General features: G+C 46.3%; 1 protein-coding gene and 1 long non-coding RNA gene across 2 annotated transcripts in view; both read left to right on the top strand.

Moving 5' to 3' along the window:
* Gm33215 overlaps nt 1-10,250 on the top strand; it is a 16,749-nt gene extending 6,499 nt beyond the window's left edge. Inside the window, exon 3 of the long non-coding RNA XR_375915.2 lies at nt 9,831-10,250. This is a non-coding gene — a long non-coding RNA (predicted gene, 33215). The remainder of the gene's footprint in view (nt 1-9,830) is intronic.
* A 29,341-nt stretch (nt 10,251-39,591) lies between these two features.
* Atp1a1 (ATPase, Na+/K+ transporting, alpha 1 polypeptide) lies at nt 39,592-68,080 on the top strand. Its single transcript, NM_144900.2, has 23 exons — nt 39,592-39,896; nt 49,191-49,301; nt 50,037-50,096; nt 51,718-51,921; nt 52,405-52,518; nt 52,825-52,959; nt 53,061-53,178; nt 53,584-53,852; nt 54,334-54,532; nt 55,184-55,293; nt 57,349-57,483; nt 57,980-58,172; nt 59,401-59,576; nt 60,418-60,554; nt 61,461-61,611; nt 62,129-62,297; nt 62,420-62,574; nt 63,029-63,152; nt 64,380-64,525; nt 64,648-64,778; nt 65,204-65,305; nt 67,289-67,380; nt 67,715-68,080. Exons 1-23 carry the CDS (start codon nt 39,885-39,887, stop codon nt 67,741-67,743), a joined length of 3,072 nt encoding a protein of 1,023 aa, NP_659149.1. The 5' UTR covers nt 39,592-39,884; the 3' UTR covers nt 67,744-68,080.
* The last annotated feature ends 3,275 nt before the right edge of the window (nt 68,081-71,355 follow it).

The raw sequence follows: 71,355 nt of genomic DNA, 5'->3' as shown, positions 1-71,355 counted from the left end.
GTGAATCAGGGACTTGGCCTCCCTCACTCTCTGGGATGTGGTTCTTGCCCTCGTGTGGAATGTTTCACTTGGTTGGTGCTGTATAGTTCTGGAAACCTCTATCTGTATGGGTCTCTGTCCTGTGCATGAGCTATTAGTAGAAGGTTTTAGGCTCAGGAGGTTGCCTAGGTGCAGAAGCATCGCCAGAACTATGTCTGCCTGCAGGAGATGACTCTACACAGCCAGACATACAAAATGCCCCAGGTGGTCCCATGCAGTTCAGTACAGCCCTTCCCAGGGACATCTAATACCATTCTCAATCAACACAAACCATATGGGAAAAATCTGGTGTGACCTGGAGCAGGAGAAAGTATTACAGTAATCGTCAATGTCCTTGGTTCTCCAGACCATTCCATGAGCAGCACAATTGTACCTGGTGTCTTCATTTCCTGTACTTCCTTCAGCTTGTATGTCAGCTTGTTCATCTCAGAGCTCTCCATGCCTGGGCATCTAATCCTCTGTCTCCCATCATAATTTGGCATCAACCTTAGTCCAGTGGAAGCACAGTGCATCCTCCCAGGCCTCTGCCCCATTGGTGCACCTGTGGTCTTTAATTCCTATGCTTGCTTTTGTTGAACACTCCAGACCCAGCTTCTGGGTCAGCACTGCCACAGGCTCTTCTCCAGGCCCTGTGTCATTTTGGAATCCACATTTCATAACCCCAGAGCATTGGGCTTACCATTGCTGTAGGTGCAAAGCTCTACCTCATACAGGAATGTTTGCTCCCTGAGAGTCACATTCAGCTTGGGCCAGGGGAAGTGTGAAGTACTGAGGAGTGGTGAGTTACGTGGCAGCCCCACAGTCCCATGATGTCATTGCTCAGGGAACTTCAGACCACTATCTAAGAGACCCTGGATGCCTCTTCCTGGTGATTTTGTTGAGTAACACTGCCATTGCATGGATTTTTGCATGCTAGGCAAGTGCTCTACCATGAAGCAACAACCCCAGCCCAGGCGTCTAGAATATTTAAATGGGAAACATGGCCTCAGATCCAAGCCTTGGGAATTCCTGGCCCCTTTCTCCTCATTTTCCAGTATCTCCAGGCCATTCCCCAGCAGTCATTAGGTATGTGAACCAGTCTGGTGTGTAGTTGTTTTTACTAAAGTGTGACAATCTTTCAGAGTGAAACCCACATTTAGCAGTGTTTAAAGCTCCCATTACACAGCCAGTGGGATACATGTCTAGATCACTAAACAGTTCGTCCTAGGCCCTTCCTGCCTTTTCTCCTCTATAAGTTAGCTTTTCCATTCCTTGTGTTTCTCCTTTTAACACAGTATCCACAAATGAGTGTCAAAGCCTTTGTCCACTGAAAGAAAGAAAACCTCTGTCTTCCCAGATTCCAGTTCTCTCCTGGAGCATGGATGGGATTTTTTTCTTGGCACTGGAATGTCTGCTGCAGCAGGAATCTTCAATGGGATATTAGCTGGAACCTCTTCTATGCCGAAACTCTACCCTTTCAACCCTTCATCATGTGATTAGAATCTCAAGTCAACAATAACTGACAACCAGGCTGAGACAGTGAGAAGGGACAATGAGGCCTCCTCCTTCTGAGCAAGGAAGGTGAAGAGGAGGCCTCCAGGCTGATACACATACTGGAAAGTAGCCAGAGATGGATTTATATGGGGGCGTCACCATAGCACACAAACAGATGGTCCTCCAGGGGCCAGCCATGTTGCCTGCAGAGTCTCCATTGTCGCCTTGGACAGGAAGTGTGTTGGCTCCAGGAATCACATGTTCAAGGTCCCATAACCTTCCTGGGCAGCCTGTGACCAACAACTCCTGGAGTTGGTTGATAAAGGCCTGGCCTTCTTCGCCTAGACTCTAGGCAACTCTAGAATAATGTTTCTGCTTCAGACAGAGACTGCACTGTGGCCAAGCTCCCTCCTCTCCAGTATCCACTGGTGCACATCTCACTGCCTCACAAGCTCTTCCCAGCACATGCCTGCTTGATAATCTTCATCTTGGGCATTGGTTTCCCAGGTAACATCAGGCTATCCCGCAAGTAGCTGAGAAATGCAGGTCTGCCCCATTTCAGTGTCTGCAGCTGATTCATAAGGACTGTGAAGTTCCAGGCCCCAACCAAGTGACAAGTGGGTGAGGAAGGCTTCTGTGGGCATGCTCAGTACCCCTAGGGGACCCTGACCCTCACCTTTTCCTGCCTGCTGGGGATAAATTGCACTTGGCTGACTTGCTAAGAGGAGTTTTGAAGAGATTATCTTGCCACAGAATCAGCACAAGCAAAGAGACTGAAACCAAAGAGAGCAAGGGACTGGTGGTGGGAGTCCAGTGGGGATGGGAATGAAGGACGGGGACGGGGGTTGAGGGAGGATGGTGAACTCCTGCAGTGAGCAGTAGGGAAGAGGCTATGAAGTACATCCAGGAAGAGACAAAGAGTCTCCCTGGGTATATGCTCAGTGGGCTTTGAGCTCAAGCAGTGATTTGGATCCTCTCTGGGAGGCAATAGGAGCAATAGGAGCCTAATCTAAGAAACCTTCCCTAAAGCTGGATATTCATATTTGTTGAGCAAGATGACTTCATGCCTGAGAAAACTCCATTAGCCTAAAGGTTCCTGAGAAAGGAGAGCATTTCAACCTAAGAGAGCATGATGAGAGCTTATGGAGGGGTACACGCCTGCATGTGAAGGGTTAACAAATGCTGCCAGGATTCTCCATCACAGGGAGAACAAGTTCACTAGAGCCCTTCGTTGTCCATGAACACTGCGGTGAACAGCCTCTCTACATGTCTTTATGTAGGGATAGCTTGGCAAGTCTTGGCCTCATGTGGCTCTTCCAATAAAGGTCCCACAGTCGGCAAGGCTGGCTAAGTGACTCTCATGAAGAGTATTGCTCCACCGTGATTTATTTATGCAGGTCTGTGGGCTTATCCTGCTCAAGACATCAAGGAGCAAGGTTGGTCTTCCTGCCTCCACCTCCAGAGTGCATGTGGTACTGCAGATGGAGCCCAGGGCTTTGTGCACAGTAGGCAGTACTCTACCACCTAAATTATATCTCCAACCCATAACAGGTTTTCTTCTTCCTTCCTTTCTTTCTTTTCTTCTCCACTCCTTTGTGTGGCAACCCTGAGGCACCCCCTAGCAATGACACCAATAGCAGAGATATTGGAGCCCACCAGGAACATTCCTGCTCAGATAGAGAGATGCTGTGGACCCAAGAGAATGAGAAAATGCCCATAACCCCCTCTTTTCTCCCACTGCTGTGGCCACGCTCACAAGCATGTGGTCACAGAAGGATAAACACACTTGCTTTCCACGGGGTAGGCAAGAAGAGGAGCTGAGCACCACACAGGCTGGGAAGAGCACAGAAAGGCGAGTGTCCTCCTCCTCTTCACCCCGAGCCAGGCCTACGCTGAGATGCCATCGAAACACACTAATGCCTGTAAGGAACAAGCTTAGGAGAAATAGCACCCCACCCAGCTCCCAGACTGCATACCAGCAAGCTGGAAGAGCTGCAGAGATAAGGGAACGAGTCTGATGGTGAAACTCTGGTGCATGGAAGTTGAAGGCTGGAAGACTTTTCCAGGCCAAATCTATGCAGATTGGTGACCTGTGACAGCAAAAATACCAGCACAGAAGCTCCAGCCCGAAGCCAGTGTCTTATCACAATAGTCAAATATTGAGGAAACACTGCATCCAGATTGATTCAGATTGTGGAGTGAATGATCATAAGCTTTGACCTTAAAAGAACAGGTTCTGTTCAGGGGATTTTTGTCTTCAGAACGGGGGCTTGCTATGTCACTGGTCCTCCATGCCTGACTCAAGCAGTCCTCCCACCGCAGCCTCTGGAGTAGTAGGACTGTAGGCCGATGCCACCATTCCTGGCTATAACTAACTTTGTTTTAAGGATTTGTACATCAAACATCTAAAAACAGCTTTGCCAGGCAAAGGCCATGTCCTGGTGGAGCTGGCTCGTGCCAGAGGCTCTTGGGAGAATCTGCCTCCTTGTCTTCTAGGGATACCCCACATTCCTCATCTTATAAACCCTCTTCCTCCATGTTCAAAACCAGCTATATAATATCCCTTTGACCCTCACGGTGTCCGGTGTCACATCCCTTTCTACCCACAGCCAATGGTATTTTAATTAAAAAAAAAATGTTTGAGGTGTGGTAGTATGGTGGCTCTGTGGGTAAAAGTACTTGCCACAGAGCCAGACAACCTGAGTTCAGTGTATGGATCCACAGAGTGGAGGGAGAGAAATGACTTCGACAAATTGTCCTCTGAACTCCCCACATGTGCTGGGGCCCACATGGGTGCCTACGTGTATACATACATACACACACACAAACACACACACACACACACACACACACACACACACATGGGGTGGGGGCAGGCAGATACTGAGTAAATAAACAAAATTTAACTTAAAAACCAGCACATAAACAAACCTAATTCCTTCTACAATGCTAATTCAAGATGGTTCAATAGGTAAAGGGCTAGCTTTGAAGGCCTGGTGACCTGAGTTAAATCCCTAGCACCTCTATAAGGAAGGAAGGAAGGAAGGAAGGAAGGAAGGAAGGAAGGAAGGAAGGAAGGAAGGGAGGGAAGGAGGGAGGGAGGGAGGGAGGGAGGGAGGGAGGGAGGGAGGGAGGGAGGGAGGAAGGAAGGAAGGAAGAGAGAGAGGAAGGCAAGCCTCCTCTGACCTTTACATGTGTGTATGTACCATCACATTGCAATGGAAATAAAGTATTTTTAAAGACGTGGGCATGTGTGAAGGATGCTTTGTTTTAGCTTCATCTCTGGGTATGTGCATGACCATGATGTTTCAGCTTGCTTGAGCTGACATGGGAATGCAAAGACGATGCAGATTCTGTAATGTATGATAAAGACTTTAAAGCCTGTATACACTGGTCCAAGAAGGAAGAGTGGAAAGATGGACAGTCTCGACAGAGAGAGAAATTATAAAAATGATACAAATGTGAATTTTAGAGCCAAAATTAGAACGGAAATCATACAACTCCCCAAATAGACCACTAAAAAAAATGTCCAGTGTAAATAAGAGGAAAAGGTAGAGAAAAGAGACCCTTCCAAGTCAGAGTGACAGTGCCAGCATCTCTAGTGTCTGTCACTGGAGTTCCAGCAAAGGAAGGAAATGAATAAGAAGAAAAAAATGACTGAGAAATAATGACCAAAAGTGTCTCAGATATGACAAGAAATGTGAAGTCACAAATTCTAGAAACATAATGACTCCAAACAGTATAAACCCAAAAAACTCTCTCCAGATGCACCACAGCTAACGCAAAACTATTCTTACAAAAACATTAGAACATCCAAAAAGATGGCGTCTTACTTATGGAATAACAGTCCAAATGAAGAGGACTTCTTATCTATCATGAATATGCAAATGAAGACAAGTTAGATTCTTATTCCCATCAAATGTTGATGATGATGATGCCCAGAATAGCACTGATGTGATGTTGGGTGTGAGAAGGTTGGTGAAAAAAGAAGTAAGTCAATGTTGGTAAAGGGCAATTCCGCATCAACTATCAACCCTTTTAATAGACACGCCTCTTTATCCTCAGTTTCACATCTAGAAATCTATCCCACAGAAGTGTTTATAGGGGTCCCCTAGGGTGTTTATTATGGTATCATGTGCAATGACAAAAACACCCTAACTAGCTAACTAGTTATTGAGATATCTAGCAATACCTCATTATCTAGTTTATCTTGTCAGAACTAGGTAAACATACTAACTAGTAAAAATGCTATAGACTGATGCAGATGAAGTCATCCTTAAATGGATCACAGAGCCCCACACTGGGATACAATGTACCTTTTAGAGCAATTACCCTGGAGCCAGGTCTGTTGGCATGGGAAGGAAGCTATGGTATATTGCGAAATAGCAAAATAAAATTTGCCAAACAGTACATGCATAAATCAGGACTTGTAATTGTGCCTGTGTAGCTATAATTGCTGAGGCTAAGAACTGAAATAAAACCCAATGTGACATCAGCCATCGCTGCTGGGTGGGGAACAGGAGAATAAAAAGGGAACATTTATTCTTTATTATATCCCTGTATAGATTTTATGAAGAACATTATCCTGCAAGGCTTTAGTCTTAGAAATTCATCAGTCTTCCACTGTTTTCTGGAAACAGCTCTTACCCACTTCTCTTATAGAAATCCAATCATTTAGCCATCATCTCCAGGTAAGGAAGCTATTTAGTACTGCATAACAAAGTAAGTCAAAATTTACCAGCTCAAAACATCCACCATTGTCTTATGAATCTTTTAAGGACTGGGAACCCTTGAGTGACCTTGGCTAGGTGCTATGGTCACAGGGTCTCTGTTGAGGTTTTGATAAAGATATCATCTGGAACTATAGCCACCTGAAAGCTTGCCCAGGCTGAGAGGGTCTGTGTCCAGAACCCCAATATAATTTGTCAAAGTTTCTCATTGGTCTTAATTTCTCACCACATGGACCTTTCTACAGACTGCTTCTAGGCCAGCTCCCTGGTCCTGGTATGACTGTTCAGAGTCAACCAAGACAGAACCACAATGATATTTGTATGTTCTTCAAAATGAAACACTAATACTTTCTGGAGTGCATGTGGAGTTGGGGCTTTATCCATGTGTACGTATGTGGGTAGGTGCAAGTGTGTGTGTGTGTGTGTGTGTCAGAGTTAATATTAGTTCCTCAATTGCACTCCACTTTAACCTTTGAGATTGAATCTGGAGCTCACCAATCCAGCTAGACGAGCCAGCCACTGGCTCTAGGTTCTACTGTGTCTGTCTCGACAACAGACACATCACTTGTGCCTGGCTTCTTACATGGATCCTGGGGATCTGAACTCAGGTCCACATGCTTAGTAGTAAACACTTTACCCACTGACCCATCTCCCCACCCCCTAGTGTGACTTCTGCTCCCATCTACTGGTCATGCATACTGGCTGAGGTGTTTGAAGAGAATATGGGGAGACAGGGAACATTGTCCTCCTTTTGAAGACATCAAGGAGAAAATGTTCCTCACTCTCTTCCTATTGAAGTTCACAGACCTGGGAACCTATGAAGTACAGATCTGTTCACATGTCATCACAGATTAAGGGGTTTGGGGGCTTCCAATCTCCCATAAGAGGAAAACCTTGGAAGCTAAACTAGCAACACCAATTCATAGAGACCCAAATCTTTTCTTTCAACAAGGAAACTTCAGTTTCTCCCAGAGTGTAATGAGTCAGAAAAGCTGGGGAAACTTCGACTGTAAACAACTGATGGAGAAGAAGAACCAGGCACCTCAGCAACCGTCCCTTCAAACCAGAGCCTGTCATTGGCTTCTGCCATGCAGGACAGACATCTAGAAGTGGAAGTACTTGCCAATTACAGACCAATGGGAGAGTCAGTTTAGATTTTTAGTTACTCAGAAAATATTAGAGGGTGATGAATAAAATCCGAGGATTTTCCTGACATATGTAAAGACCTGATTACAAAAGATTTGCATTCCGTATCCTGGAGTATGGCTGAATGGCTTTGTACTGGCTTGTTTCTGTTCAGGCAAGCATTTCACTAAGTCTTTCGTAATGCTCTTGGAGAAGTAATGGTGAGGGCCGCTTCATCGCAAGTTAAGCAATTCTTATTTGAAAGATGCTGATTACATTATTGTCGTCAACTTGAAAGAAGTTGCACACCTTAGGGCTTTTTGAAATTGAACCTGCCTCCCGCAACATTTTTAATGAACTAATTGGAGAAAGACAAAGAAAACATGTCCATTATAAATGCAAGGATTGTCTAGTTAGATGGGAGAGTTAAAAAGTGGAGTCAATGTTTCTACAGGTTTCTGACAAGCTGAAACAAAAGAGTGGTAAGTGACATAAAGTCCTGCTGGAGTCTAAAACAAGAGATGCCTGGCAATGCTGATGAGGTCATTAAGAATCTCTTACAGGAGCCACAAATACACCAAGTCAGCCCTTTGCCAAGTCTGCCCACCAGGTAACGAAAAAATAATTCTGTCTCATGAAGAATACACAGAGACTGAGCCTGATGAACAAATATGTGGATTCCTGCTGTGATTGAGAGATTGCTCCAGCTCGTTTGTACATTTAGCTCCAAGATCATGCTGTGTTCTGCTAATAACAATACCCTTCATGACCAGTCTGGTAATTATATCCAGAAAGAAAGGAAAAGAGTGATCTTGTGTTCTTTTTACAAATGTATTCAAGCATTGCTTAATAGAAAGATATATTTACCAGGAATTCTGCTGGATTCTGGAAACACAGATGTTTGGGTCACAGAACCTCAGGGTTAGAATTAGGATCTAGAGAAGACAGGGAGATGATAATTCATATCCTTCCCCAGATTCATATGCTGAAACCAAATCCTTACTGTGACATTATTAGGATGTGGGGCCTTTGAGAGGCAACTGGGTGATCGGCTCTGCCTGACCTGTGAGGCAGAAAGGGAGGCCTACCACACTGAATGCTGCCATCTTTATCTCAGAATCCTCTAGACCTATGAGCAATGCCAATTAGCTGCTTACCCGTTACTCTAGCAAGGTATTTTCTTACTGTGGCTTAAATAGATTAGCAAAGGGATGTGGCACGGGGTCTGTAGGATATCTCCCTGCCAAGATTCTTCAACCCCCTTCTACTTATTGCAGAACGAATGTTGGTTGTTCTCTAGAAGATTTTGCCTGTGTCATTAAGGTTCCTGATAAACGGACTTTAAGAAAGATTGCCTGATAGATTAAGGGTCATCCTAAGCACATGGACTCTTGACAGAGAGTTTCCCCTGCTGGTGTCAGTAGAAGTAGGAGGACCATTTCCCATTGCTTGCTTGAAGACAGAGAGACCATGAGGTGAACGATATGGCTAGCTCTTGGAGCTAGTACCAGGAACTCCAAGCTAGCTGATTAGCCTGTAAGGAAACAGAGACCTCAGCCCCATAGCCACAAGGAAACAGATCCTGCTAGTAACACGTATGGGTTGGAGGGGACCCCAAGTCCCACTCGGAAACTGCAGCTTCAGCATGATAAAATCTTAAGCAAGGCCTGAAGCCATGCTGTTGGCACTAATTAATCACCCTTGGTATACACCTCTCGTAAAACGGTTTCTTAGAGCCAAAGGGGTTTAAGTATCTTGTGCAAAGTCACACTGTTTACCGAAGAATCCAGATGCTTCTAAACTCTCTGTTCACACCCCATAGCACCACAAAGTCTCTGTTCACACCCCACAAAACACCACAAAGTCTCAGTTTCTTCCACTACTTTTGCTACCAAGCTGAAAAGTCCTTAGAGGAAGGAGTTCATGGATGTGAGCTCTTCTAGAACCCTCCCCGTTCTGAAGACACACTATGAGTAGTGCTGCAAATAGCTGTTGACATCTACAGAGTACTGACTGTGCGTGTTGCATTAGATTGCATTTAATCTTCAAAATAGCCCCAACAGGTAAACCATTAATAGCCCCCATTTCCTAGATGAAAATACCACCAAGACTGAAAGTCTAAAGGCTGTGTCTATGGTCCCGCAGCAAAGTGGCAGAGCTGAGATGAGGACACAGGCAATCTGGAGCCCGAGCCCACGCTCCTCCCACTCTGCCTCTGAGCCTCTTCTGTATTCCTGGTACCAGACGGGGTCCGTTGCATACATTTTCTCAGATATTCACACCATTCCTATAAAAGATTTATGTCCTCGATTTTACATCCAAGAAACTGGAGTGTCAGAGGGACTAAATAAACTTGCCCACGATCCTGATTTGAATGTAAAGGTTGAGTTTCCACCGAATCTATGATGTCCTGAAGTTGTTTGTCTTTCTGTGCCCTAACCAGTTTCTCTATTTTCCACCTAGGATTGGGCTGAGAACTGGAGACTAGACCTTCGTTCTGGACAAAAGGAAAAGGGATAAGGACAGAGGAAGGTGATGTCTGCCAGCTGCTGCTCCAAATAAAATGCACCTACATTTACAAAGGCCCTGGAGCTGGTTGCCTAGCAACATCTTTCTACCTCCCCAGTCTGTTCCATCCATCCTGACCCACCACCATACATCCACTGAGCTTGATATGCAAGGCCCTTGGGAACCCCCTCACTTTGAAGCTGCATTTATGCATCTTTGCCCAATTCATTGGGAAGATGCTTACAGCTTACAACTTGTAGGTAGTCCTGGTAGCATAGCATCATGTACCATTCATGACCCTGGGACAAGGCAAAAGAGAGCTGTCCTCCCTGCATGTCCTTCAGCAATACAGGATAGCTAGTGCTTTGAGAAAGAAAGGTCTCATTTTGGGCTTTTTGTCATGTCCCTGCAGGTTTAAAAAAGGAGTTTTGTGTTTCTCATGCACCAGGTACTTTAAATAGTCCTTTGAAATAAAGGCTTGATTTGGATAGATAAAATCTCTTTTTTTTATTTTATCGTCCATGTTTGAAGTCAGAGCCTCTTAAATTTAAACCTATCTTCAGTTCAACCAGCCTGAACAGCCTCGGGGTTCTTCTCGTCTCAGAGTCAAATGAGAGAGGACAAGACAGACAATGCAAAGTTTCCTGAACTCTTTAAGCATGGGCCAAGAGGCCGTTCAGAGTCTCCCGCTTCACCAAGTGTGCAAAGCTCCAGTGAGTCCCAGCTGTGCTAGCACTTTCATGGACCCTAGTCCCTGCTGCTTCCCTTGTCTCTTCTTCCATAAAAACAAAGACAACAATATAAAAAGCTGTAGCTTGTGACTGCACTGCTAACGACCGGAAGATATGCATCCACTGTAGTAAACAAGGTTCATTTTGCCCTTAATTCTAAAAGGGAGTAGAATGTTCTCACAGGCTTCTGAGAGGGTGGCAGGTTTGTGCCACTGAACCACTATGCCTATGATAAGTGACCCTGCTCAGAGTGGGTCAGCACACAGCAAGTGCTCCTGAGACACGGGTGCCCAGCTTTATGCATGGAGCAAGGACAAGAAAGATGCAAGTTGTGGCAGCGGCCTTCGTAGGACCAAAATCCAGCTAGAGGGAAAAATAAGCTTGCTGGCTACAATCACTAAAGTGTGGAAAGTCAAGTGTGGTAGCCTCTAAGGCAGACACCAGAACCCTTTTCTTACTCTGTTGTATTCTTATTTAAATAGCCGATGCGTTTCCCCCTAGGTATGGTCTTTATTTTTCTAATGCTCTCCTTAAAAGTCATCTAAATCTTCCCATTCACAAAATTTCAAAGACAAACCAAAGACATCTTTAACAAAAGCAACCACAGAGTCAGGCCACCAAATGGGTGTCCATCGAAGAACTGGACAGAATCTTTTGAAATCATCGATTATGGGGAAACATCTGGAGAGGTGAGAGGTGATGCTGGTCCGTAGGAAGACAGTTTAGATGCAGAATTATAGCAAAGTCTAGACTGGGCTTTGGCGACCATCAGGAAGGAAGATGCAGAGACAATGTATCCACTATTGTGCTAAAAGGCTGGAGATACTTTTGGAGAGGAAAGGCTTCTCCGAAGTCAGAGCCTGACGTGCTGTTTGTACTAAGTAAAAGCACTTGTGGAATCAAGTGGATGCCGTTGGATAAACCTAGTGACAAACTGTCTTTATAGTTCAGGTGCCCAGAGCCGAGGCCTGAACTAAAGCTAACGCCATATTGTACTAGTCAGTAAGGACTTGCCTTGTGCTGGGACCTGTGGCGGCTGTGCTGAGGTCAGTGACAAAGAGGTCATCAGCTGCATCCCAGGGCTGTGCTGATGGCAATGGAGGCTAAAAGTAAAGTCCAGAGACATCCAGAGACCTGTCAACCGCCACACAGCACAGCAGAGGCAGGAAAAGACTCCCAGAGGCCTGCCCTCCACCAGGGGCAGAGTGGACCACAAAGGGCCTCTCTCCATGCAGGAGGGGAAGATGCCCACTGCCATGCCATTGTAGACACCTAGAAGCCTGCTTACTCCATGCCATGCAGCACGGGCAGAGAGGTCATCTAGAGGCCTCCCAGCCACATGGCCCACCTTCAGGGCGAGCTACTGCAATGTGCAAGCGTGTGGTGGGTAGATGGGAGAGAGGAGTGGAACAGTTTGAGCACTGTGAAGGGAAATAGAACTGGAGACAGGAGGGAGTAGAGAAATAGCCTGTTGTGAATAGCCAGTCCTGCTACCCGAGGTCATGGTAAAATCCTGTTCCATGTCTCCACAGAGGGTCATGTTTGGGTCCTTGGGCATGCAGCAGCAGGGGAATGTGGTGATGTCCATGACTCATATTACCACTAGAGACCACGGGGGCATACATGATCTTGGCAGCCACTTGGAACCACATGGATGTCCAAGGGCTGTGCAGAACTGGCCCTGCCCTTCACAGCTCTGGAAAGCTGGCCTCACTTTCCTCCAGAGAGGAGGGAGAGGCAGGCCAGACACCTCTCCTGAGCAGCAGAGTGGAGCTAGCCCTGGTGGAAGTGGCATGAGTGAGCTAGCCTTGAGGGCAAGAGTGAGGGAGGGCTAGCCCCATGCTGTGAATTGGCATGGGCCCAGGGATGATGCTCTTACACCCCTCACATCTCACTGCCTACAGTAGTTGGCAGAGCTGGCCCCTGGGTCATGAGAGAAGGTGAACTTCCACGCCTGTCAATGTTTGTAGTAGGAGGGAGAGCAGGTCCTGCACCTTGGGTGACACAGTGGGGCTGGTCTTGATGGTAAGGCACAAGTGAGATTGCCCAGAGGGCGTGAGAGTGGGAGAGCTGGCCCAGTCCTTTGCCAGCTACAGCACTTGGGACAGTTGGTCTGGTACTTCAACTAGGCAGCACAGTGGAGCTAGCTCTGGCGGCGTACATAGGTGCAGGTAAATCAGCCCCAAAGGCATGAGAGCCAGAGAGCTGACTCTGCCTTCTGTCTACCGTGGCACTGGGTAGCCTGGTCACAGCAGTGCGGGAGAGCTTGCTTTGTTGATGCGGATAAGAGAGCGCTCACGGGCTGACCAGCTCACCTATCACCCATGCCCAGATCCAGGGTTTTGAGTTGGCCCACTTCAAAACCTGTACCATCTGTGAATTCTTGGAGCATGTGTAAGGGTCAGTCCTGCTGACCCAAAGCTGCAGGATCTCCATGACACCAGGCAACAACAAGGTAACTGGAAGGAGTTTGGGTGAGGATCCCGTGTTGATGGTGTCACAGAAGCCAGAGACCTCGAACCAGACTAATGATTCATTGCAAGGAACACTTGCAAGTGAAAAATGTGTGGACAGAGGGGCATAATGTAGGACACACTTGAGGCTTTCACAAAGATGTTTTCTATGCTTTGGTTTTGGTTTTGGTTTTTTGGGAGTGTGTGTGTGTGTGTGTGTGTGTGTGTGTGTGTTTTATTTGCGTGGCAGGGGGAGATTGCAAGGGCAGAGGGTGGATATGAAGGGGCAGAGAGATGAAGGGACTAGGATGCGTGATGAAAAATTCACAAAGAATCAACAAAAAGTTTTTTAAAAAGTAATTTAAGGAAGGGTGGGTTTAATTGGATTTCTAGTTTGAAGGTAGAGTTTCCCACAGTGAGGCAGGCAGGCAGCAGGAGCTGGAGGCAGCAGTCATGGCACAACAGGGCACAATCCTTCCACAGAGAGCTACCCATCTTACTTATCTTAGCATGAGTGGATCTTAGGTATTTCATCAGAGTAATAAAAGAAGTGAGAACAGACCACTGGTACTCTGCTTTGAAAGCGAGGCAAGCACAGGTGCATGAAATCTATAGGCCAATGTCCTCATTAAGAACAATGCTTCATTTCCCACTAGAAAACTAGTAAGTTGTACTTACCAGTGTGCACACCAACCAACTGAGATTGTTCATGGGATGCAAGGATGTCTCAACCTATAAAAACCAATGTACACACCACATTAATAGGTGAGGGGGAAAGGAAATATATGGTGATTTCAAAGGCAGAAAAACGTAAACAAAAATGAACCCAATCTAATGATAAAAACATTCAACAAACCAGGAATTGGAGACGACTGTTAACATAAAAGAAACCTTACATAGAAAGGACTCAGAGTAAGCCCACGCACGTTCAGGAATCAAAGGCTGGACTTTGTCCTTCAGGAATGAGATCAAAATGTTCATTATTTGCCGTTTCTTTTGAATATGGTTTATGAAATTCAAGAAACGAAATAAAAGGCATCCAAAATTAGATGGAATGAATAGAATTATCTCCTTTCACAGAGTATATAAGCTATGAAGAAAACAATAAAGACTCAACCATTATTATCCCTAACCAATGAATTCAACAAAATAGCAGGACACAAATTCAACATACAAGCAAAACAAAAAACAGTTGTACGTCTATTTACTAATAGTGAATAATCTATAAAGTAAATTACATGGCCTGGCAAGACAGCCACAGTGGGTAAAAGTGCTTGCTGCAAACCCGATGACCTGAGTCCGATCCCTGGAACCCACATATTAGAAGGAGACAACCAGTTTTCCTAAGCTGTGGTCAACCTCCACATGTGTGACATTGAACATACCTGAAACCCACCGGGGCCAGAAGAGAGTGTTGGATCCCCTGGAGCTTAAGTTACAAACGGCTGTGAGCCACCATGTGGGTGCTGAGAACTGAACTTGGGTCTTTGGAAAGAACAGTAAATGCTGTTAACCAATGAGCCATCTCAGTAGCCTGGTCCAATGATTCCTGACAAGGGTACCTGTGGTAGTTAAACTGAGAATAGTCCCCATAGGATAATATATTTGAACGCTCAGTTCCTAGTTAGTAGAACTGTTTGGGAAGGATTAGGAGGTGTGGCCTTATTGGGGGGATGTGCATAGCTGGGGGGTGGGTTTTGAGGTTTCAAAAGACTCCTATCGTTCTCAGTTAGCTGGATCTCTGCCTCATGCTTGTGGGTAAGATGTAAACTTTCAACTACTGCTCCAGCATCATGTCAGCCTGCCTGACCCAATGTCCCTCACCTTGATGGTCATAGAGTCACCCTCTGGAACCATGAGTCCCCAGTGTAATTCTTTCTTTCATAACGTGCCTTGACCATCGTGTCTTATCACAGCAATAAGAAAGTGCCTAAGACTGAACCAAGCCATTCAATGTGTAAAGGACCTTTTTTTTTTTTTTTCAACAACTGGTATCAGGAAAACTGGATTTCCACAGGTGAAAGAATAAAAGTGAACCCTTGCCTGACACTACATAAAAAAATAAAAAATAAAAATAAATGCTCTAAATGGATCAAACACCTAACTGTAGAACTTAAAACCACACAAGGGAACAGCAAGATAGCTCCATGAATAACGAACCTGCTGCCAAACCTGATGATCTGAGTGTGGTCCTGAAGATTCACACAGTGGAAGGAGTCCACTCTCACGAGTTGTCCCCTACGCAGTGATGTACACATGTGTGCACGTGCACATACATACACACTAGATAGATAGATAATAGATAGAAGATAGATGATAGAAAGATAGATAGACGAAAGAAAGACAGACAGGCAGGCAGGCAGGCAGGCAGACAGATGTAGAAAAAAATTTAAACCATAATATATCTACAAGTCTGAGGCTGGAGAGATGGCTCAGAGGTTAAGAGCACTGGCTGCTCTTCCAGAGGATCCAGGTTCTAATCCCAGCAACCACATGGTGGCTCACAACGCTCTGTAACTCCAGTTCCAGAGAATTCAACATTCTCACACAGACATATGGACATACATGGTAGGCAAAACACCAATGCACATGAAATGAAAATAAATAAAAAACTTAAAAAAGAAAAGAAAAGAAAAAGAAAGAATGAGTCAAAAGCTTCACAGCATTGAGTGGAGCAGGGATTTTCTAAATGTGATCTAGTAGAAAAATGAAACTTCATAGGCTGGAGACATGACTCAGCTGTTGAGAGCAATGGCTGCTCTTGTACAAAATCTGGGCTCCATTCCCAGTACCCACATGGTGATGCATACTCTCCTCTAACTACCACCCTCAGGGATCTGGTGCCATTTTCTGGCTCCCTTGGTCACTGCACACAGACGGTGCACACACAAGCATGCAGGCAAAATATTCATACACATAAAATAAATAAATAAATATTGTTAATGAGACTTCTCGAATGTTTTTGGTTTTTAGACATGGTCTCACTATGTAGCCACGGGTAGCTTGGAACTCACTGTGTAGACCAGTCTGGCCTTGAACTCTCAGATGTCTCTGACTCCCAAATGCTAGAATTAAAGGCCTGTACCCCCACACCCAGCAAACCTCATATAATTTTTTAAATTGCATATCAAAAGACAGTATTAATAAAGAGAATGAACAATCCACAAAAATGAAGAAGATATATGCAAATCACATTTCTGATAAAGAATCAACATTTAAAGGACTTCTAAAAGTCCAACAATACTAAATGAATAGATAAACCACTAGGCATGGTTGTACATGCCTCTAATCCCAGGATTCTGGAGGCTGAAGCAGGAGGCTCCCAAGTTCATCGCCAAGGTGGCCTACATGTGGCAAAGTGTTCCAGACTAGCTTTGGGTTACATGGGGGAAGCTTTGTCTCTACACAAAAAAAAAAAAAAAAAAAAAATGGGGGAAAGGTGCACATGGACAATGCCCAGTGGGCTTTGCTGTTGTTTGTTTGCCAACTTTACACAAGCCAGGGACAACTAGGAAGAGGGAATATCAATTAAAAGGTCTCCATCTGATTGGCCACTGGGCAATTCTGGAAGGGCAGGTTTTTGACTAACAGTTGTTGAGTGGGCCCACTGTGATTGGTGCCATCCCTGGGCTAGCGGGTCAGAGTTGTATTAAAAAAAAAAAAAAAGGGCTGAGAAAGACATTGGGAACAAGCCAGTAAATAGTGCTCCTCCATGGCCTCTGCATCAGCCCTCCTTCCAAGTTCCTGACTTGAGTTCCTCCCCTGACTTTTCTTCACAATAGACGGTAAACTGTGAGGTGAAATTAGCCCTCTTCTCCCCAAGCCGCTTTCAGTCATAGTGCCTATCATGGCACCAGAAGGCAAATGAGGACTTTTCTCCAAAGACGTGCTGATGGATGGCCAGCAAATGCATTAAAGGATGCTCAATAGCACTAATCATTAGGAAAATAGAAATCAATATGCCAATGAGATGCTATCTGATACCCATCGCGATAGCTACTGAGAGAAAACAGAGCAGCCGGGAAACTGCTGGGAGAACACAAAGGCTACGGAAATCTCACGCACTGTTTGTGGGTATGCAAGATGACCTGATGAGGTGGCAAGCTGTGTGGCAGTTCCCTAAAATCAAAAAATAACCAGTTGTCACACTGTCCGGAAAACCACCTCTTCTGACCTCCCTGACTCTGTACTCAGTCCTGCTCACTCCCCCACCACACACATGATAAATAAATGTAAAATGGTAGTGGTGATGAAACCGTAGATCCGGACACTGAAAGCAGATTAACAGCGTACGTTTCTGGCTATGTGTGTTTATGTGCACTGAGGAAGACCAAGGGGAAAGAGTCTCTTTTTCCCTCCAGTACCGTCTTTGAGTCTCTCCTGTCTGATGCTAGCTGCATACTTTACTTTCCTATTGCTTCAGAAGACAAGTTGCACCAGCTGAATGGCTTAAATAGCAACTTTGTTATTACACACAGTGGAAGTCAGAAGCCCAGAAGTCCAGGGGTGCTCTGGGAGGCTCTGGGAAGGATCAATTTTCTTCCCCTTTCCATATGCTAAAGGCTGGTGCCTTCATTAGCTTCTGGCCTCTTTCTCCATCTTGGTTCACCACACAGCGTCTTTCCTCTCTCCTTTGTTCCCAGGTGACTGTCTCCCCACCCTTTCCCTTCCAGCCTGCCTCCTTTGCTTTTGTTCCCATGTCTTCTTCTCTGTGTCCATCTCTCCTGCCCTCCTTTGAGGTCTTTTAATAATAATTAAATTTGATCAACCTTGATAATCTAGGATTATCCTGTATTTGAGGGATCCTTTGGCTAATCACATCATTTTAATCATTTTAGCAAATAAAGTAACGTATCCATAGGTTCTGGGGCTCTGGGACCTTGGGGAGCTGTTATCCAACCTACCAAAGCACTTCAGCTCTATCACTGAATCCTTGTGGCTTTATTTTTTGTTAAAACATAGTAAGGATACACACACACATGCACACGCACGCGCACGCACATGCACACACACACCTTTCCCAGTAACTATAACCATTGTTTAAGTGTCAAGGTTTAGGATTTGTCATTTATCTTGGTCTTCCCACTGGGTATGCCTGTGGTGGTTTGAATAGGTATGGCCACCATAGACTTATGTGTTTGAATGCTTGGAAGTGGCACTATTAGGTGTGTTCTTTTGGAGTAGGTGTGGCCTTATTGGCAGAAGTGTGTCACTGTGGAGGTGGGCTTTGAGGACTCCTATAAAATCAAGCCACACCCACTGAGGTCTCATACATGATCAAGGCACACCCAGTAGGACAGTCCTCTTCTTGCTGCCTGCAGATCAAGATGTAGAACTCCTCTGCTGGTCCGTCTTCAGCACCGTGTCTGCCTGTATACATGTGCCATGCTTCCCATCATGATGATAATGGACTGAACCTCTGAAACTGTAAGCCAGCTCCAATGAAATGTTTTCCTTTATAAGTGTTGCCATAGTCCTGATGTCTCTTCACAGCAATAAAACTAAGACAACGCCTAAAGATGTCTCAGGGGTGGGGAGGGGCTCACTATACATTAGTAATCTACTAATCTACTTGGTGAATGCTTGCTGTGCCGCAAGAACTCTGCTAGGTTCAGCAAACCCTTGAGATACATGCTGTTTGTGTAAAGGAGAACACAGACGTGCTGGGTGTTTACAGAATCAGCCAGGTTCTATCCTGGGGGCTACAGACCTGAGTAGTAGGGTCCAGGAGCCTGTCCTATAATGTTCCTTCCACTCGTTTCAAGCTCATTCTACCTTATCATGGGGAAACTAAGCACGTGACTACACAGCGAAACATTGTTTCTCTGCCTTCCCCTGTAGCCTTGCCAGTCAATCTAAGGAGATACTTGGAATGGCATTTCCCCTGTGGGAACCACAGTTTATTTCTGAGTGATGGGACTTGGGACATTTTTGTTTGCTTATGTTTTCTGCATCTCCCCCCCCCCTTCGGGCTTTTTCTGATGAACATCATGACGTGAGGTAGGTGGCCATACTGCATCTGTAGTCCGGAAGCAGAAAGAGGAGACTGTTACCCCACAGCTCCTGCCTCTCAAGCCTTCTCCACCGTGATGGACTGCATCCTGGAACTGTGAGTCCAAGTAAACCCTCCCCTTCTTAGATTGCCACTGTCAGGTACTTCCTTCTTCACAACAATGATACAAACCTTACACCATAAAATTCACTGAATCCATTGCTCTTAGCGTATTGTTGCGACTGTGAACATATCAGTACTATCTAATTTGGAGTGTAACTGCTTAGTCATTTAGTAAGCCTGTGCTGGACTTTTAAAGCAACTGCCAAACTGCCTCTCCATTTTACATGGGTACCCACAGTGTTTCAAGAGCTCCACATTCTTAGCAGGACTTGCTAGTGTGTGTGTGTGTGTGTGTGTGTGTGTGTGTGTGTGTGTAGGTCAGAGGTCAACTTCAGGTGCCATTCCTTAGCAGGATTCCACCTTGGGTTTTTTAAAAACAGAGTCTCTCTTTTGGTCTGGAGCTGGTTAATCAGGCTAGTCGGCTGGCCAGCAAGCCCTAGGGATCCTCCTGTTTCCACTCTTCAGCATTGCGATTACATGTCCACACTGTCCTAGGGATTCTGGACATCAAATCCAAAAGCTCATGCTTGTGTGGCAAGCACTTTTACCAAATGAGCTATCACCACCCGGTGATAGCTTTATCCCGGTGCTTCTAGTTTGTATGGAGTGGTATTTAATTATGCATTGGTTTGCAGCTCCCAGTGGCTGATGACACAGAGCATCTTGTGTTAATTGGCAAAATGCATCACTTTTATAACCATCCAAAGCAGGCTAGAGATGTAATTCAGATGGTAGAGCCCCCATGTAGCATACACAAAGCCCGTACATAAAAACAGTTGTGATTCTGCATCCGTGCCTATAATCCTCATACTTAGGAAGTAGAGAAAGGAGGGTTAGAAATTCAAGGTTATCCTTGACTAAGTAGGAAGTTTAAGGTCACACATGAAACGCTGGCTCGAAAACTAAAAACAAAAACAACCAACCCCAACACTAAGAAATAAAAAGATTTTGATATCTATTTTTGTGTGTAATCATCCAGACGACCTTTGACCAACTGGCTGCAGTAAGCGAGGTTGCCTGTGCATGCATTCTGCATCTCACTAATGCTGTCAAAGCTTTGGGGCTAACTCCTGCAGCAGCTGCATTGCACCACTGACTAAAATGAAACCATCACCTAACTCACTCCCCTGAAGTCCTGTTCTCGTTGACCACTGTGGAGCTGGCATCAGATCTCTCAGAGCTGGAGGAACAAACAGATGGTTGTGAGCAGCCCTGGATGGGTTCTGGGAACCTAACTCGGGTCCTCTGAGCTCTTAACCAATGAGTCATTTCTAGCCCCTAAGTCGTAGATTTTTCACCATTATATTTTTTGTCTTTTCTGAGTCAAAATGAAGCTATTTTTTCATAAGTTACACAAGCACTCAATTATGATACATGAAAATCTGTTTCTTTTTAAGTGTTTCAAAAAATTAAAACAAACGATGGGGGCCCATACAACTTTGTAGCCTCGTTTTTTTTTTTTTTCAGCACAGGGGTACAGTTTTAATACATTGAAAACTGTTTCAGGTGATCACTACCATCAAGTTGGCCTTAGAGTAAGAGCCACTTTTAATATAATATTCTGTTAATGAGGAGAGCAAGCATGTGTATAATGCAGTCAAGTGTAAGACATGCCCTTCTATCATTCAAAACTAGCTTGTCTTTTGTCTTTGTCAGTTTCAGTCACATCCACAATGCATCCTGATCTCATTGACCCCCAAACCCTTCATCACATTTTGATCCCGATTTCACTCTCAGTGAGGAATTCTTTTGGCAAGTGTGGTAACTTGTTTTCACCTTTATGCATGAATGGTTTTTTGTTTTTTTTTTTTAATTAGATTTATTTATGTGTCTGGGCATTTTGCCTGTATGTATGTGCATCATGTGTGTGCAGAACCTATGATGGCCAGAAGAGGGCATCAGTTTCCCCCTGGGCAATGGAGTCACAGATGGTTATACACCATCATATGGGTGCTGGGAACCAAATCCAGATGCCCTGCAAGAACAAGTGCTCTTAACCACTGAGCTCTCCAGCCTCACGTGCGTGAATTTCTTTACCCATAGTTCAGTCATAAGCTATCTCTTCCTTGACGTCTCTGGGGCCTTCCTAAACTTGGAGTCATTCTATTCTGTGACATCCCTCAGCATATGCTTCTTAGTTGGTGTAGACTTCTGTTTCATTTCTAGCCTTTTTGTTCCAGCTGTCTTGGCTTGCTTTTCTGTTGCTGCAACAAACACCATTACCAGAAGCAACGTGGTGAGGAAGGAGTTTGTTTGGGTTATGGGTTAGAGTTCACCATCAAGAGAACTGGAGGACAGGAGCTAGATACAGGAACTTGAAGGTAGAAACTGAAGCAGGGGCCATGGAGGACCACTGCTTCTGTATCACTTGATCCTGGGCTCACATTCAGCTTACAGATACCAAGCCCAGCTCCGTAGAGATAGTACCACCTCTGCATCAATTAGCCCTCCCACATCAATTAGAAATTTTAAAATGCCCCCAAAGACATGCCCACAGCCATTCCGAATGGAGACTACTCCTCAACTGAGGTTCTCTATTCCCAAGAGTGTCAAGGGAACAACTGAACCCAATCATGGCACCCGCCATCCTTACTCCCTAGGATGCTCTCTGCTACAGCTCCAAATCTAGTGTATTTCAGTCTCCCGGCCCAGCTTGCCTGTGTTTGTTTAGGCAAATGTGCATTCATAAGGGAATGTGTGTATGTCTATGTTTTAAAATATGTAAATCAAATGGGGCTATAAGTCCTGTTTGATTTCTTACTCAAACATTGTTTATGAAAACTATCCATGTGCTACATGTAAATCTAATTTATATTTCTGCATGCTGAATTCTATTCCATCACACACCAGAAGCTGTTATCTATATACTTCAGAATGCATGCTTGCCTTGCTTAAAATATCACTTCCTGAACATCTCTGTAAATATACTGTATCTACACCGCTCTAGATGTCAGAGACATTTCCCACAAAGAGGAATGGGCAATTTCTGCTAGCGACCAGCTCCTCTGGGGTATGTCCACAAGAAGGTGATTGCTGAATTATAGGCTCATGGACATGTAGTTTCTGTAAAATCTGCTGTGCCGCTCCCCATATAGAAGAGCAGTATTCAGTATTACTCAGAGGCCTTGTTTCATCTTCTACACTACAACACTTACTCCTGGCTAGCTGCACAGATTTTGCCCGGGTCATGAGGTGAAGTGGCCTCTCTGTAGAGCCCTGTGGCATTCCCCTGTGATTGCTGGTCCTGGTGAACATCATTTCTTTATAGGATATGCAAATTGTCTATGCTTGCCCACTGTCCTTGTGTGTGTGTGTATGTGTGTGTGTGTGCATGTGGAAGCCAGAAGTCAACCCCAGGTGTCATTCTTTAGGTGCTGTCCACCTTGGTTTGTATTGAAACAAGGCCTTACAGTGGCTAGAACTTGCCAGTTCAGCTCGGCTATCCGACCCCCTGTATCTGTTTTCCCTGTACTGGGGTTGCAATCCCTCACCACCAGGCCCAGTGTTTTCACACGTGCTCTGAAGATCAAAATCAGGTCCTTGTGCTAACACAGAGAGCACTTCACCACATTCCCTCCCTAGCTCTTACTGTCCTTTTAATTTTTTTTCATTCTTCTATCTTATTGCTGATTGTCATTAATTCTCTGTGCATGCTGCTACAGATACTTTAAAGGTCTCATGCCTTGCAGCAGTTTTTCAGAGTGTCACCAGCCATTTGTCACTGTCCATGTTGCCTAGGATGGCCTTCAATGGACTCAAGTCTTTTGCTTTTGATTGTAGTTGAAATTTAACCATCTGTTTCTTGATAGCTTGTGATTAGAGCTTTTACTTAAGAAATTCTCTGCCATGCAAGGGCAGACAGATATCCCAGTCTTTTCTCCTATTAACTTTAGAGTGTTCCTTTTGTATTTTGACATTAATCCATCTTAAGGTTGTTTGTGAATAGATCAAGATAGGACTTCAACTGTGTCTTTTCCTCCACATAAGACTTTCTCCAAAGCATATTCCAACTAGCCTCTTAGTTACTTACTACTCTATGGCTTTGAAGAAACACCATGACCAAGGCAACTTATAAAGGGAGGCGTTTACTTGGGGGCTTGCTTATAGTTTCAAAGGGTTGGCCCATGATCATCATGGCAGAGGACTTGCAGCAAGCAGGCAGGTAGGCAGGCATGGCACTGGAGCAGTATTTGAGCACTTACATCCTGATCCCTAGGCAGGAGGTAGAAAAGGCAAGACTGGGTCCTGCTATGGGCTTTTGAAACTTCAAAGCCTACCCCTAGTGTCACCCCTCCTCTACCAAGGCCATATTTCATTCCATAATCCTTCCTAAACAGTTCACCAACTGGGAACCAAACATTCACATGTGTGAGCCTGTGAGAGCCACTCTCATTCAAACCACCACGCTGTCCATCTGCCATGCTTGTCAATCTGTCTCTCATTGTTTTGTCAATGCTTTCCCTGGGGAAATGGACCAGTGACAAACCCAAGCTCCATTCTACCAAAGTCCAACTTGGAGAGTTAACTTCATTTTTACTTACAGCATGGGTGAGGGATTATTTATCGGTATATTAATGGCGCCCAAAGTAGCCACACAACCACTCTGAATGTCAATGATGGTGACTTCCCCACTGCTGCAGATATGGATTCACTTCCTTCCACTAGCCTGCCATAGACTGTATACTCCCAAGACCATGAGACCATGTGCCGGTGGAACAGAGGTGCATACAACTGGCTGGGAAGTCCAGGAAGGAAAAACTGGAGTCTCAAGTGAAGGTGCAAAGAGCTTCCCCATACGGCCTCCTTCTCAAATGACTCATTCACTAGTTAACTCCTCCCATTCCTAATGTTCTCTTTCAGAGTTGATTACTCAAAAGTCTTTATTGCTTTCATAGAAAACTTAAAATGAGTTTATCACAATCCCACAAATTCCTGCCATGATTTTGATCTGAATTGTAATATGAAATCTATAAAGCAATCTAGGGACAAATGCCACCAGAGTAATACTGTACTTCCCCCAATCACTTGTGTAGATCATCTTTTCTTTCCTTTAATAAATAATGGAGCTACAGTCCTGTGTTTTATTAGTATAATGCTAAAAATTTGACACTTGTTGCCATTATAAATAATGTCTTTTATATACAATAAAACTACCATGTATGATTGCACATATGTAACTTTATGAATGCCATATGCTCTATTTGAGCTCCTGTGTCCTCTTCAGAGTTGGATTAGAGGTAAGAAAACTGAAGCTGTGAGCGATACACCCCCTTGTCTGTAATCATATTTAACGTATGCCACGAACATATCCACTGTAAGCTTCATCTATGACCAGTGCTCCCAATGAAACAAAGCTTTACAAAGATGAATACCTGCACGTTACATTCCACCTCAGTTTCCTCAAGATGTGAGTCAAAGCCATGTGTAAAAAGAAAGGCAGAGAGCTCCAGCCTGCAAGGCCGTCTACTAGAGTCAGAAGACTTGCATGGGTTTCTCCCTCTTCCTTTGACTTTGAGCTTGCCCCTAATCCACCTGAACCTCACTGTCTTTATCCCTAACATAGAGTAATAAGCCATCACAAAATCCTAAGGAGATATGTCTGACATAGGTCTTGGCAAGGAGAACCAGTCATGGCTATTTGGATCTGAAGGTAACGGATACCCAAATTAGCTACAGTAAAAAGATGAATTGAAAACTTCCAAACTATCTCTAATGATTAGAAATTGTGACTACGCTTACTCTAGCCATGGATCGCAAAGACAATTGATAATGGTGTCTACAGATAACACCTGCATTCATGAATCACGACTAAAGAGCAAAGTTCTCATCTCTGTCTCTGAACTTGGTAGAACAGTCTAAGGAACTTTATTTTCGGGGACTCTGTTCTGGGTGAAGGAGGAAGCTGATGTGGGTGGTGAGATACTCTTCCTCTGCAAAGAGATAATTTCAGCAGAATCCCAAATAGTAAAATGAAGTTAGCTGTACTGAAATGTAAACCTTATGCATATTAAAAGATACATGCCCCTCTTATCCAAGAGAATCCTTTCTAAGGACCCCCACTCCAAGTGGATGCTTGAAACCCAGACAGCATCAAATCCTATATACACTCTTTCCTCCTACAAACAAGTATTAATGAAGAACAGTAATTTATAAAGCACACATAGTAAAAGATTACCAACAACTGATAACAAAATAGAACCATAAAGCAATATATTATGATAAAGTTATTTAAATTAATAAATTGCTCATTTCTAGAATTTTCCGTTGGGTATTTCCCCCTGATGATTGACCACACATAACTGAAATCTTAGAAAATGAAGAGGAGATTACTGTGGCTCAGGAAAGTAGGAATCACTCTCAGTGCCAACTTTATCCTACTGTCTGTAATGAAGGTGCCAGAATGAAGGACCGTTAGAGAGTGTGGGTTTATAAGTAGTCAGAGAGCATATGGCTTGCTGTGGGAGTCTCTGAGAAGCCTTCCTGGGGTCTCACAGCTGAAATGGCAGAGGAACGGCACTAAGATCAAGTCAGGAGAGAAATGGGCCAAGAAGATTCAAAGCACAGGCCTCAGGGACAATGTTGAATACCTCCTCAAAAGCTGCCCTCCCTGACCACGGTGCAGGCGTCCTCTCCTTGGCCCTGGGATTCTCTGCTTTATAGCCCTCACCGAGCTGCCATCATGTATTATCTTGCTCACTCATGTTTGAGTGTTGTCGATCATCTCTTCGGGGCTGGAAACTATGTAAGTGCAGGAACCAACTCTGTCTTGTTCCTATACCTTCCTTGTTCTGGCATCCTCATTATAGACCAGTAGTAGGGCAGAGCGGACGTTCAGTCCATATCATGTTAAGTAGCAAAGGGAGCCCAGATCTAGCAGAAATGGGGTAACAACTTGTGTTTGTCACTTTCCTCTTTGCTGTGACAAAATGCCGGGAGAACGTGACTCAAAAAAAAAAAAAGAAGTGTTTCTTCGGGCAGGTTAAAGGGTGCAGTCCATTACAGAGAGGAAGGCAGCCAACCACTGGGCATCTGCAGTCAGAAGCAGAGAGAAACAAAGGCCGGTGTTCAGCTTGGTTTCTCCTTTTGAATCGGCTCCAGCTCACTGAGCCCTCAGCGAAGCCTCTCTGGAAACTTCCTTACAGACACGCCCAGAGGTTTGTGATTCTAAAACCTACTTGGACTGACAGCTAAGAATTAAGCACCACACAGCAGTTTCTTGTTTCTTCTTATTAAATAGTGACCTCTGTGATGGAATTAAAGTTACATTTGGAGTCTGCTATCAAACGCTTTGGTGGAAGAAACAACTTCTAGGTTAAGGTCTATCTCACCCCATTTTCCCGGAACTTTATTCATAAGGTGTCCCCCACCCTGATTTAACACTCTGTGAATCCACAAGTTCCTGATTTGTGTTTAGATAACTACCCTAAGTATGGAGAGATGTAAGGCCAGTCGGTGGTGGTGACCTTGGATGCATGACTCACGCCACAGGTTGCGAAGCTCTCTCTGTAAAGTCTGTTTATTGCATATGGAGGGAAGGCTGGGGGAAGGATGACGAAATAGGCAAGTGTTTTATTCTCATTGCGGCTACCTCTTGGTTATCATTATCATATAATAATTATTATTGACAGGCTCTTCAAGTTATCGCATAGCCCAGGGTGACCTTGAACTCAATATCCTCCTGCTTCACCCTCTGGGGTGCTAGGATTATAGATTTGTGCCATTAAATTAGGTTCTAAGGGGTTTTTTTTTGGTTTTTGTTTGTTTGCTTGTTTGTTTTTTTTTTTCAGGGAGAACTAAGAAGCCAAGAAGTACAAAGGTGGCAGACAACTAAGAAAATTTTTTTGAAAAGAATTTTAAGAAAGAAAGAAAAAAAACAAACAAAAACCAATAACCCTAAAATCATCAGGCAAACCAGTAGGGGGTGTTAAAGTTAAAACTCTCCACTAAGAAGTCAATGGGAATGTAGTTACAGCAATTACTGCATGTTCTCTGTTTCACTGGAAGGGAACAAACTGACCTTTAAAAAGAAACTGCCTCAGTCTTTTTCTTTTTTAATTTCATTTTCTGTGTTTCTGACTTTGTTTCCAACTGTTGTTTGCATAAAAACAAAACAAAACAACAACAACCTGCAGCTAAATTTGGTGGCTCACCCAACAATCCCAGGATTCAGCAAGCTGAGGTAGATTTCCCACAAGTCCTGAGGCCAGTGTGGGCTATAAAGAGATCTTTTCTCAACCCCTTCCCAAAGAGACAAAAACTCCAATGATATTATCATAAATAAAAGTAAGTTTTAGCTGGGCATGGTGGCACACGCCTTTAATCCCAACACTCAGGAGGCAGAGGCAGGAGGATTTCTGAGTTTGAGGCCATCCTGGTCTACAAAGTGAGTTCCAGGACAGCCAGGGCTACACAGAGAAACCCTGGCTCAAAAAACCAAAAAAATAAAAAAATAAAGTAAAATAAAATAAAAAGTAAGTTTTTTTTTTTAAAAAGTATATTATTTCCTCACCCGCATTTTTAAAAATTCATATCATATCTCTTGTTACAAATATATAAACTATGATGTTGTCAAAAAATTGAATAGTCTGGGCCCACAAGTCTGTATTTATGTCTTAAGCCAAATTTTATTATGACATTCAGAAATGTTCACTATTAAGGTCTTCTATTTTTAAAAGCCTGGAAACTAAAGATAGGGAATGGTTTTCATTGTATTTCATTATATTTAAAATGATTATGGGCTTCTGGGTATAATTACGGGTGAATATTTCTTCTTCTCTTTTGTAACAGCTCCTCCACCATTTCTGAATTCTGGTCACTAAACATCACCCTTAAAGTTCAAAAATGTTAATAAAAATGCTGAGATGGTTTTGTGGGGGGAAAATGTGTTTAACATATCTTTTGAGGTAGATGGGGGATCGGTTTTTTCCTTCTGTTTAAAGAGGGAAATACTGAGGCGTTGGGGGCATTGTAAGAACGCTCTGCCTGTGGGCAGAGTTCATTTCAAGAGCTGGAATCTGAAAGGGAAACTGTGCCCGTGCACTGGCAGGAAAGGCCTGGGTGGACACTCAACCTCTAGAAGGACTTCCTCTCTGCCCTGACTGTACCTCCAGGGAGGCAGAGACTGGACTTGCTTGTGACACCTTCTAAGCTTTAGCCAGGGGAAGGGAAGAGCCCTGAGATGGTTGCCAGCTTTCAACGGTTTGTCTGGCTGGGACAATTTCAGATCCAATTGCTATTGTGGCACAAGTAGAATTCCCACGCTTCCAGATTACTAGATGTGTAAGCTCCTTTCTTCTTGAGACTCCTTGAGAACAGGGTCTGTGCCTATTCTTTTCCAAAGACTCCTAGACAAACCCTAGACTTATCTACCCGGGACTTCTCATGGACACACAATGACTTTGGGAATAGGTACCCTAACGAGTTTAGCCTAGATCCATGGATACAGAAAGCAATAATTCACTGTTCATCAAATGGGGTGGGGTCTGACTTTCTCCTTAGAGAATCAAAATTGTCCCTTTCTTTATTTTCTCATCTAAATGGTTTTTATTTGTTGCAGTTTTTAAACAGTAAATATGATGACATCAGTTCCCTCCTCTCTTGTCACTTTTTCCATGTAGCTCTTCTAATACTTTAAGTGCCAGTGACATCTTGACATCTTTCCCTTTATTTGTTCTTGGTCCTTGATAAATAAAGATGCAATCCTTAAAGAGACAAAGGAAAAAAAATGGTTACCTGGCCCCACCCATGGAAATCTAGCTTCAGCTGGTTCCAGATGGAACCTAGGCATCAGCATTTTTTACTCAATCTCCTTTGACAATTTTGATGCTCAGTTGAGTTTGAGAACTACCGATTTAAACTGTGAATCTTTGCCTCTGTGACATATTTAGTATCAGTGATTTATCTGATGCCAAGTCTTTGGTCAAGAATGCAGCATCCAATTATAACACAGATCCCACAGGGAAGATCAGTTTTAGGATTTTCCATGTGGCTTCCAGAAATGTATTGCGGTGAGAAGCAAGTATTGTTGGGTATTTTATATTTCCCCAATGTCTCAATGACCCCCAAAAGAAGTTCCTGAGAGAAATTTGTTTTCTTGATGTTCACAGAGGCTCTGGGATAGCCCTCTGACACAGTCATAGTGTGAGTCTCATACAATAACCCAATTTTTTATTATTGGTGGGATGCTGTGAGAAAAACAGCCTTTAAATAGCAAATAAGAACACCAAAGCTGATACTGATGTTGAAATAGAACAGTTACGTTGCTAAGAAAGCAGTTCTTCTGTTTGGGATCCTGGGATCAACAGGTCCCTCCAGCATCCTTGAACCGCATCCTGTAATTGGATCTAAACTCAGTATCTCCCCCAGAACTCCTATATTCCAAAGTAAAGGATTTGATTTCCTGGGCACCATGCATGGATCCCAGTGTGGGAAAGAAGAAATTCTAGCTGGTTCCAGACCAGAGACGAGGTCATTCTGCATAAACAGAGAGAGAGGCAAGGATAATGGAAGCTGCAGCGCAGGAACAAGGAGATTTGAGACTGTCCACTTGGCAAGAGAAAGGAGCATACAGAGACAGCAATCTCTCCCAGGCTTAAAATGTGAGTGACTAGATCAGCAGTTCTCAACTCGTGGGCCGTGACCCCTCTGGGGATCCCATAACAGACATACTGCATATCAGATATTTACACTACAATTCATAAGAGTAGCAAAAATTACAGTTATGAAGTAGCAATGAAATATTCTACGGTTGGGGGTCCCCACCACATGAGAAACTGTTAGGAAGGTTGAGAACCACCGCTTTTGACGCATGCAAAAAAACCTGGTTGGACAAAACTCATTCTGCAAAGTAAATTTGAGGACTTCAACGCTTGAGGGCAAGATACTATGGATGAAAGAATATTAAGACAGCTTTCTAAATTTAAGCAAGTTCTCCCCGCCTGCCCCCCCACACACACACACACTTTGTTAGATTAAGAAGGGAGATCCAACACTTCCAGGGCATCAGAGAGTGGCCAGCTGGGAGTCAGTACTGACCAGACAAGGCTCCTCAGCTAACTCTAACTTCTCTGTTCCAAGCTCCAGTATGTATGTGTCAAGCATATCCCCCATCCCTCTCACCCCAGCCACTGTCCACCACACCCTCCTCAGAGGCTCCTGTTGGCGCCTTCTTCAAGAGAAAAGAAGCCTCTGAAACAGAAGGGAGCAAAGGCACCCAGCAGTGTGGGGCAGCGCCCTGAAGGTGTGAGGTAGGGCCCAGGGTTCTGTGCTTGCAGTGAGGAGCATCTTCCAAGGAAGGAAGCAGGGAGGACTCTTCCTGAGGATGTAGACCAGGCTAGCCTCAAGCTCCCAGAGATTCCCTCTGCCTCTGCCTCTGCCTCTGCCTCTGCCTCTGCCTCTGCCTCTGCCTCTGCCTCTGCCTCTGCCTCGAGTTCTAGAATTAAAGTCATACACCAACCACCCTGATGCTAATGATTTTGGTCCCTGAACCTAGAAACCCTGCAAAGTTTTTGGTTTTTGCTTTTAACTTTGTTTTACTTTGACATCAAGTTGAAATGAGAAAAATGCTTTTTTGAATGCTATACAGTTGAAAACTATAGTGTGCATTTATGTATGCATTTAGATATAACTCCATATGTGTGTAACAGGGAGAGAAAGGGAGGAAGGAAGTAAAGAAGGAAGGAAGGAACGAGAGAGGAAGAGAGAGAGAACAAAAGGAAGGAAGGAAGGAAGGAAGGAAGGAAGGAAGGAAGGAAGGAAGGAGAGAGGAAGAGAGAGAGAAAGGAAGGAAGGAAGGAAGGAAGATTTCTCAATTTTTTTTCTTCTAGACACAGTCTCTCTATGTAGCCTTGGCCATCCTGGAACTCTCTATGTAGACCAGGCTGGCTTCGAACTCAGAGATCTGCCTGCCTCCTCTGCTGGGATTAAAGGTGTAGGCCACCACACCTGGTTCACCTTTTTGTTTTGTGTCCTCTTTGTTTTCTATTTCTGTCTGGGCTATTTAGCCCATGCTGGCCTTGAACTAACCCTGCAAACCACCACCACTCCAGTAGATACATCTCTCTAGAGAAATGAGGCTTTCAAGATGCACTGTATGAATACCAGGTCATCATGGAAAATTCCATTTTAAAGATCTGGGTTTTGTTTTTGTTTTGTTTTTTTTTTTTTAATTGCATGTTTTAGATAACCTTCTGGAGTTGTTTTGTTTTGTTTTGTTTTGCAAAACATTTCTGTCCCCAAAGCTGATTCTTTTCTAGTTGCCCTACTGAGGAGGAAGCCACATGGTGGCTGGAAAGAGAACGGGTTGGGAATCTTTGCATCAGCTCTGTGAAGACAGCAGGGAAACCCTTGTAGCCCCTCAGCCTTATCCCATCCGGTAGGAGGAGGCAGGGCTGGTTGTTCCTGCTGTAAGACTCTTACTCCATAAACTCCTTTGTAAAACTTCTCACTCCCTGTGGGAAGAGCTTCGTCCAGTGCAGAGGCTCTCCCAACTAAAAACCACAGGTTGTGTGCACAAGCCACCGGGCTGTCCCCTGCTCTGCTACAAACACTGCAGGAACAGAAGAAACAGGCTGAAACACAAGGTCTTGCTCGTGGCCATCCGAGTTCCCAGCAGCTCTGCTCCTTGCTCTTCTTGTCCTTGCTAACCCTTCCTCTTGACATCAGCAAGGTCACTCCACGTAAATACAAGACATTCTTGGCCTGGACAGCCCTGGCTGGGAAGCCACACAGTTAGCGCTCTGATTCCTGTGTTCTCTGAGTCTGTGGTTCTGAGGTGGGAGGGAGAGTCTGGCCTGCAACTCCCTCATGCTGTGCAGGCTACAGAAGCATAACAGGGTTGGGCAGCTCCGTAGGAGGCAGCAGGGTAGGGGAGGCTGACCCTCCTCCAGGGCTACCCACTCTTCCTCCACTAGTCTCAACTCCTTGACTCTTCAAGGAGAGCAAGGTGATTTAAGCCACTTGTGTGTCTTTGACATGGATGTCCAAACAGGAAGCCAAAGGGAACTGGCGGTTCAGTTTTGGGTTTATAAAGGGAGCGTGTGACCAGGAACCAACAAGTCCAACTATTTGTGCTATAATTCTCATCTGTCTGCATCCAGGGAACTCTCCCGTGCATCGAGGTAACATGATATAAGGCGGCTGTCACTGCTTAGAAATTAAGGTCTCTCCACTGCCCGTGGAATGTGAGCGAGCCTGTGTTTAGAAGTCAAGCAGAGTTTGTGCTGATCCCTCCATACCTGCCAAGAGAAGCTGATGTGAACCAGGTGGCCTGCTTCAAGCAGAATTCAATTACCCAGATGGCAACTGCTTCTTAATTCAAAACTTTCACTGCGCCTTTTTTTTTCCATTATGAAAAATGAGAGGGCGAAGAGAATATATTGAGTTTGAGCACTTCTGGTTTATGAGATTAGAGCCATAGGAGGGAAGTGTGTCCCTGGCCTGTGCTGGCTCCCTGAAGCTCCAGCCCCAAGCAAGATGCCTGCCTGGCATGATGTGGCTGCTGGTTCCTGGAACTGAAGTGACCTGCCTGTAACACAGCTCCCTCTTGGGTCTGTTCTTAGGAGGATAGAATAGCTTTCCCCAGCTAATTAGCAATTTTATTAGCAGATGGCATCTGATTTGGGGGGGGGGGGAGCTGGGAGAGAAAGAAAAGGAGAAAGGAAAATAAATTGCATTTGGAGACAATTCGACAATATTTTTCTCCCTAAGGCTGTTCGGCATCAGCCCCTACAGTGAGGACCCTGGGTTTCCAGGCTTCTTACTCTGAAGGTGTCTTGTCTGGATGGCAGCTGTGACATTTTGGTGGCCTTATTCCCCCCCCCCCCCCCGGTTCTTAACAGGTTCTGTAATAACCAATTATTCAGACAGGCAGGGCCTGGGGTGACCCATGCCACCTGACTTGGTGGGACCGGCAGGTTGTGTGTCAGCAGCCAAGTTGCTGGTTGGATGAGAGCAGGAGAGAGGGAGGGAGAGAGAGTAGAAGTGGATTCTGCTCGTACTCCCTCCTCTTTTACATCAATATCTGTGGATCTTCATCCTTCTTGGGCACTTACATCTCCCAGGCTGAGTAGGTGTTTGGAATCGAGATAATTCCTTACACTTCTGAAACAGTTACTGTTTCAATCACCACTACCACTGTGAGCATCACCACCATCAGCCACATCTGGACCACCATCATCCGCATCTCTGCCACCTCCACCAGCACCTCCATCACTTTCACCAGTCATCACCACCATCATTATCTCACCACCATCACTGTCTCCACCACCTCTACCTCTACTGCTATGTCTGCAAGCAAATATCAAATGTCAAGTTGGCAGGAACCTTTCAAGAAGGCAGAACACTAAGATTCATTGCCACAAGGAACAAATACAACTGGAGCTCTTTGGGCAATTGAAGCTAAATTATTCATTAATTTGGACTCTTCTTCCTTTTTCTATCCCCTATAATGCCAATCTTTATTGTGAGATTGGTTGCCAGGTGGCTTAAATTTTCTTTAGTCACTGCAATTGCATTAAGCACTGGTTTCTGACAATGCCAACAACAACAGAAGCCTCTGGTCTACCCGGGAGTTTCATTTAACAACACGGATCAGGAAACCAGAAGAAAGACAATGCCCTGTCTTCCCAGAAAATTGAGCCATCTTTGGGTTAGGGGGTTGTATGTTAACTGATTGTGAAGCGTAAGCTTCAACCCCAGTCCGTTTCTCTCCCATCCTCAACAATTTGGAAGACGCAGTTGGGAGGAAGTGGTGGAGAATGAGGATCATGCTGGAAATTAAGAAATCTTGTATGTGCTTTTTAAATAAAATGAGTAGGCCATCGGGAAGCTATAGGGAGGGACAGATGTCTTCAGATTCTGAATTTGACAGGGCTAGAGGGCCGTTGATAAGCAGACTGGCTGTGGAAACTTAGCACTGTTTCTTTTCTGCCAAAGAAATCTTTGCAACACCACACCCCTTCTCAAAACCCTGCCACATCTCACTGTGACCTCCGGAATGAAGTTCAAGCCCTGGAGGACTTCTAAATCCTCTCCAAGTTGTTTGATACTACCTCCCCAAGTCACCACTGACTCCTCCCCTTCCTCACCCAGGCTCCAACCATTATGAATTGTGATAGCCCATCATCCACAGAACAGGCTTATATTCTGAAGATTTTACCCACGTGCTGTGTTTGATTTGAGTTTCCTTGATCTTCCTGAATCTGTCTCTGAAGGTCCAGTCAGGGATGTTTCCTGTCCCCTGGCAGAGCTGGCTGCTTCTTCCTCCGTGCTCTGATGTCGTGAGATCTAGCTCCTCTCACCATGTTTCTAACTGTCTCCTCCAGCATCTTTTTTTCATGCTTCATGCTCAGTTCTTCCAGGATGGAGAGAATTCCTTTTGGTCTTTACACATTAACACCAGGCATTGTGTTAGGCTCTGAAATAAGCCTGGAGATCCTGTAATAGTTATTCTGGGGACATTTGGTTGTTTCGCTTTTTGTGTTGAGGAGCTGTTGTTTTGTGTAAAATGGTTCTTGTCGCCATTAACTAATACAGGAGCACCAGAGTTATGGGTTGCGGAAGGCTCTTTGTGAGAGAGGAAGTAAAAGACAGAGCACATCCTAGGGACTTCCTTGTAAGAGTTCACACATGGGGGCGGGCATCCATCACTAAAATGGCAGTCTCTTGGCTAAACATAAGCTGTTAGGAATTGAGCTGGTTACTATTTTCATACCTGACCTACTTTTCTGTTGCTTCTATGACCATTACAAAAGCTTCCAGACTTTTATAAATGAATCAACCTACACCAAGATCGCCTTGTATCCCCTCCTCTTAAGGTAGCTCTTTCCTAAGAAGAAAATGTGTATGTTCTCTGACACCCAGCTCTGGTATCTTGGCATCTCTAGAAGAGTGTTGCTCTCAGTAGGACCAACCTCAGTAGGACCAACGTCCGTACAACACTTTTGATTGATTTTGTATAGAAAATTTTCAGGCCAAGAATAGTGAACCCATCTGGGCCAGATATGGCACTTGCTTCCTCAAGGTTTACCCTCCTGAAGTCAGCCATCCATGCTGCCCATTCTAGACTCAGGACTTGCTCACGCTCAGCCTGCCTGAAGCTGCACATCTGGATGGCCGAAGAAGAAACTCTAGAAACGGAATATTTCCAAGTCCCAGACCCCTTCCTGTTTGTCATTTGATTTTTCTTTGCTGTGTTGATCTATGTAAACAATGAGTTTTTCACTGCAAGGATGCTATACTGTTTCTCAGTGTTTGGGGTGGAGATGAAGAGAGTACAAGTCTTGGGTGGTGAGTGCTAGAATGTAGCTGTCTTTTTGCTACTTTATGGGTTCTTTTTCTTTTCCACCCTTCCCCACCCTTTTTTCATCCTTCCAGTGCCCTAACACTAGGTAGAAGAGAGAAAAGGATACAAAGAAAAGGAGGAGACATTATCATTAGACTACTCCCTGCTGATTAGGGGCATCTAGTTCCTTGTGGTTGGGGAGGGTAGAGTTTGATCTTTACTGCTATCAAGATACCTAGTATCTTCTTCTTTCTTCTTCTCCTTCTTCTTCTTTGCACAAGACTTAATAAACCTGGACCAATAACCAACCAACAACCCATCACCTCTGGAGCCCTAGCATTTATATACCCTCTGAAAAGTACCCACAATTCCAAGCAACGCACAATCACAGAAACTATATGCCAGTGGCAAAATCACATCCCTGCACAAGGCAAATCATAGTCAGCTGTTGTAGACAGTCTGAAGCAGCCCCATACCTCACACCTGGGATTAAAATGGAAAATATTCTTCTAATGTTTCTGTGTTTTTAAAGAAACCAAAATTCTCACTACACTAGAAAACAGAATTCTGATTTGTAAATTCAGGAACCAGAGTAGAGCACAGAAGAAACAGTTAAAATACCTTTATTACCACTTTATTTTTAAATGCTGCTCTTAATGAGAGTAAATTATTTAAGTGACAGTTTCATTAAAAGGATGGCTAGTAAAGGACCTAAAACTTAGACTCTGTTGTGGTTGGCAATAATCTATGACAGTCACCAATTTTATGCTGAACCTTCAACATTCCCAGATGTACAACTTGAAGTCTTCTATAGCCATTGGTACTTGAAGATATAACAAAGAACTTTCAAAAGATACACCAAGGAGCTTTCAAAAGGAATTAGGAGCTTAGTAGGAAATGGAATTTGGGAGGAGAGCTTACAGGAACTGGAGTTATTTCTCTCTAAATGGAATGGCTAGCTAGCTATGTGCATGGACTGCACTTTTAAAGTAGCCAGTAGTGGGGTGGTAAAATAGCTCAGTGGGTACAGGGGCTTGCTGCCAAACTTGACAACCTAAGTTCAAACCTTGGAAAGAGAACCAACTTCTGCAAGTTGTCGTTGTGTATGTTGTGGCATGCCCTGCACCTAAAAAAAAAAAAAAAAAAGTGTGATTTTTAAAATGAAAAATCAAGCAGGCAACAATTTATCTGCTGTCAAACAGGAGAAAAATAAATGGATTTTCCTTGGAGGGGTAGAAATGAGCTAGGAAGAACTTTACAGGTGATTAACACAGTTGGTTTCAAGGAAGGAGAGGGGCTTTCTTGGGGAGCCTGGGCATGGGTAAAATATAAAGGATACTTAATGCATGTTTACATGCTAACTCTAGGGCAAGCAGGGCCAAGGAAAATCTCATCATCCCAAATTCTTAGCTCATTGATGGCCCAAATATTTGCTTCCTATAGAAAATGCTAATTAGCTGTGGGCTCCAAGCCATCTCCTAAAGTCCTTAATTGCAACGTTGTGTTTATTCAACTCTGCAAGTGCTCACTCTAAGTGCTAATGTTCTTGGCTCAGAACCCTGCCTTGCATCATATTTTTCAGACATCTGCTGACTCTGTTCACAGTGATTGGGTCAATCCTTCTTAGCTGGGATCAGAGCCTCCTCCTGGAGACAGCCACACCTGGCAGCCCTGAGCTCTGCAAATGCCTAGTCTGAGCCCATCCATTTAACTATGCTCCAAGCTAGCAGTTTGAAAGCGTTGCTAGATTAAGGAGGGAGGTGTAGTGTTCATTACTCCCTGAATCTCGGTTTCATCATCATCAAAAGAGGAGCATGTGTATCTTTGACTTCTAAGATTTCATTCAGAAATCTCTTCTGAGAATAGCGGGGGAAATCCCTTTCAAGAAGAGACCTTCAGTCACCTTCCTCGGAAGGTGTACCTCGTATACCTAAGACCTCCACACTTCTATCTTAACCGTGCCTTGATTTTACTTGGTTCTGGTGTTTCGTTTGTTTTGTTTTGTTTTTCTTTTGTTTTTGTTGATGGTTTTTAAGACAGGATTTCACTATGTATCCCTGGCTGTCCTGGAACTTGCTCTATAGACCAGGCTGGCCTCGAACTCAGAGATCTGCCTGCTTCTACCTTCTGAGTGCTGGGATTAAAGGCATGCACCACCATCACCTTTACTTGGTTCTCTACCCATATCCACAACTCTCCACTTCAACAAGGCAGAGTCTTTCCATCTCTTTTTCCATGGGGAGTTGGTTCTATGTTCAGACACCAAAGTATGAAGTTCAAAGATAGTTTAAGTTTCCAAATTCAAAGCAACCCACACAACACACACACACAAAATGGGGGACAGTTTTGCTGCTCCATTTGGAGCCATGTAAGAACTCCAGGACAGGTTAAAAACTATTGTATGAAGTCAAGAGCAAAATACAGGGTTTAATTAGACGTCCATACTTATTTTGCCCTTTCTCCATCCTTGAACACAACTAGAAACCCAGGGTCTCCTGAGAGGCTGTCAGCACCCCAAGCTGCAAGGAAGCAGCTGTGGAGATAAAGCAGCGTCTTGACCTATCAGACTTATCTTGATGAGTGAGTGGATGAGTAAGGAGGACCACAGCCCAAGCATGTGCTTTCTGTATTTTAGTTGTTGTGTTTTCCCATTTAGATCAGAGCCTATAGGCAATTCATCTTAAAGTAAGGTCTTCAGCAAGCAAAGCCTGCTGCACAGTGGCAGTGATCTGCCATGCACAGGAATGCACTTTCTTAAGTCTAGCTAACACTCTGTGACCTCCAGTTGAACTAACAGGGCTGGTACTGGTACTCTGGATTTGAAGGGTCTTTCCCCAGAATCGTGATTTTAAATTTTGCTTATAGTTTCCTCTTCTCTCTAAGCCCCAAACTGATTTAATCAAGTTCTGTAGATCACTGGAAGAGATAAAGGCTGCCTTCTGCTATAAGCAACAGTTGTATAAGCAACCGTTGTTTCTAAGAAGTACTGAGAATTGCTCTATGGAGGAACTGATAACACAGTGCCTAGATGTTTGGGTGTTTCTCCTTCCCTTACCCTCTGCCCACCCCCACCTATTTTTTGCAAGCTCTACATCCTACAAAGCATTGACACTTGAAGTTGATAGGTCTATATCTAAGAAGTTAGTGTTTTCCTTACTTCTAGGTATTTTCAGAGATGGAAATCGAGTTTCTCTTCTGAATCCTAAGCTTTCCCAGACTGCTTGCTTTCCTGAGATTGGTAAGAACAACAACAAATACTTTGTTGTTTCTGATGTTAAGTTTCAGCCATCACAGCGCCTGCTTAGCCACTGAAACTAGAAGCCCCGCCCTGCAACTCTGCCAGGCCAAGAGTGGGATGCGACTGGCTGGAAGTGAGTCTGATGAGACCCTCAAGGTAACCACGGATGCTGTGGATGCTGTTCTTCAAAATGCTTGAGCCACCTCTTTTACTAAAGATGGGTGTTCTTTTGGGTTTTAGGTTTCTCTGCCATAAAAAGGAGAAACTCTCCAACAAACAGTTTAATCCCCCCTCCTCTTTTGCAAGATTTCATTCATACAGTGCTGTGAATGAATTTCTTACTGACTTTTTTTTTTTATATAGTCATTTGGGGGTCATAAGGGAAGGGAAATGTAAGTGATGCGCGCACGCGCGCGTGTGTATATGTCCTGAAGCATTTCTCTAGTGGTGGAGTGAGAGGACCCCAGGACGAAGGAATCAAAGGGAAAGCACCATCCGCCGCCGCCGAAGGATGCCGGCCTGGATTCTGCAGAGAGGAATCCCTCGGAGTCGTGCAGCTGCTGTCCAACCCCGGCCCCTCGAGACCCCAGAAAAGCTACGCTGAGCAAGTAGACTAGCCCCGACTGCGCCGCACCCACTGTGGACCTTCCGCACCCTACTCCGCAGGCTGCTCACTCAAGTCCCCAGTGTTCTGCAGGCGGGAGCGCTCCGTAGCCCTTGAGAGACCCAGACACCCGCGTCCTGGGCACCGGCGCCCTCCTGCCGGGAGCCCAGGGCAGGCAGTCGCTAGCGCGGTCTGGGCCCGGCTGGGAGGGGTTAGAGGCGGAGGCGGAGCTAGCTGGAGCCGGTGTCAGGTTGCTCCGGTAACGGTGACGTGCACGCGTGGGCGGAGCCATCACGCAGGTTGCATATTTTAGGAAGTGAGGAGGAGGCACGGGCTCGAGCTGCGGCTGGGTCTGGGGCGCGGAGCCTCGGCGGGAGGAGGCGGACACGTGGCAGCGGCGGCAGCAGCGGCGGCAGCAGCGGCGGCCTCGGTCCGGGGCGCCGGCCGTCCTCCCTCTTTCCTCCCGCGGCAGCCCTAGTTCCCGCCTCTCGGCTCCCCCGGCTCCGCTCTCCCGGCCGGGAGCTGCTCTCTTCTCTTTCTAGTCTCCAGCAACAGGACCCGGCGCGGGGCCCGCAGCGCCGCCACCATGGGGAAGGGGGTGAGTGTCTGGCGAGCCCGGGCCCCGGGCGGGGGCGCGGGAGGAAGCGGCTTAGAGACCGGGCTCTCGGCAATGGAGGGGCGGGTGCTGAGCGCGGGCAGCGGCCCGGGAGGAGGAGCACCCGGGGCGGCATCTCTGAGCCGGGCGCCTGCCCTGCCTGAGCCCTCTGGTCGCCTTCACCGCGCGCCTTGCGCTTCCTTTCTCCCTCCTCCCACCGTGCCCAGGGGAAGGAGCGCTCCTCCCCTTCCCCCGGGGAGCTCCGACAGGGCCCCCTCGCGGTGGCGGTCCTCGCCGCGGCCCGGCGCCGGCGAGGGCAGCCTCCGGGTCGAGACTCCCTTCTCCTGGAGGCGCTGGGGCTCGGCCAGCTCCCCGCAGAGGCGACCGCCCTCCCCCAAAGGAAAAAAACTGGCTTCCCCTTAGGCCGAACCAGCCCAGCGAAGCTGGTGCCAGAAAGGGTGTGACTTCACAGCCCAAAGATAGCCTTTAAGGTATACTTTTGAGAGCTTTAAAATGGGCCACTGTCCATAACAGGATGTGCCTTTGGTAACTGGTGTTATCGTCTTAACGACGGGGAGGGGTGTGTTGTTTTATGTCGGAGCACAATTCTTAAATGGGGCCAGGCTGACCCTTCAGGGCCGCAGGGTACTGTCAATCTAACAAAGGACTGGAGACTGGGCAGTTGATGGTGTTAGAAAAGCCATGCGGGTTTCCTGCACTGCTGTCTCACCCGAGAGCGGTTCCCGAAGAGAATGAGGGAATCGGGCACGAACAACACTGAGTTCCCACCTCGGTTACTGCTGTCCACCTCGGAAGAGTTAGTTCTTGACCTCAAAGTAGCAGATTAAAAACTTAAAAAAATAACCCTGAAAATATCAGTTCCTAGCTTGAAAAAGCACCAGTCATGAGAATACAGGTGGGAGAGTCCATTCCACCCTTTTCAGGGCTGACCAAGCAGACAAGCTGTAGACACTGCAGGTCCTAAGGCACCCGGGTATATACTGGATGGAGCCAGAGGGAAGCACATTCTTTGGAGACTTGAAAGAGATGATTATAAGACGTGGGCCAGGAAGAGAGAATAGAGACCCCGATAGTGCCCAGTGTGGGCTGGTCGGCGTATGCAGCATCCTAGCAAAGAACTGATTCCCTCCTGGCCTCCACTTTCCACGATGGAAACCGGATCTATGTGTCACACCATCCTACATGCCATCCAAGCCGTTCCTATAAACCATTTATTCCTTAAAGCCCCATCTTTTATCTCCTATCCCTTCGAAAAGTATCTTTGTCATTTGGAGACCTTGAGCGGCTTTTAGGAAGTTCAAAGCCTAGGAAGGTGAAGTGACTTGTTCAAGGTCAAACGGTTGTTTAGTGGCAACAGGTGCTGAACAACCTGTTGCTCTCAGCTTACACATAACATCTGCCTCTGAAGCATCATTTTGTGTGCAGAACTCTGAAGTTATCCTCCAGAAGAAATTGGGGTGTTTATAATAATAAATAATCCAGGAGGACGTTTAAGTCAGAGTTATGCCTTTAGGCCTAGGACAGAGGCACTCAAGTGCTACAATAACAGTTCAACTGAGAATTTAGTTAAGTTCAACCGAAGTGTTTAATGTACCCTAACAGGTGTCTAGTGAACTTAGTATTTGGAGTACTCTATTCTATACATTGGATATTAGGTTGCCTGTGTGCATTCATGTATGAGTGCATGTCTTTCTCTGTGGCTTACAATGGCAAACTGGTCAGAGGAATATTTCATACTGAAATGTTGGGATTTTTCCACATGAGGATTAAAATGTGGGTGGAGCGATGACTAAAACCCTCTTGATAATTGGTTAACCAAGAAGCTTAAAGGCAGCTAATTTTTAAGGTCATTGTGATCTTTCCCCCACCCCCCACCCCTTTTCTCAAGTGTCATCTAGGGTCTAGATGTGGGTGATATCTCCAAATGATTCTTCCTAGCTATCAAAACTGGGGTCTTGAACATTTGGTAAGAAAAATGAAAGTCCAGCTTGCTGAATCATTCCTGGATAAAATAGGATTTTGTTCCTTTTTTCTTATTCAGTGTTTTCTGCCAGTGACTCGGCTTATAGCCTCATAAGGCCTACCACCCACAACTGTTTAGCTCACCCAAGGTGCACATCATAATTGTTAGAAATGTAGGAGCCTTGGCTTGTTTGTTAAACGTTTATAAAAGGTGGGAGAAGGGAGCGTCTCTCTAGCCTTTCATTTCAGTCCTGGGTTTGGTTTACTATTAACTTAGATGCTGAGAAAAGAAATCCTATCTTATGGGTAGTGATTTAAAGACCAGGCAGGGAAAGAGGTGACACAAGGTACACATGTCAGCAGGAATCTTGGTTGTAGGGTAACATTATCAGCTGCCCTTTTGGAGCTAAACTCGAAAGTGTGACTAAATACCCACTGGCTGCTATAAAGCTAGTACTTTAGACTCAAAACCCTGTGAGGCAGAGTCTTCCCAATGGAAAGTGGCCCAGCCTGGACAGGAACAAGTAAGGGGCGCTGACACTGGGGCTGGTCCTGGAAGTCCAGGAAAACAGAAAATAGGCTGTGAGGTTGTTTCCACCTTGTAAGATTGAAACAGTTCCCTGCCTGGAAGGTTATCAGCACTCACACACCCCCACCCCCTATTATAAGGCTGGCCGCTGGCTGTTTGTTAATTTGTAGCGTTCTCTGCTGGCAAGTTTGTAACAATGGTGACTCACCTTGGGGTGGAAGAATAAGAAACCGGGAGGCTGCTCTTTTTAAACCCAAGATGATAGAAAACACCCCCCACCCCACCCCACCCCCCAAAAAAGCTTTATAAAGGTCTAGTAGGGTGTTTATCCAGTTGAGGACTAAAACTTAGAATCACATTTAAGAATAAAGAGCAGGCCCAGTGTTAGAGAAGAGACTTGGCACTCGCACTGATCCATCCCTGAACTCTTCAAAACCAACGCCTGAGGATTACTTAGCAACAAGTGCACGGAGAAGTGACTTCTCTTCTCCACAGACTGTTCTTTTAGGAGTACCTCAATAATGAGAGGGAACCATTAACTAAACAGCCCTGAAGGACTCTGTATGAAAAGCTAAGTTAAAGTATTGCTTCATTTGAAGACAAGCAGGTTTCTTGAAAAAGCACAGCCTGGGAGCTCTGGTTTCTGGTCTGGCCAGATGTACAGTCCTCGCCCTGAGAGCAAGTAGAGTCATCTGTGTGCTGTGTGGAGTGAGTGCCATACCAGTGTGCCGGGGCTTCCTAAGTCATCAGGGCTGGGGGACACAGATCTGCGTAAGCGCTGCTCTCCAGGCCCTTTCAAAGCTGTGTAACAGTTTTCCTTCCCCTGAGAAATATTAACGATAGGGAAATATTGAGAAGTCCTGTTAACTGCTCCTCAAAAGGAAGTATTCATTGGCATGACTGAGCACTGTATCACTGTCCAACAAGCAAATCCAATCAGCAGCATCTTAGACTTTCCGTCAACATTCACGTTTCAAGTGAAGACTTTCACCGTGATCAGTGGTCATTTTTAACTTCTTAAAAGTGTCATAGGGAAAACCGGCAGTTTCTCAGCTAAGAACACTGGTGCCTGGGGGGGGGGGGGGTGCGGAGGGGGGCTGCCAGCCAACAGACCTGAAGAAGAAATCCGAGTGTCAGATCAGATGGGCTCCCAGTAATCAGAGTGGCTGGGTTTGCATAACAAAGCACTGGGCAGACTTTCACCAGCCCTGTCTAATTCTAGATTACTCTGAGACTAGGGCTAGGGGGTACTAATGTGAAGTAAAGGGAATGTTATAATGCAACAGGCTTTAAACACTCCTTCCTTTATATGTGTATTTGGGGTGGGGACTAACAAGCAGAGTCGGGTCTGAACATTCTCACTTTGCCTTGAATTGAGAGTATGAGAGGAAGTGTGTTCTTTGGCTGGAGTCAGAGAGAGTGTTCTCTGCATATGACTCACCTCATTAGCCGTGCTGAAATCTGGTGTCGGGAATCCATAAGACATTCTTAACATGTATTTGTTGGGTGTATGGGATAGCAGATTCTGTGAATTAGAAAAGAGGAAACCACACACACACACACACACACACACACACACTTTCACCCTGATTTGGTTTCATTTGGGTCCTGAGCCAAAGGGATTTTTTTTTTTTAATCCAATAGACCTCATTCTTTAGTTGCTTTGTGATTTTACAGTGAAATGCATCTGGGCACTGTCTCTTAGCAGGTTTTACTCAAACCCCACTTAGTAACAGCAATCTCATAGTCTCTGCTGGTGATTTGAAAGGCTGATTGATGGTGGCCAGGCTTTATCTTTGGAGCCTTCGTTATTTGGGGAACTAGTCTAGTAATCACTGTAATGGTTTGTCATCCTTGGGCCCTGGTGTTTATCTTTCCAGTCTGTTGTCCTGGTGTTATTCAGAGCCTTGGGGCAGTTGGGGTGCACAACCTGTCTGTTTGCATGCTCTCTGTCTCACTTCCATGGCACCAAGCTGTGTTTCTGTAGGCTTTCAGCACCTTTGCCCTCTTCAACTCAGCAGTCCGTTTGCTTCCTAGGCTCCAAACCACCTATCAAAGAGTGATCAGGACTTCCTGGAAACTGGCAGCCCCTCTGTAGTGCTGTTCCAGTTTTTAAGCTTTTCTCTCTCAAACCAGAATAATGAGGGAAAAAGGGGGGTTATAGGGGAGGGCAGGTGGAGGATGTTAAGGCATGAGCAGACGTTTTGATTCATTCAGGTCTCTTGGAGAGATCAAATGTCCCATGGCGCTGGTGCTTTTTAGTAAGTAGAAGAAAAAAAAATACATTTTAAGAGGAAGAAAATTTAAAATATAGGAATTCTTCACATTACTCTTACCATTTTTATTTTTTTCAAATGGTCACGGTACATTCCATGGCCACAAGGGTGGACTAGCAGGGTTGTTTAAGAATTCACCAGGGAGGCAGGTTAGATGATGTTCCCATGGGATGAGGGAACCCAGTGGCTGATCACGGCCCTGTGACTGATGGATGCAGCCCAAGTTTAGGGACTGAACTGGGTTCACAAAGGACCCAGTGCTCTGGCTTCGTAGGAGTACATTTCCAGCATGCATGTCTTCAGGAGTGAGAGGAGGGACCTGTGGCACCGTACGTGGTTGGGGTGCCCCTTGGTTACCTCCTCTGCAGAGAATTGCTATTCCAAAAGTATCACTGTGGGCTGGAGAACAGCTAAAGGCCTCTCACTGTTTACCCATTGTCTTCCATTTGCCAATTCCCACCTAGCACAGGCTTGGTACATCCCTTAGGTCCCCAGCTAGAAAGATGAACCTACAGGAAGCCATTTAGGCCGAGCATCAGTTGGAAATGTAGCAAAGTAGGCCAGAGTGATACTTTCTTTAACATGTTTCTGAAAGTTACCTCTATAGGAATCAAGGAATGGCAGTAATGTGTGTAGTGACTGGGTTATCACAGTGACCTTTGTATAGTGCTGTGTGTGACCTTTTCAGACAGAGCTGAGTTTGAGGTTTTGATATGAGAACCAGGAAAATTGGGGAATACTCCCCCACTCTTTACTAACAGTTGGCCAAAACTAGGCAGAGCCTTCTGTAGCTGAATCAGGCTGTGTCTGACTTCCCTGCCAAATTGGAGTTTGCCAAATTGAGTTTGAAGGTGCCGTCTCCACAGCCCTCTTGGCCAGCTGTGAATCAGCAACATTTGGAGCAGTTACTTTGCCATATTGGTAGCCTCTCTTGCTAGTCAAAAGCTTTTGTTCTCAGTTCTGGAAACAATGTGGGGGTTGTTTTGTTTTGTTAGGTGTTCTGTTTTCAGATTGTACTAACCAAACTATCAGACTGTGTTAGGTAAGTTAATAGTTGTGACAAAGCTGGTGTCTAAGGCTGACTGTTCAAGGTCATGTAGCTGGCAAGTGGCGGTGCTAGGGTAATGACATGGGCCAGAATTGAAAGCACCATCCACTGACCTCGCTAATGGGAGTGGGCATCTTAGACTTCCAAGTACCCTTTGGGCAAATCAGAGGGGATTTCAGAAGTCTGTAAGGGCCTCCTGAGTTCTCTGGCTGTAGAACCAGAGGTGTTGCTGGTGAGTGGAAGCCTTAGAAGGCACCCCTAGATGCTAGTGCACAAAGCAGAGGCGGTGCTGGTGGCTGTGTAGGCATCAAGTTGCAGTCTACTGGGGAGGAAGGTCCTTATTTAAATCTCACTGCAGAGTGTGTGTGTGTGTGTGTGTGTGTGTGTGTGTGTGTGTGTGACTGTGAAAGGGTGTGTGACTATGTATGAGTGTATTTGTGTAAAAGTGTGAGAGACTGTGTGTGTGGATGTGACAGTGTGTTTGTGAGTGTGTGTATGAGAGTGTATATGTGTGAGAAAGGTGTGAGAGTATGTGAGTTGTGTGTGTGAACTATGTGGGTGTATGATCCTCATGTTATTGTAATTATTGGTAAATTTGCAGCTGTCTTCTACCTTCCCCAAGCACATTTCCTCCTGTAAGTGATGAATTAACTGAAGAAGAGGAAGGAAGATTTTCCACTCTAAAAGGTCACGGGGATTTCTTGTTCCTTTATTGTGAGGGCCAACATAAAGTCTTGTTACATATCTATTTTGTCCTTTGTTCTCCCCGTCCAGGGTTTTCTCCTTCCATCTTCCTCATGTCCAAAGGCACAGTAGCTTTAGGAATCTCTGGGAAGGTGGAAACTGGAGGACACATAGGTTGAAATAGTGACACACCCAGCCTTGAAGTGTCACATGGAGTAAATAATGCCTTGCTATAACTTCCTAGTTCTTAAATTAGAATGGAAAAGATTAATAACCTAACTTACTCCCCTGCAACCAACTGCCCTTTTGAGGATGGCACAGCCTGTTCAATGCCCCTTCCAGATAAGCTAGAGACACTCAAAGGGCGTCAATGGAGTTAGTCGTTCTTGCTCTGTGGTGCTGAGTGAAGAAGCAATCTCGTTTTTCTAATTGAGAAAGGAGAAGTTCCATGCCTGGTGCCCAAACGAGCCGGAAGGTCAGCGGAGCCCGGGAGGGAGGGGAGGGAACACCGCACCACTCCCTGCTGTGACCTTTGTTTTTAAAAGAAATAAGGAAAATGTTGTCTTACCCCACACCACAAACGCATACTTTTTCAGCTTTGAAATTACAGTTCTTAGTGCCCATAGGAACCTAAGGATCTCTTGACCCACACCAGGAAGAATTAACATTAAATTATTGTTTTACTTGTGGGCAAGAACTGATCGGATAAGCTGCCTAGTTCTTTTAGACAAAAATTACCTACTGGAAAAATTAAGATTTTGAAGAAGTGATCTTACATGTTAATACTTTCCATGTCCCTTTTACAGCTGTCCCCATTTAAAAGTGCCTTAAATAGCATGAATTTATAAAGGAGTTTGGCTATTAGGAAATGTAGATTCCTCAACTTTACTCTCAATAGCTGTGAAGATACAGGCAACACACTGCCTTTGTGATGGCTGATAAACGTTGGAAGGTATCCAGAATGGGCTGGCTGTGCCAATATCTCTCTTCTCCCTCTTGCCGTGGAAAATGTGAGAAGTCTAAGAATAACCGAAGCACGCAGACAGTGAGGCTGGGGGATTCTAACACTGCTCCTCATGGAAGCGTATTTCCGTGAAATGAGACTTGCTTAAAAATGTATTGGGTGTATTTTAAAAGTCTGTTTAAGTTGGGCATGGTGGTGCACGCCTTTAATCTCAGCACTCGGGAGGCAGGGGCCAGACTGGTCTACAAAAGGGAGTCCAGGACAATCTGGGCCTGTTACACAGAGAAATCCTGTCTTGAAAAAAAAAATCAGTTTAATCTGGTCACATACATAAAGGAGCCAAGTCGGCAGCTATGGAATGGCTTTACCGTCAGATAAGCAGAGAAACACGCTCCATCCTAACTCCAGCACACAGCTCCACTCCGAGAGGCCCTTGGAGCTGTGCTGACTCCATAGCAGAGAGAGAATGTTAGGAATGCTGACTGTCCTCCACTCTGCCCAACTCCACTCTGCAGATAAGGTGAAGATTCAAGTGCCCTGCTCTCAAGGAAGAAGTCATTTGTCAAGTCACATGGTGTTGAATAGCGTCACAGATACTACTCACTTCTCCAACACCCACTAATCTGAGCAGGCTTTCTCTTTGGAGCCTTCCAAAGTCAAGTGAATGCGTATTTTATTTGCTACGTACTAACTATAAGGGCCTGAAATACACGCTTTGGGGTTTTACCAAGCATTCATTGTAAGGCAAGGGAGGTGGCCTGCAGGGGTGAGCCCTCTCCACTGCCTGACTTTGGAGTACCAAGTTCTGGTTTCATACAGATCTGCCGAGCACTCTAACAGGGTGAGGGAGTGGAACAGTCTAAATTTAAACTATAGAATCAACTCCTTCCAGTCTGGAGAGGCGTAGGTGGATCCTGTGAATTACACGGTAACGCACGCGCTCTCCCTGCATCCTGCTTGTGTCAAAACATTTCCAGGGCCTTTCATTTGGGGAGATCTTATTTTAGGTTACAGAATGGGGTGGAGACTCCCTTTCTTTCATTTTCTTCTTTTTTGTCTTTGTAGCATTATTTAAAAATTTTTGTGGACCTTTAGATGTTTTGTTTCTCTCTGAAAAAAAAAATGAAATGTGGTCAATATCTTTATGTGAACATTAATGGTGTTTAAACTGTGTATAATGGCTTTGCATCGAAAAGAATTTAATCATCAAATCAGAGTGACTGGCACTTAGATGTATCATTAAATCCTCAGGAATGCTGACTGTCCTTGTCGTGTTGTGGAAAGGGAAATTGGTCCTTAGGGAGTTGGTAACTTCCCTCAAACTTCTTTAACTGGTGGCTAGTAGGGCCCAGGACTTCAGTGTCTGTCTGATTGACAGTGCAAACTTAGGCACCGGACTGGCCTCAAGATCACTAATGGAAACATTGTTTCATTCCTTCAGTAGGCAAGGCAGAAGACTGCAAAGTAGGGATTTTAACATTATAGCCACTGTTCATTCCAAATGGGAGTTGCCCTAGCAAGGCTGTTTGAAGCCTGTTACAACTTCCCCATTGTTCTGTATAACCCAGGGTGGACACAAGATGTCTTTAGTGGCTGTAATCCACCGTCCATGGCCTTGTTTAGGTGCCTCCCTGTATAAGCCCCTAGGCTAGGTTGTGTTGTGCTGAATATTAACCCAGTGACTGTTCCAAACCACTGTGTCCCTGTAGCTTCCATCCCTACACACACACACACACCCTGCACAACCTTGTGTTCCCTCCCAGGCGCTGCACAGAGCTCACCCTCTCTCCCTTCCCCCTCCTCCTGTCTGTAGGTTGGACGAGACAAGTATGAGCCTGCCGCTGTATCGGAGCATGGTGACAAAAAGGGCAAAAAGGCCAAGAAGGAAAGGGATATGGATGAGCTCAAGAAGGAAGTGTCTATGGTGAGTGCTGGGAGGAAAACTGGCTCTGTGGGTTTCCCTAAAAATCCATTGCACCTGAGCCCTGTGGGTGTATGCTTCTGCACCGGCCTAGGGCAGAGAACTGACGGGTTGGTGCTGAAGAGTCTCCATTCTAGAAGCTACTAAAGGGTTGAGCAAGGTCTCTGTCTCCCCTCCATAAGCAGTGGAAGCATTCTTGATACCGCAGTCTACGCTTGTCTCTGAAGGATGCTGCTACTGCAGCCTCTTTAAGCTAAGGAGGCTTCCGTGACTTAACCCATCTCTAGCCAACCTGGACAGATGAGGGCCCCGTCTAGACAAGTGGTTCCCCACCTGTGGGTTGCCATCCATCTTGGGGTCGAACGGTTCTTTCACGGGGGTTACATATCAGGTATTTATTTACAGTATGATTCATAATAGCAAAATTACAGTTGTGAAGTAGTAGTGAAAAAAACATCACTGCTGGGGAACGCCACAACATGAGGAACTGAATTAAAGGGTCACAGCATTAGGAAGGTTGAGAGCCACAGTCCTAGACACCCAAGAGGCATTGGGTTTCTCTGACTCAATTCAGCAAATGTCACCCAGCGTTGGAGAGGAAGCTGTCTCAGGAGACAGTCGTGAGGGTGATGCTTAGCCTAGGCAGTTGAGGGAAGGAAGTTTCAATAGGGATGAGGAGTGAGGGTGCTTTTTTTCCTTTTGATTTTAGGATGTATAATTCTTTTTCTCCCCCCTTAGGACGACCATAAACTCAGCCTGGATGAACTCCATCGTAAATACGGAACAGATTTGAGCCGAGTAGGTACCCGTTTGATGCCTGCCATAGCAAATCATAGTTTTCCCTGTGGTATTGTGTTCCACCTTAGGTCAGACCTTACTAGGAGGATTGGACTGACAGCTGCCATTGGCTGTGTGACATGCACAGAACTTGGACTTCTCTGTTGCCGTTTCTTCCCTGAAACCTTGTTGGAGTGGACATTAGTTTCTCTGTGTTGCAGAGCACCCGGTTTTGTAGGTGGTTCCAAAGCCAGGCTCCTTCACTCAAAGTGTCTATATTTGTAAAACTTGAGAGACATACAGCAGCTGCTAGCTGGGTTTTTAGCAGTTAGTGTCCTTGTACTTTTCTCAGCCTGGCTCATGGTGGTGTGTCAGAACTTCTGTCACCCTGAGGTACGACTTATGTACAAATCTCAAAACACACCTTCCCTCCAAAATGTGTTTTGTATCTTTAAGTTCTCTCCCACTGCTATGAGAACTCGTCTGCGAGTGCTGTCACAGTCACAATCAGTACAGTGACTGAGATGGATGACACTATTTTAGTGACAGTCTGAGTCTTTGGAACAACTGCCCCTGTGCTCAGAGAGCGCCTAGGCTCTGCTCAGACTCTCTGCTCCCACTGGGCCAGGCTGCCTTCTCTAAGCATTTCACCTATTTATTGTTTTTATTAGTTTCTTATGTCTGTGGGCCCTTTACTTTGTAAACTGGGTTTAGTAGCCTGTAAGAGATGGTCATTAAATTAAGCAGGCTCCAACCCAGTGCTTAGGGGTGTAGACGGGGCTCAGACGTTAGGTGGTTGTTTTATTGAGCTAGCAGCAGGCACGTGACGCAGATGTGGATGCTAAATAATTCACTGGTCTTCTCTCATGCTGTTTCTTCTTTCCTCGCACTTACTAGGTAGCACCAAAGTTAAAAATAACAGACAGCACGTCCATAGAGGCACACTTTAGACAGAAATGTGTTCTGTCTCTTTCTAAGCTGATATTTTAGTAGTACAAGAGTAATCCTGTTTTCTCCTCTTAATGTGAGTCTTGTCTGCCACTGAGATGGGTTTTAAGGCCCATTAGACCATGCAGACGGCTATGCAGTGGCCTTTCCAGTGAGCACTGTTAAGCTGACAGGTTTCCCAGGAGTTAGCTGAAGTATGCGTGTGGGTGAGCCCTTCACTGCCTGGCCAGTGTTTTCATTACCATTGTGAGAATGAAGTTCTGTACTTACAACTTGGCTGTTAACTCAGGGAGGCTTGGATTCCTGCAGAAAAATTTTCCTGCTCTCCTGTTTTTAGGCTTCCCCCTCCCCCTTATAGAATCAATGTACAGAAAACTCTCAAAGCTCCTGACATGCAAAACCGAACCAGTTTGTTAAAACCGAGATCTTTTCGGTATAAAAAGCAACCTGATTCAGATTTTCCACAGTTCCTTTTAAAAGAAGTTTTAAATGAGGTCTTAGGGCATTACGGGCTCCTAGGGGAATGAGGTTTGTTTGTCTTTTGAGATTCCCTGCTTATTTTGGGGGAGTTAACCAGGCTTCACCTGGCTCTGCGGCCAAGAGCCTGTTTCTTCCATGGATTTCTTGTTGGAAGAGCGTGATGGCTTTTGAATGCTGGTGTGCTCTGTCTGATGCACGCCTCTCTACTCCTCAGGGATTAACACCTGCAAGGGCCGCTGAGATCCTGGCCCGGGATGGCCCCAACGCCCTCACACCCCCTCCCACTACTCCCGAATGGGTGAAATTCTGCCGGCAGCTCTTTGGAGGCTTTTCCATGTTACTGTGGATCGGGGCCATTCTTTGTTTCCTGGCTTATGGCATCCGAAGTGCTACAGAAGAGGAACCGCCAAACGATGATGTGAGTTGTGTAGTTACGGTAGCGCTGTTGCCTCCCAGACCGTCTTGGTCATCCCTGCTCACATTTGTCCCTTCTTCTCCCACTCTGGGTCATTCTGCTGGCCTGAGGGTGCCTGCAGCTCTGCTGAGCTCTGCCTGGCTCTGCCTCCCACTGCTTGATGGCACAGCTCAGCTCTGCACTTAGGTGTGCTGGACTTGCCTAGAAAAGTTTGTCCTTTAGAAGTTCTTGGAAAGATATCATTGTTTTCATGAAGCAGGAGAAATCGACTCACCTAGGAGATTTGAAAAGGCTCATTAAGTCAATGGCCAGGAATCTGTAACTTTCTCTGTGTCTGAGCCTCCTGCCCACAGGCTCTAGAGGGATAAATGTGAAGACACAAGCTCCCTATTCCTGAAGCTGTGGCCCCTCCAGATGTGTTTTCTATTCTGTCTGAGCTACCTGACTATTCCCTCTGGGGCCTAACTTGTCTGTTTTTACTTCTAGCTGTACCTCGGGGTGGTGCTCTCTGCTGTAGTCATCATAACTGGCTGTTTCTCCTATTATCAAGAAGCAAAAAGCTCCAAGATCATGGAATCCTTCAAGAACATGGTCCCTCAGGTACCCACTGCTTCATCCTTCCCTTTTGAGAGATTGACAGTTCTCACAATATAAGTTAGTGTGACATTAAGATAGTCCAAGTATCAAGTGACATTGTCCCCGAGAGCAAGGGCAGCGTCTTGTGAGAACAGCCCTAGGGTAACTGTTGAGCTGCAGTGTTTTTATATAAACATGAGTGATATCTTTGCTGTGGACCCAGGTAATTTGGGATACACGCATTTTTGTAACTTGGTTTTTTAATTTTTGAGCTTTACCCTTGCTTTGTTGGGCTCCCTCTAACGGTGTCAACCATCTTCCCTTCTGAAGCAAGCCCTTGTGATTCGAAATGGAGAGAAAATGAGCATCAATGCGGAGGATGTCGTCGTCGGGGATCTGGTGGAGGTGAAAGGGGGAGACCGGATCCCTGCTGATCTTAGAATCATATCTGCAAACGGCTGCAAGGTAGCTGAACCAGGAGACCTCTCTTGGCTAGCTCGGCTCGGCAGACCTGGGTCCGTGGTGAGACTGGGGAATCACCTGATGCTATTTTCCCTCACATACAGGTGGATAACTCCTCACTCACTGGTGAATCAGAACCCCAGACTCGGTCCCCGGATTTCACAAACGAGAACCCCTTGGAGACAAGGAACATTGCCTTCTTCTCAACCAACTGTGTGGAAGGTGGGGCTATTTAAGGCACTCCTTGGCATGTCTGAGTATTAGTGTGGGTATTAACAGAAAGAGGGAGAGGGGGCAGGGCACAGTTCCTCATTTCATTGGCTCTGTTCTGACAGCTTTCCTTAGCAGAGAGCAGAGAGGGAGGCTTCCCCTGCTGCCAGGAAAGCCCAGGAAGTTTTTCTTTGATCCACACAGTGGTCTGTGCTGATAGCAACAGGCCAGTGTGACTTCTCTCCTGGCGGTGTATACCAGTGCTGTCACCAGACTCTGCTTTAAAACAGACAGCAAGCTACCCAGAAAGCTGGTTCTGTTTAAATAAAGGACAGGAATCTGCATGTGTGTGTTCTCTGAAACCAAGCACATTTTCTGGCCTCTGGCTGACACGATCCCCTCACACCTTCTCTTAAGGAACCGCACGTGGCATCGTCGTGTACACTGGGGACCGCACCGTGATGGGCAGGATTGCCACGCTTGCCTCTGGGCTAGAAGGTGGCCAGACCCCCATTGCTGAAGAGATTGAGCATTTCATCCACCTCATCACCGGGGTGGCCGTGTTCCTGGGGGTGTCTTTCTTCATCCTTTCTCTGATCCTTGAGTACACCTGGCTCGAGGCTGTCATCTTCCTCATTGGTATCATCGTAGCCAACGTGCCAGAAGGTCTGCTGGCCACTGTCACGGTAAGATGCCCGGGGACAGCAGCAGTGGCCATCGCTCTGATCAGCTTGTGTGGGTACAGGGCTCAGCCATGAACCTCTTGCAGGGAGCTGCCAACGTCTATATTTATTTCTGTGCAGTCTTTGATTCCACATCACATGGTAAACTTTGACAGAGAAAACCTTAGCACAGGTTTATCAGAAACCCCAAAGCATATCATGTTTTTAAGTTATCATGTAACCCAGCTGAGGGCAATGGAGGAAAATAGTAATTTGGAGGTAGTATGGAGGGTAGATAGACTTGATAAATTCTGTTTGTTTTGTTTTTGTTTTTTTACATTGTTTATTGGAGATGGGAGGAAGTCCCTACCATCTTCATGACATCATGACTTGGGGAGAAGGCTGGAGAGATTGAATTCTAAACAGATTTCTTCTGTATTAAGATGTGGTGGAATTTGTCCAGCCTGGATGAGTGATGTCCGTTTCTTGCCTGCCCTGTCTGCAGGTCTGTCTGACACTCACTGCCAAGCGCATGGCGAGGAAGAACTGCCTGGTGAAGAACTTGGAAGCTGTGGAGACCTTGGGGTCCACATCTACCATCTGCTCAGACAAGACGGGAACTCTGACTCAGAACCGGATGACAGTGGCCCACATGTGGTTTGACAATCAGATCCATGAAGCTGACACCACGGAGAATCAGAGTGGTAAGGCTGGAGCCCACCTTACGCCGAAGCGCCTGCTCACCTTGGCCTATTTATTCTGTGTATATGTGGGCACAGGCATGCCATTGCACACACGTGGAGGTCAGAGGGCAGCTTGCAGGAGTCTGTTCTCCCCTGCTGTGTAGGTCCCAGATCATCATGCTGGCCTTCACTCTCTGAGCCTTCCTGCTTGTTTTTAAGCCCATGACACTGTTTTGGTTTTTGGTTTAATACTTATTGTTGGATGGAGAGAGAGGGAGAAAGGAGACCAATGAAGCTACCCCATGCACATGATTAAGAACCACTAGAAGCTAATGTCTTTGATTAGGAAGTGGGATGTATCAGTTCAGATTTTTATGAGACTTTAATAGAACTGGTAATATGCCACAGTCTGCATAGTGAGCGAGTCTTGAGCTGGAGAGATGGTTCAGCAGTTAAGAGTGCTTGTTGATCTTATGGAGGACCTAGGTTTGGTTCCTGGAACCTGTGTCAGGCCGCTCATAAGTGCCTATAACTCCAGTCACTGGGGAATTGATGCCTTCTTGCCTCTCTGAGAACCTGCATGCATGTGACACACATAAATTCATGCGTGTATTCATGCACACACAGAGAACGCACACATATACATCATGTATCCTTGCTTCCTTCCATCAGGTGTCTCCTTTGACAAGACGTCAGCCACCTGGTTCGCTCTGTCCAGAATTGCTGGTCTCTGTAACAGGGCAGTGTTTCAGGCTAACCAAGAAAACCTGCCTATTCTTAAGGTATGCCTCTGAGAAGTGCTCTGGCCTGTGGTTGTTTGGGGTGGGGTTGGGGGTGGGGGTAAGGGTGTGGTTAGCACATAAGAACACCACCTTGCTTTCCAAACAGCACCTTGCCTTTGTGTGTAGAAAAAGAGCTTCATTGCAGCATGCTTGAGATCTTTTATGGGAACCTTCGCTCCTTATAGCAAAGATTGTGTTGCCTTAGAGGTCCAAGTGCTCTCAGTGGTCACAGTCCATACTGATGGGGAGGAAGAGAACAGAAAGTGAAAATCGGACCTGAGAAAGTCTTTCTTGGTGAAGAAAACCTGTCTCAGTAGAGCAGGTTAGCCCTGCCCCTCAGACAGCACCTAACCAAGGGGACAGTGAGGCTGCCCTGCTGATTCTAATTGTGTTTGCATGCTCAGATACACTAGATTCCAGTAAATCCCTTAAGCCATTTATGTTCTTAAAATAGCTTAGCTATTTCCCTTATCTTGCTCGCTCTTAACTTGCTTACTAATGATGCAAAAATTAGATCCAGGCACAACCTCAGCCTCTCCGGGATACTCACACACAGTCTGGCATGGCTGGGATTTTACTGTTGCTCGTGTGCCACTGGAGTCCCACAAGGCCCACGAGTTAGAGATGTCCAGGTGCTGCGTGAGGTTCCGGGACCCCATCTGTCCACTGTGCCGCAGCTTGCCTGTGGGAGTTCTCTGTATAACCTCAGTCGCCAAAGCGAGTATGGCTCAGACGTAACTGAGGCGGCTTGTGAGGCTGGGCTTAGTTATTCTTTGAAGGCAGTTTGCTTGGCGTTGGTTTAAGAATGATGATGCTTAGCCGGGCGTGGTGGCGCACACCTTTAATCCCAGCACTCGGGAGGCAGAGACGGGCAGATTTCTGAGTTTGAGGCCAGCCTGGTCTACAGAGTGAGTTCCAGGACAGCCAGGGCTACACAGACAAACCCTGTCTCGAAAAACCAAAAAAAATAAAGAAGGATGATGCTTATCTTGGGAGTCACACTGAAGATGGCTGCTTTGTGTTTTGCCTTACCTCAGAATGGGGCATTTTCTATCTGTCTTGACCAAAGGTGGGGGGGTGTAGATTATGGAGATGTTTGAAGTATTTGGGTAGCTAAGCTGTGAAAATAATAGCTTTACTACCTCTTCCTGGCAAGGTTTCTGCAAGTCATTTTATTCTGCTCGATACTTGGATTTTCTTTTTTCCTTCCTTCCTTCCTTCCTTCCTTCCTTCCTTCCTTCCTTCCTTCCTTCCTTCCTTCCTTCCTTCTTCCCTCTTCCCAAATGCTCATCACCACCACCACCCTTCTTACACAGAGCTGCTGTCCTTGTGAGAATTCACTTGCTCACCTGTATGCGCCCAGGCTTGTGTGTCAGAGCTCTCACATATTCACCTGTATCAAAGTTGCTTACAGGAGAAATGCTTAGTAGGTCAAAACAGCTATGTGGCCATGTGAGTAAGTAGATCATAGAAAAACATATGTGTGTGTCCCCAAACAAAGACAGTGACTAAAATATCAGCTGATTATGCTGCTTCCAGAGCTGGTAACAGCTTCCAGCTCACAAACTTCAGGTGACTTTGCACACCTGAGTTAGGTTTACAGCATGGAGGCCTTTGCTTTGCCCTTGACAGTTTGTGCCCGGCTCTGAACCCTAAGCCATTTCACTTTAAAGGCTGGGCCAGTGAGTGATACTAGAAATCCTTGCTCTTTTTGGTTTTGTTTTTTTCCCCAGACTTATAAGCAGAAGTGTTCAGTTGTGAATAGTGTTGAATGTGGGGCTTTTTAGCAGCCCGGGGGAAGGTTATGCTAGACTGCAGTAGGTAGGGAGGTGTGTTGGTGGTGCCTCCAGGAACCCTTTCCCCTGAAGCTGCCGTGTATGCTGAAGGAGGTGAGGCTGGAGCCTGGGGCACTGTGAGCAGCCTGGTCCGGGTCACTTCTCACCTGTTTTCTCTGCCACTGACAAGATTGGAGTACATCCAGAGTTTTCTATTTCCCAGTGATGCCTTGTGAATCAGCCTTTCCAGGTCACTAACAGACGATGTCTCTGTTCCCAGCGGGCAGTAGCGGGAGATGCCTCTGAGTCGGCGCTCTTAAAGTGCATTGAAGTCTGCTGCGGCTCCGTGATGGAGATGAGGGAGAAATACAGCAAGATAGTGGAGATTCCCTTCAACTCCACCAACAAGTACCAGGTACGCCGATCAGGGACGCTCATACAGCGCAAGGGGGTGCTGGGGACATGAGCGAGAGGAAGAGACATTCCAAACTCAGGTTCCACCCGGTGTAACTTTAAATTTGGGAGTGTCCTTTTTATTTGAATATCAGTAGGAGAAATCAAACCTCTCTCAGAATGTTGTTGGGGACCTTGGAATTGGGGGGCGCTGGAAGGGGAGGGAGATTTTGTGTACGCAAGCATTGACCAGCCTTTTGCTTGTCCAAGAGTTCATGGTGGTCTCTGTGAGCAAGCACATGTAAGATGTGTGTTCACACATGAACTTAGGCATGCGGTAAGTGCTTTTTCCTTCTGTAGCATTCAACATGTATGTATCGTGAGGTATTTAGAGGTCCTGAGAGGAGATCTTACTTGCTTTGTAGTAAATACTAACTAGTTAGGAAAACCTACTCTTACCCCCTGAATTGCCGCGTGCAGCCACCTAATGTTTCCTTCTGAATAAATAATCTTCACAGTTGTCCATTCACAAGAACCCAAATGCATCTGAGCCCAAACACCTGCTAGTGATGAAGGGCGCCCCAGAAAGGATCCTGGACCGCTGCAGCTCCATCCTTCTCCACGGCAAGGAGCAGCCACTGGATGAAGAGCTGAAGGACGCTTTTCAGAACGCCTACCTAGAGCTGGGGGGCCTTGGAGAACGTGTGCTAGGTATGCAGGTGACTGCCACGACTCCTGAGCACAGCTCTGTCAGACAGCCACAGCAACTTCTATGTCTTCTGGATGTTCCTCTTAATTTTGAGGGGAGCTACCCTGCTTATTTGATATGCCTTACATTGTTTAAAGCAATAGTTGGTGGGGCAATAATGATCATTTTAGCCCAGTCTTGATGACTTACTGACCTGTGGCTTGATGCTACTCAGTTCTGTATAGCAAGAGGTGGGGGTGGGGGGGCAGTTTATTATCTAACCTCATTGTTAGGGCCATGGTCTGTAAGCTTAGTTAAAACCTGCTAGTGTTTGGTGTGCCTAAGTTATACCTAGGATGACTGTTCTTGTCCATGGGATGGGAAGTGACCACTCTACTTATAAAACCAGCACAGTAAACCAGAAAGCCAGGCTGCTGACTATCATAACCTAGCAACTGCTGAGAAGTTGGCTCAGAAGTTTATTTTTCCCTCTGTCCAGTTTATTTGTGCAAATGGCACTAAAAATATTTTGTATATTGATAGACACAAATGCATTATTTGATTATTCCTGGTGAGATCATTGAGAACCAATCACTTCGTCTAGTTCTCTGAGTCAGACACCTTTTCCTGCAAAACTAACCCACAGGCAGTGTTTCTCCCACGTGTCTGTCCAACCGAAGGACTAGAGTCTTCTCTAAGGTCATTTTGCTTTTTCGCTTTGCCCAACCCCAAATAAGAAGGCTCTACTACTCTTCTTGAGCCTGCACGGTGTCTTCTGTCCCACTGGACAGACTGTTGTGACTGTCACACGGTACTGAAGGCCAAGTCTGGGGTGTCTTATGTCTTAGAATGATAGAACCCTATGACACAGTTACAGCAGGATATCTGTTCTGTGTTCATTGTCAAAGAAGCTCCTAAGAATGTCCGCCCTGGTGCTCAGTAACAGTGACTAGATAGGAAGAGACGGCTTCAGTTTCCCAGATAAGGTACTTAGATATTCATCACACTGCAGCCCAGTGGTGTGGTGCTAAGAGCTAATGTTGTCAGCTCAGTGTCCCCCACATTGAGTACTCTGTCCCTTGGTAACTCTTTCTGGAGAAGTCTGTCTTCCAGCCACTCTTGTTCTTTCCCTGACTCTGTCTTACTCGTACACTTTCACATTTAACATGCAACCCAAGATGTTGAAGGGCTGCAGTGACCCCCACTGTCTAAGGCACGGGGAACCTAACAGGTGTGTGCTCTCCTTCGTAGGTTTCTGCCACCTCCTCCTGCCTGACGAACAGTTTCCCGAAGGCTTCCAGTTTGACACTGACGATGTCAATTTCCCCGTGGATAACCTCTGCTTCGTGGGTCTTATCTCCATGATTGACCCTCCCCGAGCTGCTGTCCCCGATGCTGTGGGCAAATGCCGCAGCGCTGGGATTAAGGTAGGGCCTCTGTGTCTCCTGACTCCATCACAGAGCCGTGGGTCCTGTTCTCAACAGTGCCCCAGGTCTAGGCAGCTTCTCTCTCTCTCTCTCTCAGATACTCTTAAAAGGTTGGGTAAAGAGCAGATGTGCAGTTGGAGGCAAGGAAGCACCTTACTTAGTCTTTGATAAAAGAAACACAAATGACAAGAAAAAGACAAAAAGATTGAGGTTTAAATTTGGAAATGCAGTGAATGGCGCATTCCCCGTGTTGTGAGCTGACTTCTCGTTGATTCGGTCTCTGTCTTTTTCTGAGGGGCTCAATACTGTGCTGCTGCATTTACGCCCTCTTCCGCTGTCCTCACGCTTACGAGAATGCCTCTCTGAGAAGCTGATAGTAGGACGTTGTATTTCTAAACATGGGCTGGGGACACGGCTTAGTGGTTAAGTGACCTGAATTCGCACCACCTCATGCAGCTCACAACCATCCATGACTCGGGCTCCTGGGAGTCTGATACCTCCAAGGACTCCTGCACTTGGTGCACTGTCCCCCTACCCCTTGACACAAACTCATACACACATAATCAAAATAAAATCTATAGTTGTTGTCCTTCAGAACCGGGCAAGTGTGAAAGTGCTAACCAGCAATATACATGTCATGATATATAGTCCAACCAATATTAGGCTTTCTTTCTTCTTTTAATGGTTTTAGTAGAATTTGATTTTTATGTTTCTGTAAGTATGATATATGCAGTATGGATGTGGTCATGTGTCATAAAATCTTGGTGTTGGGATGTGTTTCCGTAAAACCGTGTTTATATTTTTCATAAGTTGATACATGTCATTCAACTTCCTGTTTCAGGTCATCATGGTTACAGGAGACCATCCAATCACAGCGAAAGCCATTGCCAAGGGGGTAGGCATTATCTCAGAAGGCAATGAGACTGTGGAAGACATTGCTGCCCGCCTCAACATTCCAGTGAACCAGGTGAACCCCAGGTACGACAGACAGAAAGCTTAAGTATGGGCCCTCCTTGGCTCTGGGCCGATTGTGTCTCGGCTTGCACCAAGGGAGTAGTGAGTGCACCTGCACTACTAGGGAGGAGTCACACATCCATGGTGCTCGATGTAATGGTGTAAGAGGCTGGGAGGGAATCCCACTTGCTGAGCTTGGAAGTAGAGGCTTAAGGGATGTTCAGAGTGCTTGGAACTGGAGAAGTCAGATGATAAATAGTCTGGACTAGCCACTGGACCGTTCATGCCTCGTCAGTTTCCAGGCTGAAAAAATAAATGAGAAAGGACAATTGTTCAGATGGCTCCGGCAACAAAGAAGGGAGAGGCCATCGAAGTAGAGAGAGCATGGGTGAGGTGCTCAGGCAGTGAGGTGCTTGCCTCATGAGCCTCATGGCCTGAGTGATCCCTGGAGCACATCTGGAAGTAGGAGAGAAATGACTCTTAAGTTGTTCTCTTGGCTTCCATATGTGTGGCTTGGCATGTGTTCCTGCATACACACATCATCCACATGTATGCACGCGTGGATGCATCCACACATACACACACATTAGTTAAAAAGCATATAGTGGAGACAGTTTTGTTTTCATTCTGTTGTGGTCTAGAGCTTCCTCGCCCTGATTTGGGTTTAGAAAAGGGTTTTCTCGGCTCCGTCATTTCTAAAAGCATGTCTGTTATTCCAGTCCGTCTGATAGAGTTGGGGACAGGGAGGTTGCAAGCTGGCCTCCCACGGGTGGCTGTGAGCCTTGAATGAGGTGATCCGTGTAACCGTCTATAAATACTGAACAGGACCAGCTCTTACGTGGCGGGGAAGTCATTTGGGTCTTGGTTCTGTTTCGGAAGTGCTGGCGAATGGGCAGGTGACCTTTGTGACTTTCCTGGTCCCAATTCTAGAGATGCCAAGGCCTGTGTGGTCCACGGCAGTGACCTGAAGGACATGACCTCCGAGGAGCTGGATGACATCTTGCGGTACCACACAGAGATCGTCTTTGCCAGGACCTCTCCTCAGCAGAAGCTCATCATTGTGGAGGGCTGCCAGCGGCAGGTCCGTGAGCTACGGGGGCCACAGGGCCACAGGGCCTCAGGCTCCGGGGTCCGGTGACAGCAGAGCCAGAGTAGAGAACAGGCTCTCTGTGTGCTGGGGAGTTCAGGCATAGGAAGAGGGATTCTGCCATGCTGTAGCCTAGAGTTAAGCACTGATGAAGTCTCATGGAACAGCTGAGTGGGTCCTCCTGTCTTCAGAGGAAGTGGAGGTTGCCAGAAGACCCTCCCCTGATTTTTAACCATTGCTGTGCTGCAGGGACAGGGCTTACCACAATGCTGTTCACCAAAATCATTTCTGGGTTAAATGGGAGGAGAATATGCTTGATGTCATTTTTCCCTATTGTCATTGTGGGTGGGGTCCATGTCTACTTAGCCAAGATGATTCCAGGACTCGGTCCCTGCAGCCTCAGTGGGAGAGAAGGGCATCTATAACCTGCTGAGTGTGTCTCCCTTCATTTCATCCCTGCAAAGATTTGGGCTTTATTAACCCCCTCCCCACCTCCTCCTTCTCTGGACAGGGCGCCATCGTGGCCGTCACAGGGGATGGTGTCAATGACTCTCCAGCTTTGAAAAAGGCAGATATTGGGGTTGCCATGGGGATTGTTGGCTCTGATGTGTCCAAGCAAGCTGCTGACATGATCCTTCTGGATGACAACTTTGCCTCCATTGTGACTGGAGTAGAGGAAGGTGAGAGCACCTTTAAGAGGCCACCGACAGCTCATCCCAGTGGGCAGTTAGTGAGCTTGTCTTCAGGTCCTCGTCCGCCAGTCTCTTCAAGCCTTATAATAAAAACAATCTTGCTTTTCCAGGTCGTCTGATTTTTGATAACTTGAAGAAATCCATCGCTTACACCCTAACCAGTAACATTCCGGAAATCACCCCCTTCTTGATATTTATTATTGCAAACATTCCACTGCCCCTGGGGACTGTGACCATCCTCTGCATTGACTTGGGCACTGACATGGTACGTGAGTGTCTATAACCACGCAAGTAGTATTAACATATACCCATACGCTGCTACCAGGGCTGGATTCTTGGGACCTGTGAGTCTGGCATATGAAGAGAAGTTCTCAGTGAATGTCTAGGTTTCTTTCCAGCCTCAGCATCATTGGCTACGTGTTAGCTGCCCTAGGGGCAGTTGTCCACATTCACTTTACCAGAAGAAAATTCTCATTTCTGCATAATTTACTTTAAAAAACATTAGATTCCCTAATATTATTCCATGTACCAAAAAGAAATACATTCAGAAAAAAGGAAGGCAAGGTGCTAGAGAGGAGGCTCAGTGGTTAAGAGAGCCTGCCAGGTCTCCCATTTAACATACACACACAGAAATAAAATCTTAATATTTAAAGAGGGAGCAGGAGTTTTACAGCAAACAGTTCCTAATACCCACTTGTGTTCCTTCTCACCTCCCCTAGGTTCCTGCCATCTCCCTGGCCTACGAGCAAGCTGAGAGCGACATCATGAAGAGGCAGCCCAGAAACCCCAAAACGGACAAACTTGTGAACGAGCGTCTGATCAGCATGGCCTATGGACAGATCGGTGAGCCTTGTCCCTGTGCATGGCGGGTGCTAGGAAGGGCCCGGAGGGGTGTGCTCTGTCTGGAGTAAGCGGTGATGGGGCTCAGACTGAAGAGAGACAGATAGGAGAGAGCCCAGCCGTAGAGTAAGGCTCTGACTTCAGTTCTGAGTGTGCAGTAGAGGGAGACGGGGACCAGACTGGAGTCTTTGCCATGGAAGAAGTCCTCAGCTGCCTGACAGGTGGTGACTTTTGTGAAAACTGTAGTTCTTTAAGCAGTGATGGCAACCTTCCTCATTGAGCCCTGTACAATATCAGTGCCTGGGTTGTCAACTTGGGCATTTTCCCTGGGTTTGGGGGAGTGGCAGGGCATATCCCTCTGTCCCATGGAATGGAGAGTTTGACATCATAAAACCCTGTCAGTTTGACAGCCTGCTCCATGAGTCCTCTCCAAATGATGGTTCTCCCACCCCCATCTCCCACTGGTTTCTGCTCCAGCAGACTGACCAGTCAACAGGACAGCTGGGAGACAGGAAACCCAAATGCCCTATTTCTTAATGCTGGTCTCCTTCAAGGGAACCAGGTGCAAGCCACCAGGAGTGACTGGATCTGGCCAGCAGTTAGGTCTGTGAACAATTGCTAGAGAAGGCATGGGTTAGCATCGTATAGGAACTATGACCAGCGGTCATTAGTTGACCCCTGGCAGCAAGGCCCCACATCTTTGAGGAAGACCTACTTTTGAGAGAATGATGGCTCTGTCCTGGAAAACTTGGGGTGTCCTGGCTGGATTGGATGGCAAGAGAAAAGGGGTGGCCATGAGATAATCATATCTCACTGACTGGCAAAGTGGCAGTGTGTGGGAAGTCCTGAAGAAGAAAAGAAATTATAATTTTTTAGATTAAATAGTAGGAAAACTGATTTCCTATTGGGTTTGTGCCCTGACAGAGCAGCTGATAGATAGAGAGATGGGTGTTTTAAAAGGAAGGCCTTTGTATCTTACTCTCAAGAGTAGAGCGGCCTTGAGCCCAGTGTGTCCCATACACTCCCTCCCGTCCCTCAGCACTTAAGGGACAGTCAGTGGCTGGCATGCCTTCCTGTGCCTTCATCAGTTGGTGATCCAGAATGGGATCCACCCCATTTCTATCCCCAGCTCCAGAACTCTCTGGGGCTGCTGAGGTGATGGTATGGAGAGTGGATGTGGAGAAGGGGCCTTGGGTGAGGTCTAGCACTCAGAGGGGTTTTCCAACTTAGGTATGATCCAGGCCCTGGGAGGCTTCTTCACTTACTTTGTGATTCTGGCTGAGAACGGTTTCCTGCCCTTTCACCTGTTGGGCATCCGAGAGACCTGGGATGACCGCTGGGTCAACGATGTGGAGGACAGCTACGGGCAGCAGTGGGTAAGTAACCGGTTTACTGGGGGATGGAAGCCAGTGCTCCTCCGACCCTGAGAACCAGCAGCAATGCCACTAGCTGTGAGCTGGGGAAGAGCCAGGACTGAGGTGCCCGCTTCCCCTTTCAGACCTACGAGCAGAGGAAGATCGTGGAGTTCACCTGCCATACAGCGTTCTTTGTCAGTATTGTGGTAGTGCAGTGGGCCGACTTGGTCATCTGCAAGACCAGAAGGAATTCTGTCTTCCAGCAGGGAATGAAGTAAGTTGTGAAGGATCTGGTAATTTTACACAAACCTTTAGAATAAATTCAGCATCCCACATCTATGACCTAGTTCCTGGAATCCCCGCCAGCCTACACCCTGAAGGCAGCAGCATGTCAGGATTCCTGTGATTAGAGCCCAACATAAAAGTCTTAAACTTAAAGGGCTGTTTGGGTGTGGGTTTGCATGGTTGTTCCTAGTTCTCCCCACCGCCTGCCGTTCTTAAGCCTGGTCTTTGTAGATGTCAGGGTGTTACAGCGTCAGAACGTTTTCCACACCCACAGAGAAGAAAGCTCAGCCCCCACCCCACCCCCATCCTGCAGCTCAGGGTCTTGCTGGCCGCTCATGCTACCACCTAACACAAAGCACTAGGAGAGAAATCTGCCTCTGCAACTTGAAAACTTTTGTCTCCCTTGAATTTTAGGAACAAGATCTTGATATTTGGCCTCTTTGAAGAGACAGCCCTTGCTGCTTTCTTATCCTACTGCCCCGGGATGGGGGCAGCCCTTAGGATGTATCCCCTCAAGTAAGTTGAGCCTCTTACATTCCAGAAGATGTGGACATAGTTTGTGTGGCTTTTTCCCTTGTGCCGTGTGCCTGGCTTCTGAGTGCTGTATGTACTGGTTCCTCGGCACTAGAAGATAGGGAAGCCAGACCTGCCAGTAAACCAGACCGGCAAATCTAGACCTGCCAGGCCAGGGATTTGACTAAAGGTGAGACTGACAGGCTCTGCTTCCTTGAAATTGCTCAACAGCAGACTGTTGAGCCCTCAGGTCCTCTGCTGTAAAGTCCAGCTGTCCTTAGAGCCACCTAGAGCTAGTCTAGGTCTTGGAGGCCCAGGCTCAAGTCCTGTTTGCTTCTCCTAGTCACATTATCACTTCTCCATCTTTTGGGAGACTCCAAAGGAGTTTGGAGAGGACTCACGGTTCCTTTGACCTCACAGTCCGTTGTGAGTGGAGCTGCGTAGTTTAGAAACTAAATTCCCAAGCTGTTCTGTGTTGAGAAGCAGCCCAGCCTTAAACATGGCGAATGACTTTGCGCTTTTGTTAGGTCTTGGTTTTTATATGCAGTGCTCACCATCCAGTCTGGCAGGCAGTGGAAACTTCCACGTACAATTGCTGCTGTCCAGTAACTGGTTGAGGCTGAGCAGTTACAACTCGATTAAACATGTGGAGTTGCAGAACAGGACACTCTTCCAACATCAGATCCTTTGAGAGCGTCAGTCTCTTGAATTCCACCTGGCCCTGTCATTGCTCAGACTCATCTGGACCATCTCTCTTCCTGGCCTCTTGCCAACACTTCCATACACTGATCTCATCTTAGAATTAAAACACTTTGGCCTCATCAAGTGCAGAGTCTATGGTGCAAGGTGGGGCAGGCCTCCAGGATGTGTCTCACAGCCTGTCCAAGGCCATAGTAGGTCAGTTCACTGTTGCCCTCTCTCTTTCCCTACATCTCTGGTAAGGATGGTCCCACCCAACCCATCAATCCTGATAGTCCCTTTGGGCTGAAGTCATTGCAGCATCTCTGTTGGGGTTGCTATTTCTGCTCTTCTGATAATAATCTTTATGGCTTTTTTTGGTCACTGTGAGAGGTTCCATAGTACCCTGCATAGATTAAAAGATGGAAGAAGTGTCCAAGTTGGGTTATATTGGCCAGAGCCCTGTTGAATGAGAGAGGGACAGAGAGGTCACAGGCTGCCACACAGCCTCTGACAAATCCCAACAAGGAAGAGCAGAGCCTCAGGACATTGCCATTTTCTGGGCACCTTGACGCTTTTGTGACCTGACTTGTCAGCTTCTCTCCATTTGGTCAGGGCTTCTGTTCCTGGCTGAGGCACTGAGGTCATCTTCCCACTGCTGTTCATGGCACATAGGAAGGGCGGAGACTACAGAGCTGGCAGGGCATCCTTCCTCCTTTGTTTATCCAGGAGCCCGTAGTCAAGGAAACCTGGTGCCTGTGGGAGGCCACCCGGAGCCTGTGTCTCTGCTGGGGACCATGTGGCAGCCTCTCCAGGCTCCCTCTCTGAAGACCTTTGTCATCTGTCAGGGCTCAGCTGGTCCTCCCTGACTCCATGGTCAGAGACCAAGATCAGGGTCTGAATAAACTGGCTTTGGCCCAGACTGGCAGTGCTTTGTCTGCAAATGCGAAGGCAGGAGAAAAATGCACTTGGGGACTTAAGCACTTTAGGAAAGGAAGAAGGAAAATGTTCAAGGCGCTCTCAGATTGTCAACAGAAAATGCAACCTGATTCCTAGGGAAGCGCAAGGTGGACGGGTTTCCTGCATGAAATGTAGGCTGGCCTCTGGCTCTGGGGCTAGCAATAGAGCTTCTACTGGGTTTTCTTGCCGGGGGGAGGTGGTTGGTTGGTTGTTTTTAATTCTGTGAATGAATCCATGTGGTCAGCTACCTGATGGTTTCCGGGACGGACACTTTGGAGATGTACGCATTCTCTGTCTCCCATTGAATGGTTCCATGTGTGTCTGACTTAGTGCTGATTTCATTTGCAGACCTACATGGTGGTTCTGTGCCTTCCCCTACTCCCTTCTCATCTTTGTGTATGACGAGGTGCGGAAGCTCATTATCAGGCGGCGCCCTGGCGGTAAGTGGGACAGGCAGGGCTGGACTTCCTCCCGTCAGGTCACAGGTACGCGGCCACGGACACAACTGTGCTAAGGTAGAAACACACCGTGGTTTTTAAGACCTTAAAAAGTGCAAGGCAAATGTAGAGAAAGCCTTAACATAAACCTAATAATAATAATATTCTTAGAGAGAGCTAATTAGCTACATCTGAGGTCTCAGATACACATATGCATACATGCGAGCGTGTATACACACACACACACACACACACACGATTATCCTTAGCGAGTCCCTGTCCTGGTTTTTCCCAAAAGAGGACTCACTACCTATGGCTCTCTCTCTCTCTCTCTCAGGCTGGGTGGAGAAGGAAACCTACTACTAGCCCACTGCCCTGCACGCCGTGGAACATTGTGCCACACACTGCACCCACCCCTACCCCCTCTTTGTGTACTTCAAGTCTTGGAGCTCGGAACTCTACCCTGGTAGGAAAGCACCAAAGCATGTGGGGATGCAGACGTCCTGGAATGAAGCATGTAGCTGTAACGGGGGGCGGGGCGGGGGGGAGGGCTGCCTGAGAAACACCGTGTACGGGGACGACAGCGGGCAAGGTTTATACGTGCCTTTTTGTTTTTGTAAAAAAGGAAAACCTGGAAAGACTGAAAGATTACGTTTTATATCTGGATTTTTACAAATAAAGATGGCTATTATAACGGAATTTGCTTTTGAGTCCTTGTCGTTTCTTGTGGCAGAGGTTGAATGTGACAAGCTGTGCGGTGTTTCCAGGTGGATCCCAGGCCGTCAGCTCTGAAGCATCTCCTGGGCCTTGTTAGGAAAGGCAGCCCAGCCCTGACAAGGCTGTCAGCTGCGTTAATAAGCTCCCCAGGTGACTGACACCCACATCTGAGAGCCAGGGGCCAAGAGGAAACTGTTCCCATTCTTCTGGTCCACGAGCTCCCCTGACCCACTTTCCTGGACAGTGCCCTGGTTCCCGCAGCCACCGCCCCACCTGTTCCTTGGCTCTGGGCTTCTTTGAAGAACCCTTCACCTAGGTGAATTCCTGACCTCAGCCAAGGCCTATGCAAATCTCAGTCCCTCAGGCCTTCCTTCCTGCTTGCTCTCCAAATCCAGCCCACTCCAAGTGCCTCAGAGCCCGTTTGTCTAAATGGGAAAGTCTACGTGGCTGTCAGACATGTGTGGTCTGGTACTCCGTCCATAAATCCTTCCCTAAGTTAGTGCCACCAGCAGCAGTTCCAGGAAGTGGTTACAGGCCAGGAGGCCTTGAAAAGATGAAAGGTTCCATGTGCTTCCAGGTCTCGGTGGAGGAGCATGCACTGCAATCAGGGGCCTTCAGTGCTAGGAAGGGCTGTTAACCATGGCTCTCATTGCCTCTCCTGAGGGAAGTATAACGAGCTGTGGTCACCTCTGGTGCCAAATAGTGACCTTCATCCACCAGATGATCTGTGTGTGTGTCTGAGAAGTCTAGCCCATCAATCCTGTTCCTCTGTTGCTCTGACGTGGGTGAGGGGAGCAAATGTCACATGCCCCCTTAATAGCCATCGTTCATCTCCTGCCTTGGGCTCTTTACTGATCAATGCATGCAAACAAGTCATCTTCTACAAGAAGTGTCTCAAAGCAACATCGAAACTGGGAGGAAAGAAGAGCCCCTGGGATTAGAAGGCTCCCACCAAGGCTGAGGAGACTCTAGGGTATCCTCTTGGGGAGACGTCCCAGTGAACTTAGACCACCACAAGCCTGTTTGTCCCAACCATGACACTTTGTTCATTTTCTGTCACTCCTGCGTGTTATCCAGTGACAACACACTATGATGAAGGTCAGGGGTGTTTACAGACAAGGAATTGACTCAGCCTGATACCTTAGGCCCTCCCTGGAAGGACAGCTTGCTGCCAGTCAGAGCCCCTCCACTGTTCTAATCTGGGAAGCACCTCAGAGAGAGGAGGGCTTCTGAGGCTCCACCCCCTTGTCCACCAGGACATTTCTGCCCTTTTCTGTTTAGTGATTGTTCATCATTGGATAAGGGGTAGGTAGTCAAATACTGAATGTAGAAAAAGAAGCTAAGTAGCCAGAGGTTCAGGGCAAGCTATTGCCAAAACCAAGTCTCCTAGTGGCTGGGGCTTCCCACCCTGGTGACTAGGCTCTAACTCCTCCCTACACTAAAGCTGCATGAGCCTATGAGGAATCTCTCTGACCCCTCATAGTAACAGTGCCTAAGATGAGGTCAGTGACCAGCCAACTGTCTGTGCCCTACAGATGCGCATCTGAGCCTGCCCTGACCGCCCTCTTGAGTGCTCCCCAAGGCTTTGGCCTGTACACTGCTTGCTTTACTGGTCCTTGCAGCATTTGAAAGTGAGTCTTGTTGGCCCTGTACATCCTGAGTTCCCACCCCTCCCTGTGGCCATCTCACACTTTCTCTGGGCCATAAATGAGGGCCCCAAGAGAACCATGACTTCTTTCCTTGCTCACTTCCCAATTGGAACACTTATTCCTCCATTCCCCGCCCCCCTCCCTCTTGACAGCAGCCCCCTGAAACCATGTATCTGAAATCAATTGAGCAGACTATCCAGCCATGGTCACTCCTTAGTCCTTCCTGGCCTCAGCAGCACACACGCCACCTGCCATACCACTTCCAGAACACCTCCTGTCCTGCAGCCATCTCGGCTCACTCAAGCCCCTCATTTCTCACGGCTCCTTGCTCCTTGGTCCTCACAAGAATAGCTTCCTGTCCTTCTTTCCCCTGGCTCTGTATTCCTGCTGGGGTCATCTCCACCTTTAATCTGATCGTTCCTCCCTAAATCCACTTGCATCTTGGACATCTTCACGTATTCGGAAATTAGGCGCTTTACCTAAGAGGCAAACCTATTTAAGTACCTGCAAAATGAACAAAATCTGGGCTGTGATGCATCCATCTCCTGTTGCCCAAGCCAAAAACTTGGAACTATAGAGACCTCTAACCATGCTGTGACAATCACCAGGATGTGGGCGCCGACAAGGCAGCCGTGAGCACGGACAAGGCGGCTGAGGTCAGAGGCTTGGTGTTTTCTGATAGCCCAGATTCAAGCACAGCTATTTAGTAATTGAATGACTTCTAACTCATTTTTATATCTATATGTGTGAGTGTGTGTATATGTGTGTATATACTATATAATTATACTATATATCGTAATTATATATATTACATAATTACATATATATATACACATAATTACAGTATATACTATAGAAAATTGCACAATGCCTATGCAGCTATAATTTTTAAGTGTATGCTCATTGGTACCACTGCTTCCCAGGGGGAAGAGCTTAGCCTATCTGATCTGTGCCCAGGTTGCCACCAGCCTGTGACTTAGGGTCCCTCTATCTCAACACTGAAGTTTGAAATCAGAGAGTTGAAGAACAAGCAGGTGTCTAGAACTAGATACAGAGTTAGAGTGGGGGACCATGTCAAAGTCATGAAGAAGTCAAGCTCCTCTAAGAAGTACAGAGGCATCAGTAAGGGCACTGGACCCCGGGCTGACCTGGGTTCCGAAGCATTGTCGTTGATCTGGGTATCTCAGGATCTTATAAGAGTCCCTCTCTCCCCAGTGAGGATGGGATGGCCTGTCAGATCGCTGACTTGTGCCTCATACACAGTTCCCAATGTGTTATGTAGTCACCTTCCACTGTGAACCCTGCTCAGCTCAGTGCCTCACAAAGGACGAGTCATACAGCGGCCAGAACTCCACTCAAAGAGAAGGGCAGAGACCTTACTCAGAGTGCCATGTAGCTCAGAAGGGAAAACAAAGGGCAAATCCGGGAGAGGGCTCACACTTTCCCCCAAACCACTCTGAGTCCCCTGAGGGGTACACACAGCATGCTGTGATGTTCACAGGGGCAGGGCCTCCTGTTGGACACACACACCCTATGGGAAAGGTTCCCTCCCCTGTGCATCTGGAGGTGGGGGCATCTCTGGGTAGGCATCGAGGTATTGGCTCCTCAGCTT

Source organism: Mus musculus, chromosome 3 (genome assembly GCF_000001635.26).
Source record: "Mus musculus strain C57BL/6J chromosome 3, GRCm38.p6 C57BL/6J".
NCBI classification, from domain to species: Eukaryota; Metazoa; Chordata; class Mammalia; order Rodentia; family Muridae; genus Mus; species Mus musculus.
This window is presented reverse-complemented; position numbering and strand designations above follow the sequence as displayed.

Excerpts from the sequence above, each read along its gene's own strand:
- Atp1a1 (NM_144900.2), top strand. Across the intron at positions 59,577-60,417 it reads GCCGCAGCGCTGGGATTAAG|GTCATCATGGTTACAGGAGA; the intron begins GTAGGGCCTCTG and ends TTCCTGTTTCAG. Across the intron at positions 62,575-63,028 it reads TTGACTTGGGCACTGACATG|GTTCCTGCCATCTCCCTGGC; the intron begins GTACGTGAGTGT and ends CACCTCCCCTAG.